At 30.2% G+C, this 70,024-nt stretch overlaps 2 protein-coding genes across 4 annotated transcripts; one reads left to right on the forward strand and one right to left on the reverse strand.

Annotated features, from left to right (window-relative positions):
- Window positions 1-6,604: 6,604 nt before the first annotated feature.
- On the reverse strand, window positions 6,605-52,752 carry LOC119604994 (probable phospholipid-transporting ATPase IIB). Of its 2 annotated transcripts, none has more exons than XM_037957935.1 (7): window positions 51,472-52,752; window positions 13,832-14,340; window positions 12,170-12,498; window positions 10,999-12,112; window positions 9,938-10,922; window positions 9,782-9,855; window positions 6,605-7,883 (listed from the first exon to the last, which is right to left on the reverse strand). In XM_037957935.1, exons 1-7 carry the CDS (start codon window positions 52,275-52,277, stop codon window positions 7,750-7,752), a joined length of 3,951 nt encoding a protein of 1,316 aa, XP_037813863.1. In that variant the 5' UTR covers window positions 52,278-52,752; the 3' UTR covers window positions 6,605-7,749. The 2 variants fall into 2 exon arrangements, with proteins under 2 accessions (XP_037813863.1, XP_037813864.1); XM_037957936.1 differs by lacking the exon at window positions 51,472-52,752 and adding an exon at window positions 16,937-17,464.
- Window positions 52,753-56,553: 3,801 nt separating this feature from the next.
- On the forward strand, window positions 56,554-63,274 carry LOC119604995 (DNA fragmentation factor subunit beta). 2 transcript variants are annotated; one of them, XM_037957937.1, is made up of 4 exons: window positions 56,554-57,004; window positions 58,588-58,711; window positions 58,773-59,790; window positions 62,779-62,975. In XM_037957937.1, the coding sequence occupies exons 1-4, from the start codon at window positions 56,768-56,770 to the stop codon at window positions 62,801-62,803; spliced, it is 1,404 nt and encodes a 467-aa protein (XP_037813865.1). In that variant the 5' UTR covers window positions 56,554-56,767; the 3' UTR covers window positions 62,804-62,975. The 2 variants fall into 2 exon arrangements, with proteins under 2 accessions (XP_037813865.1, XP_037813867.1); XM_037957939.1 differs by lacking the exon at window positions 62,779-62,975 and adding an exon at window positions 63,118-63,274 and having other exon boundaries at window positions 56,555-57,004.
- Window positions 63,275-70,024: the final 6,750 nt, after the last annotated feature.

Here is a 70,024-nt window from a genome sequence, read left to right on the forward strand (position 1 = left end):
TGTCTGTATATACTATAATATTATCTATAGTACAGTCTATGGTCTTGTCCAGACTATAGTCTTGTCTATAATACAGACTATGATCTTGTGCAGACTATAGTATTGTCTATAGTACAGACTATAGTCTTATCAGTAGTACAGACTATAGTCTTGTTTATAGTACAGACTATAGTCTTGTCTATAGTACAGACTATAGTCTTGTCTATAGTACAGACTATAGTCTTGTCTATAGTACAGACTATAGTCTTGTCTATAGTACAGACTATAGTCTTGTCTATAGTACAGACTATAGTCTTGTCTATAGTACAGACTATAGTCTTGTCTATAGTACAGACTATAGTCTTGTCTATAGTACAGACTATAGTCTTGTCTATAGTACAGACTATAGTCTTGTCTATAGTACAGACTATAGTCTTGCCTATAGTACAGACTATAGTCTTGTCTATAGTACTGACTATAGTCTTGTCTATAGTACAGACTATAGTCTTGTCTATAGTACAGACTATAGTCTTGTCTATAGTACAGACTATAGTCTTGTCTATAGTACAGACTATAGTCTTGTCTATAGTACAGACTATAGTCTTGTCTATAGTACAGACTATAGTCTTGTCTATAGTACAGAATATAGTCTTGTCTATAGTACAGACTATAGTATTGTCTATAGTACAGACTATAGTCTTGCCTATAGTACAGACTATAGTCTTGTCTATAGTACAGACTATAGTCTTGTCTATAGTACAGACTATAGTATTATCTATAGTACAGACTATAGTCTTGTCTATAGTACAGACTATAGTCTTGTCTATAGTACAGACTATAGTCTTGTCTATAGTACAGACTATAGTCTTGTCTATAGTACAGACTATAGTCTTGTCTATAGTACAGATTATAGTCTTGTATATAGTACAGACTATAGTCTTGTCTATAGTACAGACTATAGTCTTGTCTATAGTACAGACTATAGTCTTGTCTATAGCACAGACTATAGTCTTGTCTATAGTACAGACTATAGTCTTGCCTATAGTACAAACTATAGTCTTGTCTATAGTACAGACTATAGTCTTGTCTATAGTACAGACTATAGTCTTGTCTATAGTACAGACTATAGTCTTGTCTATAATACAGACTATACTCCTGTCTATAATACAGATTATAGTCTTGTTAATAATAGAGACTATAGCCTTGTCTATAATAGAGACTATAGCCTTGTCTACAATACAAACTATAGTCTTGTCTATAGTACAGAATGTAGCCTTGTATATAGTACAGAATGTAGTCTTGTATATAGTACAGACTATAGTCTTGTCTATAGTACAGAATGTAGTCTTGTCTATAATACAGACTATAGTCTTGTCTATAGTACAGACTATAGTCTTGTCTATAATACAGACTATAGTCTTGTCTATAGTACAGACTATAGTCTTGGAACTCCTGGTCGAATGTAGTCTTGTATATAGTACAGACTATAGTCTAGTCTATAGAACAGACTATAGTCTAGTCTATAGAACAGACTATAGTCTAGTCTATAGTACAGACTATAGTCTTGTCTATAGTACAGACTATAGTCTTGTCTATAGTACAGACTATAGTCTTGTCTATAGTACAGACTATAGTCTTGCCTATAGTACAAACTATAGTCTTGTCTAAAGTACAAACTATTGTCTTCTCTATAGTACAGACTATAGTCTTGCCTATAGTACAGACTATAGTCTTGTCTATAGTACAGACTATAGTCTTGTCTATAGTACAAACTATAGTCCTGTCTATAGTACAGACTATAGTCTTGTCTATAGTACAGACTATGGTCTTGTTGAGATTATAGTCTTGTCTATAGAACAAACTATAGTATAGTGTATAGTACAGACTATAGTCTTGCCTATACTACAGACTATGGTCTTGTGCAGACTATAGTATAGTCTATATTACAGATTGTAGTCTTGTGTATAGTACAGACTATAGTCTTCTCTGTAGTACAGAATATAGTCTTATCAGTAGTACAGACTATAGTCTTGTCTATAGTACAGACTATAGTATTGTCTATAGTACAGACTATAGTCTTGTCTATAGTACAGACTATAGTCTTGTCTATAGTACAGACTATAGACTTGTCTATAGTACAGACTACAGTACAGACTAAAGTTTTGTCTATAGTACAAACTATTGTCTTGTCTATAGTACAGACTATAGTCTTGTCTATAGTACAGACTATAGTCTTGTCTATAGTACAGACTAAAGTCTTCTATGTAGTACAGAATATAGTCTCATCAGTAGTACAGACTATAGTCTTGTCTATAGTACAGACTATAGTCTTGTCTATAGTACAGACTATAGTCTTGTCTATAGTACAGACTACAGTCTTGTCTATAGTACAGACTAAAGTTTTGCCTATAGTACAAACTATTGTCTTGTCTATAGTACAGACTATAGTCTTGTCTATAGTACAAACTATTGTCTTGTCTATAGTACAGGCTATAGTCTTGCCTATAGTACAGACTACAGTTTTTTCTATAGTACAGACTATGGTATAGTCCAGTACAGACTATAGTCTTATCAGTAGTACAGACTATAGTCTTGTCTATAGTACAGACTATAGTCTTGTCTATAGTACAGACTATAGTCTTGTCTATAGTACAGACTATAGTCTTATCAGTAGTACAGACTATAGTCTTGCCTATAGTACAGACTATAGTCTTGTCTATAGTACAGACTATAGTCTTGTCTATAGTACAGACTATAGTCTTGTCTATAGTACAGACTATAGTCTTGTCTATAGTACAGACTATAGTCTTGTCTATAATACAGACTATAGTCATGTCTATAGAACAGCCTTGTCTATAGTACAGACTATAGTCTTGTCAATAGTACAGACTATAGTCTTGTCTATAGTACAGACTATAGTCTTGTCTATAGTACAGACTATAATCATGTCTATAGTACAGATAGTCTTGTCTATAGAACAGACTATAGTCTTGTCTATAGTACAGACTATAGTCTTGTCTATAGTACAGACTATAGTCTTGTCTATAGTACAGACTATAGTCTTGTCTATAGTACAGACTATAGTCTTGTCTATAGTACAGACTATAGTCTTGTCTATAGTACAAACAATTGTCTTGTCTATAGTACAGACTATAGTCTTGTCTATAGTACAGACTATAGTCTTGTCTATAGTACAGACTATAGTCTTGTCTATAGTCTTATAGTACAAACAATTGTCTTGTCTATAGTACAGACTATAGTCTTGTCTATAGTACAGACTATGGTCTTGTCTATAGTACAGACTATAGTCTTGTCTATAGTATAGACTATAGTCTTGTCTATAGTACAGACTATAGTCTTGTCTATAGTCTTGTCTATAGTACAGACTATAGTCTTGTCTATAGTACAGACTATAGTCTTGTCTATAGTACAGACTATAGTCTTGTCTATAGTACAGACTATAGTCTTGTCTATAGTACAGACTATAGTCTTGTCTATAGTACAGACTATAGTCTTGTCTATAGTACAGACTATAGTCTTGTCTATAGTACAGATTATAGTCTTGTCTATAGTACAGACTATAGTCTTGTCTATAGTACAGACTATAGTCTTGTCTATAGTACAGACTATAGTCTTGTCTATAGTACAGACTATAGTCTTGTCTATAGTATAGAGTATAGACTTACCTATAGTACAGACTATAGTCTTGTCTATAGTACAGTCTATAGTCTTGTCTAGACAGACTGTAGTCTTGTCTATAGTACAGTCTATAATCTTGTCTTAGTCCAGGGTCTAAAACTAAAAAATATTCATAAAATTTCACCAAGAGTTGAAAAGTGTAAAAGACTTTAAGGGTGTTATGTTAAAACCTTAGTTTAAACAAATGGGATTGGAAGTAGACGTTAAATAATGCATCTGTTAAATAGGTAATATTCCATTCTATTAGTTGCTGAAAAGTTGACTCAAATCCACCTTATATTTTAGAAGTTATAGTCAAATTGTTGATTTAGTTAATTGACCTTTAAGCTAAACGCAAAACGCTTGTGGCTATTTTAGTTAAACTTCAATAGCTCCTATATTAATGAGGCTAACAACTTGAAATTTCACCTAGGGAGAGAGTAGGATATGGCCTTCAAGATGATGGAAAAAGAAAGTTGAAGAAAAGTGCAATTTCCAGGTTGTAAGCGTTTTTTAACTTAAACACTTAATTCAACAAAGTAGGAGTGGCAGTGGGCGTTGAGTTATATATCAGTGAAATAGTAAAATTTCCATTCTATCTGTTGCTGAAAAGTTGACTCAAATCTACCTTATATTTTAGAAGTTATAGTCAAATTGTTGATTTAGTTAATTGACCTTTAAGCTAAACGCAAAACGCTTGTAGCTATTTTAGTTAAACTTCAATAGCTCCTATATTAAAGAAGCTAACAACTTGAAATTTGACCTAAGGAGAGTGTAGGAAGTGGACATTAAGATGATGGAAAAAGAAAGTTGAAGAAAAGTTCAGCTTCCAGGTTATAAGCGTTTTTAAACTTAAGCCCCTAATTTAATAAAGAAGGCTGGCAGTGGGCGTTAAATTTTATATCAATGAAATAGTAAATTTTCCATTCTTTCTGTTGCTGAAAATTTCACTCAAATCTAGCTCATATTTTAGAAGTTATAATCAAATTGGTAATTTAGTTAACTGACCTTTTAGTTAAACCCAAAACGCTCGTGACAGTTTTAGTTAAACTGTAATAGCTTCCATATTAAAGGAGCTAACAAAGTGAAATTTCCCCAAGGCAATGAGTAGGATATGGCCTTTAAGATGAAGCAAAAATAAATTTAAAGAAATGTCCAGCTTTCGTATTATAAGCGTTTTAAAACTTAAAGCCTTAATTTAACAAAGAAGGCGTGGCAGTAGGCGGTAAATTTTAGCTTCTCAAGAAAGCCAATATTTCAAACTTTTATATGCCTCTAATTTTTTCTAAATATGTCTAATACTTTTAAAGTTATAAGCTAAATAGTAAAATAGTTATTAGGAAAAACACTTGCTGTTGGATGCTGTTCTCCTAGTACTTGACCAGGATTTTGAAATTGCAATTTTTGGCAATTTTTGTGAATTGAAGAGATTTTAGTTTTTAGCTTATAACTTCCATATTTTTGAGTTTAATGTGATGAAATTTGGCAAGGAGCTAGTTTAGAAAATGGACTTTTACTTTTTATAGCCAAAATTTGGTTTAACATTTTAACGCTTGTTTGGTAAGCGTTTTTAAACTTAAAGCCTTAATTTGTAATAAGGGGCGTGGCAATGGGCTTTAAATTTTATATCAATGAAATAGTAAATTTTCCATTCTATCTGTCACTGAAAAGTTCACTCAAATCTAGCTCATATTTTAGAAGTTATAGACAAATTGGTAATTTAGATAATTGACCTTTAAGTTAAACCTAAAACGCTTGTGACTGTTTTAGTTAAACCGTAATAACTCCACTATTAATGGGGCTAGCAACTTGAAATTTCACATAGGAAGAGAGTAGGATATGGCCTTTAAGATGATGAAGAAATAAGGTTGAAGAAGGGTTCAGCTGCTAGGTTATAAACGTTTATAAACAAGACTGAACTACAGAATTGACTGTAGTCTGGACTACAGACAAGAAAATAGTCTGGACTCTAAACAAGACTATAGACTGGACTATAGACAAGACTATAGTCTGGACTATAGACAAGATTATAGTCTGGACTATAGACAAGACTATATTCTGGACTATAGACAAAACTATAGTATATAGACAAGACTACAGTCTGGACTACAGTCAAGACTATAGTCTGGACTACAGTCAAGACTATAGTCTGTACTATAGACAAGACTATAGTCTGTACTATAGACAAGACTAGAGTCTGGACTATAGACTAGACTATAGTCTGGACTATAGACAAGACTATAGTCTGGACTATAGACAAGACTATAGTCTGGACTATAGACAAGACTATAGTCTGGACTATAGACAAGATTATAGTCTGGACTGTAGACAAGACTATAGTCTGGACTATAGACAAGACTATAGTCTGGAATATAGACAAGACTATAGTCTGGACTATAGACAATACTATAGTCTGGACTATACACAAGACTATAGTCTGAACTATACACAAGACTATAGTCTGGACTATAGACAAGACTATAGTCTGGAATATAGACAAGACTATAGTCTGGACTGTAGACTAGACTATAGTTTGGACAATAGACTAGACTATAGTTTGGACAATAGACTAGACTATAGTCTGGACTATAGACTACACTATAGGCTGGACTATAGACAAGACTGTAGTTTGGAGTATAGACAAGACTATAGTGTGGACTATAGACAAGACTATAGTGTGGACTATAGACAAGACTACAGTTTGGGCAATAGTCTGCCCTATAAACAAGACTATATTCTCGTCTATAAACTAGACTATAATCCGGACTACAGACAAGACAATAATCTAGATTATAGAAAAGACTATAGTCTGGACTATAGACAAGAATTCGTATTAAATTAGAACACTTTTTGTTATTTTTTTTTTAATTTTTGTTATTTTTATTTAATTTTTTTGTTTGTTGTAATTTTTACATTAAAATCTTTTTTTTTTTTTTTTTTCTTTTAAATTGTATTTGTTTTAAAAATAGTTTTGTTTCTTTAATTCTTTTGCTTTTTCTGATTTGTCTCAATCTTTTGGGACAAAGACTATAATAATATTAGAATTTTAATAGTTAAAAATTCTTTAATTTTTAGTAATAACTAATTTTTTGTTTTATTTCTGTTTAATTTGTTTATAAATAAATTTTATAAATTTTCTTGTTAAATGGTTTAGCAATATTTTCATTAATATTAATTAATTATAAACATGTTAAATATTTGGTTTATTTATAAGGTAAAATGAAAAAAGTAAACATTTTATAGAAAAAATTAAATATTGAAAAGAAAAGCTAATGAAATGTTTGAAGAAAAAAATGCAGAAAATTAGGGGCAAATGTTAACACGGCATAATAGTTAAAATTAAAATTTATAAAAATTTTGTTAAATTACAAAACAAATTTAAAAGTTTAATTTAAAATTTTGAATTTTTATTTTGCTTTAAATTTAACTTTAAATTTCAGTTCAATTTCTTTTTAGTGGGGAAGTTTTTTTTCAATTCTTTGTTAATTTACCAATTTGTTTTATAGTTTTTTTTTAGCAACATGAGATAAATTATACATAATTTTCTTTTTAATTATCACTTTTGTTAAGTTTTAGGATTTATTTAGGTTTTTTTTTTAATTTTTTTAACATAAATATAAAATTAAACAAAATTTGTTTGCTCTATATGTTAAATTTGATTTAACACATAAAAGTTTTTTTAACTTAAAACATAAAATGAGATTAAACTAATTTTTTTGTCATTTTCCAATCAAAAAAGTCTAGAAATTAAAGTTTAAACTTCAATTTCTAACTTTTCTTTTAATTCTTTTTTAAAAAAATCACAAATAATATTCTTACTAAAAAAAAACTCATTTTAAAATTGCATTTCTTTATCCATGTGAGTGTGTGTGTGTAAATGTTTCATTAACTTAAATATTAAATAATAATTATATATAAAAAAACATTAACAAAAAAACGAAACAAAAAATTGTAAGTATTTATAATTATATAGTTCATTATATTAATATACCTAAAAATTAATTTAAAATTACTTATAAATAAAAAAGAAAAACTTTCATAAAATTTTATAAAAAAAATGAAGAGAAATCTTAATACAATAGAACATTTGATTTATGAAAGTTTCAAATACGAAGGCGGCGAACATTTTTTGCGTAAAAATTTAATAATATACAGAGGGAAACAGGATACCAAAGTTATAATGGAAACTTTACCCAGGAAATCGGTAGATGAAATAAATTCCCAATCTGTAAAAAAATAATAACAACAATATTTATAATAAATTAATAAGGACTAAAGTTGATAGCAATAGTTCTGTCCTTATTCAGTTCTAGTTCAGTTCTAATTCAGTTCTAGTTCAGTTCTAGTTCAGTTCTAGTTCAGTTTTAATTCAGTTCTAGTTCAGTTCTAGTTCAGTTTTAATTCAGTTCTAGTTCAGTTCTAGTTCAGTTCTAGTTCAGTTCTAGTTCAGTTCTAGTTCAGTTCTAGTTCAGTTCTAGTTCAGTTTGAGTTCAGTACTAGTTCAGTTCTAGTTCAATTCTAGTTCAGTTCTAGTTCAGTTCCAGTTCAGTTTTAGTTCTAGTTCAGTTCTAGTTCAGTTTTAATCCAGTTCTATTTCAGTTCTAGTTCAGTTCTAGTTCAGTTCTAGTTCAGTTCTAGTTCAGTTCTAGTTCAGTTCTAGTTCAGTTCTAGTTCAGTTCTAGTTCAGTTCTAGTTCAATTCTAGTTCAGTTCTAGTTCAGTTCCAGTTCAGTTTTAGTTCTAGTTCAGTTCTAGTTCAGTTTTAATCCAGTTCTATTTCAGTTCTAGTTCAGTTCTAGTTCAGTTTTAGTTCAGTTCTAGTTCAGTTCTAGTTCAATTCTAGTTCAGTTCTAGTTCAGTTCCAGTTCAGTTTTAGTTCTAGTTCAGTTCTAGTTCAGTTTTAATTCAGTTCTATTTCAGTTCTAGTTCAGTTCTAGTTCAGTTCTAGTTCAGTTTTAGTTCAGTTCTAGTTCAGTTCTAGTTCAGTTCTAGTTCAGTTCTAGTTTAGTTCTAGTTCAGTTCTAGTTCAGTTTTAATCCAGTTCTAATTCAGTTTTAGTTCTAGTTCAGTTTTAGTTCTAGTTCAGTTCTAGTTCAGTTCTAGTTCTGTTCTAGTTCCGTTCTAGTTCAGTTCTAGTTTAGTTCTAGTTCAATTCTAGTTCAATTCTAGTTCAGTTCTAGTTCAGTTCAAGTTCAGTTCTAGTTCAGTTCTATTTCAGTTCTAGTTCAGTTCTAGTTCAGTTCTAGTTCAGTTCTAGTTCAGTTCTAGTTCAGTTCTAGTTCAGTTCTAGTTCAGTTCTAGTTCAGATCTAGTTCAGTTCTAGTTCAGTTCTAGTTCAGTTCTAGTTCAGTTCTAGTTCAGTTCTAGTTCAGTTCTAGTTCTGTTCTAGTTCCGTTCTAGTTCTGTTTTAGTTCTGTTCTAGTTCCGTTCTAGTTCCGTTCTAGTTCGGTTCTAGTTCCGTTCTAGTTCTGTTTTAGTTCTGTTCTAGTTCCGTTCTAGTTCCGTTCTAGTTCCGTTCTAGTTCCGTTCTAGTTCTGTTCTAGTTCTGTTCTAGGTCCGTTCTAGTTCCGTTTTAGTTCCGTTCTAGTTCTGTTCTAGTTCTGTTCTAGTTCTGTTCTAGTTCTGTTCTAGTTCTGTTCTAGTTCTGTTCTAGTTCTGTTCTAGTTCTGTTCTAGTTCTGTTCTAGTTCTGTTCTAGTTCTGTTCTAGTTCTGTTCTAGTTCTGTTCTAGTTCTGTTCTAGTTCTGTTCTAGTTCTGTTCTAGTTCTGTTCTAGTTCTGTTCTAGTTCTGTTCTAGTTCTGTTCTAGTTCAGTTCTAGTTCTGTTCTAGTTCTGTTCTAGTTCTGTTCCAGTTCTGTTCTAGTTCTGTTCTAGTTCTGTTCTAGTTCAGTTCTAGTTCAGTTCTAGAACAGAACTATTTCAGTTCTAGTTCAGTTCTAGTTCAGTTCTAGTTCAGTTCTAGTTCTAGTTCAGTTCTAGTTCAGTTCTAGTTCAGTTCGAGTTCAGTTTTAGTTGAGTTCAAGTTCAGTACTAGTTCAGTTCTAGTTCTGTTCTGTTCTAGTCCAGGTCCCAGTCTTATGTCTCCACTATTAGTCCACTTCAAAACACTTTTAAACTTCAACTTACCAAAATACTCATGTAAAACGAACAATGAAATGAGATATAAAGCTAAACTGAATAATTCGGCCAGCACCATTAGTCTGAAAAGGAAGAAATATTAATTTTACAAGATAAAATATATTAAAAGTAAAGCGGACATAATATTAATAATTGATTTCTTACCTGTGCCATGTTCTCACTGTCAGTGCCACCATTATCAATTCGGTCATAATCAAAGCGGTAAAACTAATCGCCACTATATGTATAAATTCATCTTCGAAGAGTATTAAAGCTCCATACATTATAACACCACCCTGATAGATACTGATTAAGACCCATATAAAGAATGTCTTATACGATAAACTGCGACCCTTTGACAAATCTTTATAGAGTTCAGGATACGTAACCGCCGTAGAAGAGTCAATATCTTGATCCAAAACCAAAGAAAATACCGGAAACATAGTGTATAGTGTGGAATAACCAACCATAAGGAAACCTTGGTATAAGGCCACAGAACTTAAATAGAAAACAGCCGAGAAAACTGCCTGTAAAGTAGTTATGATCAAACCACGATGTATGACAAATTGTGAGAGAGCAGCGGAACGTTTGTACGAGCGTCGGCCATGAACCAGCAATAATTTGGCTATGTGAGAGAATTGAGGTATACTGAAATCACCCGCCAAGGAGGCTTGGCGACCCTCACGTCCTTCAATACCCACACCAGCATCAGCTTGTTGAATCATGCTGACATCATTGCCACCATCACCAATGGCACATGTTCGTTTGCCGGTATGTTTTTGTATCAATTGTACAACTTGAGCTTTCTGTGTGGGACTGCAACGACAACAGACCACTGCTGGGCAAGCGGTGGCTAATTCTAAGAATTCCAAGCGATAATATTGCAGACAAACTTCTAGGGACTCGCCGGAAATAACTAAAGCATGACCTTGTTTGCGGCGGAATTGATTTAGTTCCAAATGAGCATCGGTACGGGTTTTTACGGGTCTCAGGACATGAAGGCCCTGATTGCGACCAATTAGTTGGGAAGATTTAGCAATACAACAAGCTGTCTCCAATTTATCACCCGTTAACATCCAGACACGTACACCGGCATTGCGTAAAAGTTCAAGTGTGGGTCGTACGCCGTCTTGGAGACGATCTTCAACGCCTGGAAAGGGAATTCAAAGAGATCATTATAATAACTGGAACTGAAATAGAACTGAACTAGACATTAAAAAACTTACCTGTCAAACACAATAGCTCCATTTCCCTTTCCAAAGACTCCACTGCCGCAGCCACTTTTGCCGGTCTATCCGAGTGTGAAGCATTGGCCGCCGAGTAACGTGTTTCAAAATCATTATATTGCTCTTCGGTTAAAACTTTTTTCGCCACAACCAGAGTTCTCAAACCCTCACGAGCCATATTGCCAGATTCTTCTGTTAACCAATCATTATATTGCACTATAGAAGACATAACCACATCGGCACCTTTTAGATAGAAAACAATTTCGCCTGTCTGTGAATCTTTAACAATAATACCCATACGTTTGCTTTCACTGGTGAAAGGGAACAGTTTGAGTATTTGAAAATGCAGTAAATTATCATCATGACGATGATCACGCAACTGCAAAGTCATGGAGCTGATGTCACGAGCTATTAGAGTCAAACCCACTTGTTCGGTCCATTTGACGAGAGCAATCTCATCGGGCGAAGAGGCCTGATATTGATGTTCATTTGCTGAGGCCACTTCCATATTTATCACAGATTTTGTGGGTGAATTAGAGCCACCAGCCGAAGAGGTAAAGGTTGATGAAGTCGATACCGAACGGTTGTCATCTTCATCGGTTACTGGGGTAACATTATGACATAAGGCTAAAGCCTTAACTGCCTCCCATTCACGCCAACCTTCCGGCCTACGCATACGATTGCCATAGAGGCTGGTTTTTGAAGTAGCATCTGTGTTATTCGCTTTTCCCAATATAGTGGGTGCCAAAGAGCTTATTATTTCGGTAACATGATGAAAGGTATCATTGTCATGTGAAACAATACCCAAATGAACCTTTTTAAACACCATTTCATTTTGCGTTAAAGTTCCTGTTTTGTCGGTTAAAACATATGAAATTCTGCCCAATTCCTCGGGTATTGTTGTGGAACGCACCACTGTGCCTTGTATTTCAGGATCATTTTGCATTTGCCAGGAATAGAACGCTTTGCCCATATCTAAATTTACTCTCAAACTAATGGGTATAATATAAGAAAACAATAAAACAAAACGGAACATATAGCGGTACCAAGGACCACTGAAACCTTTTAACATCATCATAACCAAAGATAAACCCAAGACGGCACAGAAAAGAACCTTAAAAAGAAAAAAATAATTACACAAACCACTTAAAAAATGTGGAATTAAACCTACTTTAGTTAAACCATTAATTTCCATATCCAATAGACCCACTTTGGATCTGGGTTGTGAATTATTCATAACACTGCGTGTTTCACAGCCAGTATAAATAACAATGCCAGTGGCAGTACCAGCAGCAACTACAGTATTGGCCCACAAAGTATTTTCAACATTTAAACCTGTCTCCTCACTGCCATCGGTCATGGAGAAAGTGCCTATGAAGGAGTGTATATCATTTTGTGGTTTTTCTATATAAACACTGGCATCAATGTTAAATAAATCTGAATCCTTGTTGAGTTTTTGAGTAGAGGGCACGGCCAGACGGAGTTTCCAATCAGTCTCACCTAGAAAATAATAGAAAAAAGCAAATATTTTAATGAAAATATAAATTATTGTTCAGTTGTACTTTAGTTCTAGTTCAGTTCCAGTTCAATTCTAGTTCAGTTCTAGTTCAGTTCTAGTTCAGTTCTAGTTCAGTTCTAGTTCAGTTCTAGTTCAGTTCTAGTTCAGTTCTAGTTCAGTTCTAGTTCTGTTCTAGTTCAGTTCTAGTTCAGTTCTAGTTCATTTCTAGTTCAGTTGTAGTTCAGTTCTAGTTCAGTTCTAGTTCAGTTCTAGTTCAGTTCTAGTTCAGTTCTAGTTCAGTTCTAGTTCAGTTCTAGTTCAGTTCTAGTTCAGTTCTAGTTCAGTTCAAGTTCAGTTCAAGTTCAGTTCTAGTTCAGTTCTAGTTCAGTTCTAGTTCAGTTCTAGTTCAGTTCTAGTTCAGTTCTAGTTCAGTTCTAGTTCAGTTCTAGTTCAGTTCTAGTTCAGTTCTATTTCAGTTCTAGTTCAGTTCTAATTCAGTTCCAGTTCAATTCTAGTTCAGTTCTAGTTCAATTCTAGTTCAGTTCTAGTTCAGTTCTAGTTCAGTTCTAGTTCAGTTCTAGTTCAGTCCTAGTTCAGTCCTAGTTCTGTTCTAGTTCTGTTCTAGTTCTGTTCTAGTTCTGTTCTAGTTCTGTTTAGTTCTGTTCTAGTTCTGTTCTAGTTCTGTTCTAGTTCTGTTCTAGTTCTGTTCTAGTTCTGTTCTAGTTCTGTTCTAGTTCTGTTCTAGTTCTGTTCTAGTTCTGTTCTAGTTCTGTTCTAGTTCTGTTCTAGTTCTGTTCTAGTTCTGTTCTAGTTCTGTTCTAGTTCTGTTCTAGTTCTGTTCTAGTTCTGTTCTAGTTCTAGTTTGTTCTAGTTCTGTTCTAGTTCTGTTCTAGTTCTGTTCTAGTTCTGTTCTAGTTCTGTTCTAGTTCTGTTCTGTTCTAGTTCTGTTCTAGTTCTGTTCTAGTTCTGTTCTAGTTCTGTTCTAGTTCTGTTCTAGTTCTAGTTTGTTCTAGTTCTGTTCTAGTTCTGTTCTAGTTCTGTTCTAGTTCTGTTCTAGTTCTGTTCTAATTCTGTTCTAGTTCTGTTCTAGTTCTGTTCTAGTTCTGTTCTAGTTCTGTTCTAGTTCTGTTCTAGTTCTGTTCTAGTTCTGTTCTAGTTCTGTTCTAGTTCTGTTCTAGTTCTGTTCTAGTTCTGTTCTAGTTCTGTTCTATTTCTTTTCTAGTTCTGTTCTAGTTCTGTTCTAATTCTTTTCTAGTTCAGTTCTAGTTTAGTTCTAGTTCAGTTTTAGTTTGGTTCTCGTTTATGTTTAATTCTATTATATATTTTCAAACTCACCATCCAATTGATCGGTACGCACAAAAACCGAACCACTCTTATCACTAGTTCTTATCAAAATCAAATCAGCCGGTACTCGTTCATTTTTCTCCACAATAATAATATCACCAACTTTAATTTTCGATGACGGTACCATTTCATAACCTCTCGATTCCGATACTATAAGACGTTTATATTTTTGAGAATTCACCTCACGATCACGCTGATGACGACGATAATCATCGATGGCCTCTCGACATATAGTGACGGTAAGAACAAAACCCAACGGACCCCAATAGGTGTAGGGATAACCAATGCGTATATCGGGTATAAATTGTGACAGAGCCATTAAGAGAAAATATAAATTCAAAAAGAAACGAAACTGTTCGAAAAGGACCAAAGGCAGGAACGTTATGAAATTGTACTTTTGATTGCGTATCTCGTTCGGTGGGAATTTTTCGGTTGTGGCACGTCCCAAATGAACGGTACGAGCGCGTAGCTCACGGGCCGAAAACCATTTGCGCCAACAACTAGAAAAGGAGAAAAGAAACAAATGAAAAATATGTTAAATAAAATTTAATGAGAAAAGTTCTTTTAGAAATGTATAAATTAAAGTTTTTTGTTTGATAACCCTTGGTCTTTGTTTCTTAATTTTTTATTGCGTTATATTTATTTACTTTTATTGCTACTGAGTTCGCTGCCAATTTTGGCTGCCAACTAATTTTAGTTTTAAATTTTAAACATATGCCTTTTAGCCTACAAAAAAATATGAATTACTTGCATCAGGTGACCCTGAATGTAAAATATGCCAGATTTGCATTGCATACAAATGGAACAAATAATAACCTTGCAAGTCCTTTATAGAGACAATTTAAAAAGGGGGTTAAGTTACATCAAGTATAAAGCAACAATTTTATAAATAAAACAATAAATTGTTATGGGAAGATAAATAGAGGTCGCTATTTCGGGAATTATTGAGCTGGCACTTAACTAGAACGGCACTTGAATAGAACAACAGAACTAGAACAGAACTAGAACAGAACTAGAACAGAACTAGAACAGAACTAGAACTGAACTAGAACTGAGTTAGAACTGAACTAGAACAGAACTAGAACTGAGCTAGAACTGAACTAGAACTGAACTAGAACTGAACTAGAACTGGACTAGAACTGAACTAGAACTGAACTAGAACTGAACTAAAACTGAACTAGAACTGAACTAGAACTGAACTAGAACTAGAACTGAACTAGAACTGAACTAGAACTGAACTAGAACTGAACTAGAACTGAACTAGAACTGAACTAGAACTGAACTAAAACTGAACTATAACTGAACTGAACTGAACTAGAACAGAACTAGAACTAGAACTGAACTAGAACTGAACTAGAACTGAACTAGAACTGAACTAGAACTGAACTAGAACTGAACTAGAACTGAACTAGAACCGAACTAGAACTGAACTAGAACTGAACTAGAACTGAACTAGAACTGAACTAGAACTGAACTAGAACTGAAATAGAAGAACTGAAATAGAAGAACTGAACTAGAACTGAACTAGAACTAAACTAGAACTGAACTAGAACTGAAATAGAAGAACTGAAATAGAAGAACTGAACTAGAACTGAACTAGAACTGAACTAGAACTGAACTAGAACTGAACTAGAACTGAACTAGAACTGAACTAGAACTGAACTAGAACTGAACTAGAACTGAACTAGAACTGAACTAGAACTGAACTAGAACTGAACTAGAACTGAACTAGAACTGAACTAGAACTGAACTAGAACAGAACTAGAACTGAACTAGAACTGAACTAGAACTGAACTAGAACTGAACTAGAACTGAACTAGAACTGAACTAGAACTGAACTAGAACTGAACTAGAACTGAACTAGAACTGAACTAGAACTGAACTGAACTAGAACTGAACTAGAACTGTACTAGAACTGAACTAGAGCTGAACTAGAACTGATCTATAACTAGAACTAAAATTATTATTTAATTTCTCCAACTAATTTTGGTTATTTTTCATTGCGTAGATACTGGCAGACATAAGTAACTCAAAAACTGTGTTCCTGCAATGTTGTTGTTGTAACAATTCGTTGGCTCTTTACTGAAGAAAAAACTTTCGCTGAATAAAGCTGTCGCTGGGTTGACAATATTTGGCCGAGTATGACTCGAGTTGTTCCGCAGCGAATTTTCAATTGTCTGCGTTCACTCTGACAATTGAAGAAGCTTTTGCTCCTATATCCAAATTTTTAGTATTTTGTTGGTTTAAACTAATTTTATGAAGAAATTCCCGTAGAGGAGCATTTTTCAAATTTTATATTTAAGGCACTTCATTCTTTGTAACATTAAGGGTTAAACCGATTATGTACTACGTTTTAATTTTCTAACAAAGGACACTTTTGTCTTTAAAACACTCCTTGAATTTCACGAAAAACCACCCTAAAATACATACACTTTACCTTATTTCGCTATTAAAGTAATTTTCATAAATTCCAGAACATTTCTTTAAAAAACTTTATAATTCTACATAAATTTAAAATATTTTTTTATAAAAAAAAATCAATAAATAATAATTATTGGAACACAAAGTCGTTCTAAATTAAATTTCATAGAGGGGTTAAAAAATGGAGGTCAAAACAAAGAAAAACAAAAACAACAACAGATGATTACAAACTTAATTACTTAAAAACACGCAATAGGGAAAAAAGAAACAAAACTATAAATTAAAGTAAAAAAGAAAAGCAAAAAACTTTAAAAAATGTAATTAAAAATTATTAAAATTTATGCAAACACTAACAATAACAATAAAATGACAAAAATCAAATGCAAAAAAACCCACACAAAACAACAATAATAATAAATAAATAAAAATACAGACATTTTAACAAAAAAGTCAAAGGGGGTTTTTTTCACTCTCACACTCTGCTCAACACTCTACGTTGTTTTTGTGTATGTACTCCACACAAAACACTAACAACAACTACATACAATAAAATGACTTTTTATATCTTTTTTACAGCAACTCAATTATTAAGCCAAACATGATAAACACTTTACTTAAGAAAAAAATAATTTATATAAATAAATAATAATAAAAAAACTTGAAAATATGATTCACCTAAATAGGTACCACCGTCGTTTTGGTCGATTAATCAGGGGTATATTCTCACGGACTATGGGAGTCGTTGCAGAATTTTGTGATGAAACGTCATCCATATTCATTTTCGCCATGGAAAAAGTTTCAATTAATTCACACAATTTATTTGTTTTACGTTTTTTCCTTCAAAATTTTAATATTAAAGACTCTTGTTTAAAAGAATCTATGGATTTTTAAAATATTATTTCCAATTAATGCCACCACAACACAAAGGAAAGTTTTTTCTTGTTATTTTGCTTCGTCTTTGTCGTCGTCGTTTTTTTTTATTTTCTAACCAAGGGAATTTCTTTTAAGTTTTTCCTCTGTCTTAAATGTAATATAATTATACTTTAAAACATTTATTTTGCTCATAACTTTCTTTTTCTTTAATTGAAATAATTTATTTTATTATTCTTTAGCTTTTTTTATAATTAATTTCACCAAAAAACTTGCATAGTTTGTAATGTTTTTATACTTGAATAAAACTTCGTCTACAAAAATTTTTTTGCATTGATTTATGGGCATTACTTTTTTCAGTTTTCTCTCATTCTCTCTTTGTGTACAAAAAATCAATATAAACACAGGGTTGTTTCAAATAAAACAAGTGTTTGACAAGTGTTGCCACTTGTTTATATACAAGGCTACAAAACAAAGTTGCCATGTTAAAAAAGGGTGAAAAAATAACGTTTAAAAAAGATTTAAATGGAATTTCAAAAATATTTTATTAAAAATTTATAAAATAAAAACAAAATATTATATATTTCGGAAGTAATAATCAAAAAATTTAAAAAATAATTATATTCTAAATGAATTGCAATTAAAAACATAGTGTTTGTAAAAAACTTAAACATTTCTGTTTAGTTTTAAAGTTTTAGTTTTAAAGAATTTATTTAACAGATTCCTTGAAAAATTTAAAAATTTTGCAGCGATTTTTTTTACATTCAAAATTTTAATTTTAAGGAGTCAATTATCATGTGCAATATTTTAGTTCATTATTAGTTTTATTACGCTAAAGATTTTTTCAGTTAATTTCTGAAATATTTAAGGAATATCTTGTTTTATACCTAAAAATCAGGAAATATTTGATTCTAAAAAAAAGTTTATATTTTTTTAATTTCATATAGTAAGACATTCATGGGCTTTAAATATTAAGCCTTAAACAAATTAACAACCTCTCGCTAATCAAATAAGCAGCAAAATACCAAAATAAACAAAGAGAAAAACATGCTAATAATAAAAAAATAAAACAGAATACAAATAAAAGTGTATATACAAAAGTATGTATGTATATATGTGTAAATAAAAGAAAAAAGTAAAGGTAAATAGCAAAAGTGTAGTACAAACAAAAATAGAATAAATTGTAGAAAAAAAACTATTTTATATGAAATAAATAATAAGATCAAAGTTAAGAAAAAATTAAAAGTCTAAAGAAAAAAAAAAAAACAAAAGAAACATATGAACTAATATAAACTTATGAAAAAGAAATACCCTAGATAATAAAGAAAATTTAAAATAAGAAACATAATTATAGTAATTGTGTAAGGGAAAAGGTAATTTCTTGTGGTTGCATTACTTTTATGTATTTAATTTTAAGAAAGATCACAATTTATCGTTTAAAATTCCACTATTTTGTAGAAAATGTAAACAAACTTAAGCTAAAAAGTGCTGCCAAGTTCTTAAAACTTAACATAAATGTAAACAAGTAACCTACTGCTTCCGTACCTTACTGCTTTTGCCATAGACTAGACTATAGGCTAGACTATAGGCTAGACTATAGACTAGACTATAGACTAGACTATAGACTAGACTATAGACTAGACTATAGACTAGACTATAGACTAGACTATAGACTAGACTATAGACTAGACTATAGACTGGACTATAGACTGGACTATAGACTAGACTATAGACTGGACTATAGACTAGACTATAGACTGGACTATAGACTAGACTATAGACTAGACTATAGACTAGACTATAGACTAGACTATAGACTAGACTATAGACTAGACTATAGACTAGACTATAGACTAGTCTATAGACTAGACTATAGACTAGACTATAGACTAGACTATAGACTAGACTATAGACTAGTCTATAGACTAGACTATAGACTAGACTATAGACTAGACTATAGACTAGACTATAGACTAGACTATAGACTAGACTATAGACTAGACTATAGACTAGACTATAGACTAGACTATAGACTAGACTATAGACTAGACTATAGACTAGACTATAGACTAGACTATAGACTAGACTATAGACTAGACTATAGACTAGACTATAGACTAGACTATAGACTAGACTATAGACTAGACTATAGACTAGACTATAGACTAGACTATAGACTAGACTATAGACTAGACTATAGACTAGACTATAGACTAGACTATAGACTAGACTATAGACTAGACTATAGACTAGACTATAGACTAGACTATAGACTAGACTATAGACTAGACTATAGACTAGACTATAGACTAGACTTAGACTAGACTATAGACTAGACTATAGACTAGACTATAGACTAGACTATAGACTAGACTATAGACTAGACTATAGACTAGACTATAGACTAGACTATAGACTAGACTATAGACTAGACTATAGACTAGACTATAGACTAGACTATAGACTAGACTATAGACTAGACTATAGACTAGACTATAGACTAGACTATAGACTAGACTATAGACTAGACTATAGACTAGACTATAGACTAGACTTTAGACTAGACTTTAGACTAGACTATAGACTAGACTATAGACTAGACTATAGACTAGACTATAGACTAGACTATAGACTAGACTATAGACTAGACTATAGACTAGACTATAGACTAGACTATAGACTAGACTATAGACTAGACTACAGACTAGACTATAGACTAGACTATAGACTAGTCTACAGACTAGACTATAGACTAGACTATAGACTAGACTATAGACTAGACTATAGACTAGACTATAGACTAGACTATAGACTAGACTATAGACTAGACTATAGACTAGACTATAGACTAGACTATAGACTAGACTATAGACTAGACTATAGACTAGACTATAGACTAGACTATAGACTAGACTATAGACTAGACTATAGACTAGACTATAGACTAGACTATAGACTAGACTATAGACTAGACTATAGACTAGACTATAGACTAGACTATAGACTAGACTATAGACTAGACTATAGACTAGACTATAGACTAGACTATAGACTAGACTATATACGACTAGACTATAGACTAGACTATAGACTAGACTATAGACTAGACTATAGACTAGACTATAGACTAGACTATAGACTAGACTATAGACTAGACTATAGACTAGACTATAGACTAGACTATAGACTAGACTATAGACTAGACTATAGACTAGACTATAGACTAGACTATAGACTAGACTATAGACTAGACTATAGACTAGACTATAGACTAGACTATAGACTAGACTATAGACTAGACTATAGACTAGACTATAGACTAGACTATAGACTAGACTATAGACTAGACTATAGACTAGACTATAGACTAGACTATAGACTAGACTATAGACTAGACTATAGACTAGACTATAGACTAGACTATAGACTAGACTATAGACTAGACTATAGACTAGACTATAGACTAGACTATAGACTAGACTATAGACTAGACTATAGACTAGACTATAGACTAGACTATAGACTAGACTATAGACTAGACTATAGACTAGACTATAGACTAGACTATAGACTAGACTATAGACTAGACTATAGACTAGACTATAGACTAGACTATAGACTAGACTATAGACTAGACTATAGACTAGACTATAGACTAGACTATAGACTAGACTATAGACTAGACTATAGACTAGACTATAGACTAGACTATAGACTAACTATAGACTAGACTATAGACTAGACTATAGACTAGACTATAGACTAGACTATAGACTAGACTATAGACTAGACTATAGACTAGACTATAGACTAGACTATAGACTAGACTATAGACTAGACTATAGACTAGACTATAGACTAGACTATAGACTAGACTATAGACTAGACTATAGACTAGACTATAGACTAGACTATAGACTAGACTATAGACTAGACTATAGACTAGACTATAGACTAGACTATAGACTAGACTATAGACTAGACTATAGACTAGACTATAGACTAGACTATAGACTAGACTAAGATAGACTATAGACTATAGACACTATAGACTAGACTATAGACAAGACTATAGACTAGACTATAGACAAGACTATAGACTAGACTATAGACTAGACTATAGACTAGACTGTAGACTAGACTATAGACTAGACTATAGACTAGACTATAGACTAGACTATAGACTAGACTATAGACTAGACTATAGACGACTATAGACTAGACTATAGACTAGACTATAGACTAGACTATAGACTAGACTATAGACTAGACTATAGACTAGACTATAGACTAGACTATAGACTAGACTATAGACTAGACTATAGACTAGACTATAGACTAGACTATAGACTAGACTATAGACTAGACTATAGACTAGACTATAGACTAGACTATAGACTAGACTATAGACTAGACTATAGACTAGACTATAGACTAGACTATAGACTAGACTATAGACTAGACTAGACTAGACTATAGACTAGACTATAGACTAGACTATAGACTAGACTATAGACTAGACTATAGACTAGACTATAGACTAGACTATAGACTAGGCTATAGACTAGACTATAGACTAGACTATAGACTAGACTATAGACTAGACTATAGACTAGACTATAGACTAGACTATAGACTAGACTATAGACTAGACTATAGACTAGACTATAGACTAGACTATAGACTAGACTATAGACTAGACTATAGACTAGACTATAGACTAGACTATAGACTAGACTATAGACTAGACTATAGACTAGACTATAGACTAGACTATAGACTAGACTATAGACTAGACTATAGACTAGACTATAGATAGACTATAGACTAGACTATAGACTAGACTATAGACTAGACTATAGACTAGACTATAGACTAGACTATAGACTAGACTATAGACTAGACTATAGACTAGACTATAGACTAGACTATAGACTAGACTATAGACTAGACTATAGACTAGACTATAGACTAGACTATAGACTAGACTATAGACTAGACTATAGACTAGACTATAGACTAGACTATAGACTAGACTATAGACTAGACTATAGACTAGACTATAGACTAGACTATAGACTAGACTATAGACTAGACTATAGACTAGACTATAGACTAGACTATAGACTAGACTATAGACTAGACTATAGACTAGACTATAGACTAGACTATAGACTAGACTATAAACTAGACTATAGACTAGACTATAAACTAGACTATAGACTAGACTATAGACTAGACTATAGACTAAGACTATAGACTAGACTATAGACTAGACTATAGACTAGACTATAGACTAGACTATAGACTAGACTATAGACTAGACTATAGACTAGACTATAGACTAGACTATAGACTGGATTATAGACTAGACTATAAACTAAACTATAAACTAGGTTATAGACTATGCATACAATAAACTAGTTTTTTGCAAAAAATAAACATTAGTTTTTAAAGGTGATACCAAGTTTGAAGAAAGTAGCACAAACGTGAGTAAACATTAAATTTACAGTTATAAATTAAAAACGACTTAAAGAGAAAATCAAAAAATATATATAAAACAAATCCTGGCAAAAAGTGCTGCCAAGTTTGTAAAAGTAATAAAAATTACAACAGTAATATGATTAAATAATGTCAAGCTTTTTTCACCTAAAAACTGTCAGATTATTTAAAAAAACCATATTCAACGAAATTATGTTTTCCCTTAACCAATATTTAAATTTAATTCACTCTCTAACATGTAATGTGCACAGCGCATACATGTGTTTGCATGTCACTATATTGTTAATATGTTTTCTAGTCATGTTATTGTTTGGTTGGCAATGAGATAAAAAGGGCTGTAGGGTGGGGAGAGCTGAAGAGGGGACACCGGGGAGGTGGTACCAGCTAACCTAATGTTTGTTAAGATTATAGACAAAGTGGTGGTATAAAATAAAAGTTTTATATAGTACAATATATAGTATTGTTGTAGTATTTAATTTTTATGAGGTAGCTGCTATGTTTGCATATCAATGAATATGGTGTTAATTGTATGGGCATATTGTTTACCTACATTTTTTCTAAAGAATTTATTACATTTTTACAATATTTCACTAATAAAACTAAGACAACCATTTGGTTAAAGCAAAATTGTTTAGATGATCATAACAAATAAAGAAATTTTTGTGAAAAGGGTAAAAAAAACAAAAATTAAGAGAAATTTAAATAGTTGAAATATTTTCATAAATTTCGTATAATTCTGAAAAATAATTAATATTTTTAGCACGTTTTTTTTGTGTATTCGTGATTTATTTCAATAATTATAGATAATTAGTTTGAGGTATTAAGTTTTAAACAGAATTTTTAATTGTTCTTACTAAATGCCAATTTGTCTAATATTTTTAATTTAAAATTTTCATTTTCATGATGACACACTTGAGTTGTCAAAACTTTTAGGAACTTTTTAACGAAAATTTAAAAATTTTTGTATTTTTTTTAAAACAAAAAATTTTTAAGAAAACAAAAATATAAACAATGTTTAAAAACAACAAAAATAAATTTTATTTTTCTTTAGCAAAAATTTGAAAAAAAGTATTTTGCGTCATACTTTTTGTTTATTTAAAGAATTTTATTTACTTTTTTTTTGCCAAATTAATTTGATTTGTCTACACAGTTAGCTTTTGATGTGACAATAATATAAATTTTGAATATGGAAAAAATATTAAACAAAAATTCAAGAAAAAAAAAAGTATTCAGGTACAGACAATCGTAACCTACTTTCAATATTTATATGTATATATTCTGTGGGAGTGACTCATACGATACTCCAAACACAAAAATAAAAGTAAAACTTTTGAAAACATTACTAAGCCAAGAGTTTGAGTTATAGATTTCCGTGTTAAAATGAAATGATTTAATAAAACAAAGACTTCTTTTATAAAAAACATTCCAAACCAAGTCATTCAACCTTTCATCATATAAAAGTTAAACACAAATTAGCATTATTTAAATGTTTATGAATCACAAAAGAACTTGCTTTAGTAATATGCTAATTAACGGTTATTTACCATAACTAAGCAAAACCTTTAATCCTTTAAAAAGAAAAAAACTTGTTTTTATTTTGCTTGATTTTTTCAAATCTCACAAAAATTTGAATTCAAAAACCATAAAAAATTAAGAAATTGTTAATTTGTCCACTAAAACTATGATTTTTAATATTGAAAATGTTGATTACCTATTTAATTTCTTTAAAATTTATTAGGTTAAATGATTAAAAATCCTTTATTTGGGATTTTAACTCACATTCTAGCGATTTTTATATCACCAGCACATTTGACATCACAATTTCTATAATAACGGGAAAATGTATCTTTGTAGAGGTTGCCATACTAACAAAAATTCCATAAAATCATAAAACTTTTAAAATTCCAGTTTGTCTAGTTCAGTTCTAGTTCGGTTCTAGTTCAGTTCTAGTTCAGTCTAGTTCAGTTCTAGTTCAGTTCTAGTTCAGTTCTAGTTCAGTTCTAGTTCAGTTCTAGTTCAGTTCTAGTTCAGTTCTAGTTCAGTTCTAGTTCAGTAGTTCTAGTTCAGTTCTAGTTCAGTTCTAGTTCAGTTCTAGTTCAGTTCTAGTTCAGTTCTAGTTCAGTTTAGTTCAGTTCTAGTTCAGTTCTAGTTCAGTTCTAGTTCAGTTCTAGTCAGTTCTAGTTCAGTTCTAGTTCAGTTCTAGTTCAGTTCTAGTTCAGTTCTAGTTCAGTTCTAGTTCAGTTCTAGTTCAGTTCTAGTTCAGTTCTAGTTCAGTTCTAGTTCAGTTCTAGTTCAGTTCTAGTTCAGTTCTAGTTCAGTTCTAGTTCAGTCTAGTTCAGTTCTAGTTCAGTTCTAGTTCAGTCTATTCAGTTCTAGTTCAGTTCTAGTTCAGTTCTAGTTCAGTTCTAGTTCAGTTCTAGTTCAGTTCTAGTTCAGTTCTAGTTCCGTTCTAGTTCAGTTCTAGTTCAGTTTCTAGTTCAGTTCTAGTTCAGTTCTAGTTCAGTTCTAGTTCATTCTAGTTCAGTTCTAGTTCAAGTTCTAGTTCAGTTCTAGTTCAGTTCTAGTTCAGTTCTAGTTCAGTTCTAGTTCAGTTCTAGCTTCAGTTCTAGTTCAGTTCTAGTTCAGTTCTAGTTCAGTTCTAGTTCAGTTTCTAGTTCAGTTCTAGTTCAGTTCTAGTTCAGTTCTAGTCAGTTCTAGTTCAGTTCTAGTTCAGTTCTAGTTCAGTTCAGTTCTAGTTCAGTTCTAGTTCAGTTCTAGTTCAGTTCTAGTTCAGTTCTAGTTCAGTTCTAGTTCAGTTCTAGTTCAGTCTAGTTCAGTTCTAGTTCAGTTATAGTCACTTCTAGTTCAGTTCTAGTTCAGTTCTAGTTCAGTTCTAGTTCAGTTCTAGTTCAGTTCTAGTTCAGTTCTAGTTCAGTTCTAGTTCAGTTCTAGTTCAGTTCTAGTTAGTTCTAGTTCAGTTCTAGTTCAGTTCTAGTTTCAGTTCTAGTTCAGTTTCTAGTCAGTTCTAGTTCAGTTCTAGTTCCGTTCTAGTTCAGTTCTAGTTCAGTTCTAGTTCAGTTCTAGTTCAGTTCTAGTTCAGTTCTAGTTTCTAGTTCAGTAGTTCAGTTCTAGTTCAGTTCTAGTTCAGTTCTAGTTCAGTTCTAGTTCAGTTCTAGTTCAGTTCTAGTTCAGTTCTAGTTCAGTTCTAGTTCAGTTCTAGTTCAGTTCTAGTTCAGTTCTAGTTCAGTTCTAGTTCAGTTCTAGAGTTCTAGTTCAGTTCTAGTTCAGTTCTAGTTCAGTTCTAGTTCAGTTCTAGTTCAGTTCTAGTTCAGTTCTAGTTCAGTTCTAGTTCAGCTCTAGTTCAGTTCTAGTTCAGTTCTAGTTCAGTTCTAGTTCAGTTCTAGTTCAGTTCTAGTTCAGATCTAGTTCTGTTCTAGTTCAGTTCTAGTTCAGTTCTAGTTCTAATTCAGTAACACAAAAAAATTAATTTCTTTGAAACTCCTTCAATTTATTACTGTCTCTATACTGATAACGTTGTTGTCTGTCAAATGTCATGGCAATAAGTAAGTTGTTACAAAGTTTCAAAATTATCTTTTGTTTTTGTTTATGTATGTTTTAACAAAATAAAATTCAACTAAAACAACAACAATTTCTATCTTCATTAAATTGTATTTATTGTTGGTAGTTTCTTTCTATTAAACTGAAACTAGAGCTTAAAAAACATGTAACGCATGGAAAATTTTCAAATGCACACACGAAAAAAGGGCTTTGCAAGTACTATAAGTTACTGCTTCATTATTATCATCCCAACCTACCACCCATATATCTAGTTTATTATACGTTTTCTCTCTCTCTCTCTAGTTACTTTTATGACAAAAGTGGATTGTTGGGTGGTGTTTGTTACCTAGAAAACTTTCTATTTAAACTGACAGAAGATAAAAACAGAAAATAATAATAACAAAGAAAAAACTATATATACCTACGTGAAGGCAACAAGTTGTTGCATTTTTAACCTCCATTAATGAAGGTTGTCGTCATCTAATTGTCATGAATACACAGCACACATGACAGACAAGTAAGTAGCATGAGCAATGTATGCGAGAATAAAAAGAAGATATTGATAATAAATAATTGCATGTATTGTACACAAATGGAGGATGGGAACCATTTAGTGGTGTATATCCTACGCCCTATACACCCTCTTATAAGGTGAGGTTAAGTGTTTTTTGTTTCACTTTTATTTTATAGATTTCAGTTATATTATTACTATTTATAAGAGGAATTTAAACATGGCCAGAGGGTGTAGGATGTAAATGGATTCAATTTAATGTCAATTAAATTAAATTTGTGACTTTTGACTTTAAAAGAGAATTTACCCCCTCATTTTATAAAACGAAACGACAAACGTTCAAAAAAAATTGTATGGAAAAAAATTCAAATTTTCAAAAAATTTCCCAGTATTCTTCATACAAATTTTTTACGTTAACGAGAGTTTAGTTTTATAAAATGAGGGGGTTACTTAAAATATTGAGAAAATTATAGTTTGAATAGTAATTATTTTGAAAAAATAGTCTAGTTCTCAGTTCTAGTTCGTTCTAGTTCAGTTCTAGTTCAGTTCTAGTTCAGTTCTAGTTCAGTTCTAGTTCAGTTCTAGTTCAGTTCTAGTTCAGTTCTAGTTCAGTTCTAGTTCAGTTCTAGTTCAGTTCTAGTTCAGTTCTAGTTCAGTTCTAGTTCAGTTCTAGTTCAGTTCTAGTTCAGTTCTAGTTCAGTTCTAGTTCAGTTCAGTTCTAGTTCAGTTCTAGTTCAGTTCAGTTCTAGTTCAGTTCTAGTTCAGTTCTAGTTCAGTTCTAGTTCAGTTCTAGTTCAGTTCTAGTTCAGTTCTAGTTCAGTTCTAGTTCAGTTCTAGTTCAGTTCTAGTTCAGTTCTAGTTCAGTTCTAGTTCAGTTCTAGTTCAGTTCTAGTTCAGTTCTAGTTCAGTTCTAGTTCAGTTCTAGTTCTAGTTCAGTTCTAGTTCAGTTCTAGTTCAGTTCTAGTTCAGTTCTAGTTCAGTTCTAGTTCAGTTCTAGTTCAGTTCTAGTTCAGTTCTAGTTCAGTTCTAGTTCAGTTCTAGTTCAGTTCTAGTTCAGTTCTAGTTCAGTTCTAGTTCAGTTCTAGTTCAGTTCTAGTTCAGTTCTAGTTCAGTTCTAGTTCAGTTCTAGTTCAGTTCTAGTTCAGTTCTAGTTCAGTTCTAGTTCAGTTCTAGTTCAGTTCTAGTTCAGTTCTAGTTCAGTTCTAGTTCAGTTTCTAGTTCAGTTCTAGTTCAGTTCTAGTTCAGTTCTAGTTCAGTTCTAGTTCAGTTCTAGTTCAGTTCTAGTTCAGTTCTAGTTCAGTTCTAGTTCAGTTCTAGTTCAGTTCTAGTTCAGTTCTAGTTCAGTTCTAGTTCAGTTCTAGTTCAGTTCTAGTTCAGTTCTAGTTCAGTTCTAGTTCAGTTCTAGTTCAGTTCTAGTTCAGTTCTAGTTCAGTTTCGTTCAGTTCTAGTTCAGTTCTAGTTCAGTTCTAGTTCAGTTCTAGTTCAGTTCTAGTTCAGTTCTAGTTCAGTTCTAGTTCAGTTCTAGTTCAGTTCTAGTTCAGTTCTAGTTCAGTTCTAGTTCAGTTCTAGTTCAGTTCTAGTTCAGTTCTAGTTCAGTTCTAGTTCAGTTCTAGTTCAGTTCTAGTTCAGTTCTAGTTCAGTTCTAGTTCTAGTTCAGTTCTAGTTCAGTTCTAGTTCAGTTCTAGTTCAGTTCTAGTTCAGTTCTAGTTCAGGTCTAGTTCTAGTTCAGTTCTAGTTCAGTTCTAGTTCAGTTCTAGTTTAGTTCTAGTTCAGTTCTAGTTCAGTTCTAGTTCAGTTCTAGTTCAGGTCTAGTTCAGTTCAGTTCTAGTTCAGTTCTAGTTCAGTTCTAGTTCAGTTCTAGTTCAGTTCTAGTTCAGTTCTAGTTCAGTTCTAGTTCAGTTCTAGTTCAGTTCTAGTTCAGTTCTAGTTCAGTTCTAATTCAGTTCCAGTTCAGTTCTAGTTCAGTTCTAGTTCAGTTCAGTTCTAGTTCAGTTCTAGTTCAGTTCTAGTTCAGTTCTAGTTCAGTTCTAGTTCAGTTCTAGTTCAGTTCTAGTTCAGTTCTAGTTCAGTTCTAGTTCAGTTCTAGTTCAGTTCTAGTTCAGTTCTAGTTCAGTTCTAGTTCAGTTCTAGTTCAGTTCTAGTTCAGTTCTAGTTCAGTTCTAGTTCAGTTCTAGTTCAGTTCTAGTTCAGTTCTAGTTCAGTTCTAGTTCAGTTCTAGTTCAGTTCTAGTTCAGTTCTAGTTCAGTTCAGTTCAGTTCAGTTCTAGTTCAGTTCTAGTTCAGTTCTAGTTCAGTTCTAGTTCAGTTCTAGTTCAGTTCTAGTTCAGTTCTAGTTCAGTTCTAGTTCAGTTCTAGTTCAGTTCTAGTTCAGTTCTAGTTCAGTTCTAGTTCAGTTCTAGTTCAGTTCTAGTTCAGTTCTAGTTCAGTTCTAGTTCAGTTCTAGTTCAGTTCTAGTTCAGTTCTAGTTCAGTTCTAGTTCAGTTCTAGTTCAGTTCTAGTTCAGTTCTAGTTCAGTTCTAGTTCAGTTCTAGTTCAGTTCTAGTTCAGTTCTAGTTCAGTTCTAGTTCAGTTCTAGTTCAGTTCTAGTTCAGTTCTAGTTCAGTTCTAGTTCAGTTCTAGTTCAGTTCTAGTTCAGTTCTAGTCTATACTTTAGTTAGTTAGACTATTTTCGATAAAAAGTCGATTGTTCGAAATATGTTTAATAAAACATGACTTCTTTAACAATCTGGCAACCCTCTAGCTGAAAATAAATCGCTGCTTTAATAACATTGTTGTCCAACTTTTAAGAATTAAGTTAAATTACTATTTTAGTACAATTTTTGATAAAACTGACAACAAATTTCAATTTTCTATTTAATAGACAAAACAAATCCAAGTACATGTGTTCTTCTTCTTTTAAACGATTTTTCAATAATACAATTTTGTTTTGTTTTTTACCTTAAATGTTTAAATTGGTCTGTTTTCTGTCAGTCCGATGTGTCTGACTAAGTGGCGTGAATTTTTTTTTAAATTCAGACATAAAATTTAAAGAAATAAACCAAAATTGCTATAGTTTAATTTATTGATTTTTAAAAGACAATTCTTATTTCTTAAATTTTGTGTTTGTCTTTGTTTTTATGTCTGTCTGGCTGCTTATTTAAAGAAAAAGAAAATAGTTATATTGTATATTTTTTGTTTTTATTTTATTCGTCTTTTTCGCCATAAAAGAGGGATTTTAATTAGTTAAATATTTGAACTTTTTTCTAGACTAGTTTTAGCAAAGAGTTTATTAGTCTTTTGAATTTTTTTTTGTAAAATATACATATGTTTGTGTAAAGATAACATTACTTTATGGTACTGTCTATGAGTTTGAATGGGATTTAATTTTTCGATCCTATTTTTAAATAGTATTTTTACATGTTCGAAAAACATTTGTTTGGAAAATTTATAGATTATTTTTATTTCAAATATATTTTTTGTCTGTTTTTTTTTTTGTTAGAAAGTTTTCTAGTTTTTGTTGTTCTGGTGTCTGTTTTAATTTTCAATATATACAAGACATGAAATACGTGCGTTGTCTCTTGAAAAGCAATTTTGCAACATTTGTTTCTTTTCTAAAAATGTTCTTAATATTCTTTTGTATTTTGTTTCTTAATGTTTTAAATACATATAGTATTTTTGATCTATTTAGATATATCATTATTTAGATTTTCCATAATTATCATTTCAAAGACCCATTAAGATTCTTTTAAATAAAGCCGACTTTTTTACAAAGATCTCCACTTTTACTTAAAACTAAGAGAAATTTTTTCCCTGGTCCATAAATGTCTTCATAAAGATCATGAAATCAAAGCTATTTCCGTTTTATATATATATATATATAATATATATATATATATATATATATATATATATATATATATATATATAGTTCAGTTCTAGTTTAGTTGTAGTTCAGTTCTAGTCAGTTCAGTTCTAGTTCAAGTTCAGTTCTAGTTCAGTTCTAGTTCAGTTCTAGTTCAGTTCTAGTTCAGTTCTAGTTCAGTTCTAGTTCAGTTCTAGTTCAGTTCTAGTTCAGTATCTAGTTCGTTCTAGTTCAGTTCTAGTTCAGTTCTAGTTCAGTTCTATTCCGTTCTAGTCAGTTCTAGTTCAGTTCTAGTTCAGTTCTAGTTCAGTTCTAGTTCAGTTCTAGTCAGTCTAGTTCAGTTCTAGTTCAGTTCTAGTTCAGTTTCTAGTTCAGTTCTAGTTCAGTTCTAGTTCAGTTCTAGTTCAGTTCTAGTTCATTTCTAGTTCAGTTCTAGTTCAGTTCTAGTTCAGTTCTAGTTCAGTTCTAGTTCAGTTCTAGTTCAGTTCTAGTTCAGTTCTAGTTCAGTTCTAGTTCAGTTCTAGTTCAGTTCTAGTTCAGTTCTAGTTCAGTTCTAGTTCAGTTCTAGTTCAGTTCTAGTTTCAGTTCTAGTTCAGTTCTAGTTCAGTTCTAGTTCAGTTCTAGTTCAGTTCTAGTTCAGTTCTAGTTCAGTTTCTAGTTCAGTTCTAGTTCAGTTCTAGTTCAGTTTAGTTCAGTTCTAGTTCAGTTCTAGTTCAGTTCTAGTTCAGTTCTAGTTCAGTTCTAGTTCAGTTTCTAGTTCAGTTCTAGTTCAGTTCTAGTTCAGTTCTAGTTCAGTTCTAGTTTCAGTTCTAGTTCAGTTCTAGTTCAGTTCTAGTTCAGTTCTAGTTCAGTTCTAGTTCAGTTCTAGTTCAGTTCTAGTTTCAGTTCTAGTTCTAGTTCAGTTCTAGTTCAGTTCTAGTTCAGTTCTAGTTCAGTTCTAGTTCAGTTCTAGTTCAGTCTAGTTCTAGTTCAGTTCTAGTTCAGTTCTAGTTCAGTTCAGTAGTTAGTTTCTTAGTTCAGTAGTTCTAGTTTAGTTCTAGTTAGTTCAGTTCTAGTTCAGTTCTAGTTCAGTTCTAGTTCAGTCTAGTTCAGTTTCTAGTTCAGTTCTAGTTCAGTTCTCGTTCAGTTCTAGTTCAGTTCTTCTAGTTTCAGTTCTAGTTCAGTTCTAGTTCAGTTCTAGTTCAGTTCTAGTTCAGTTCTAGTTCAGTTCCAGTTCAGTTCTAGTTCAGTTCTAGTTCAGTTCTCAGTTTCTAGTTCAGTTCTAGTTCAGTTCTAGTTCAGTTCTAGTTCAGTTCTAGTTCAGTTCTAGTTCAGTTCTAGTTCAGTTCTAGTTCAGTTTCTAGTTCAGTTCTAGTTCAGTTCTAGTTCAGTTCTAGTTCAGTTCTAGTTCAGTTCTAGTTCAGTTCTAGTTCAGTTCTAGTTCAGTTTCTAGTTCAGTTCTAGTTCATTCTAGTTCAGTTCTAGTTCAGTTCTAGTTCAGTTCGAGTTCAGTTTCTAGTTCAGTTCTAGTTCAGTTCTAGTTCAGTTCTAGTTCAGTTCTAGTTCAGTTCTAGTCAGTTCTAGTTCAGTTTCTACTTCAGTTCTAGTTTCAGTTCTAGTTCAGTTCTAGTTCAGTTCTAGTTCAGTTCTAGTTCAGTTCTAGTTCAGTTCTAGTTCAGTTCTAGTTCAGTTTCTAGTTCAGTTCTAGTTCAGTTCTAGTTCAGTTCTAGTTCAGTTCTAGTTCAGTTCTAGTTCAGTTCTAGTTCAGTTCTAGTTCGTTCTAGTTCAGTTCTAGTTCAGTTTTCTAGTTCAGTTCTAGTTCAGTTCTAGTTCTTCTAGTTCAGTTCTAGTTCAGTTCTTCAGTTCTAGTTCAGTTCTAGTTCAGTTCTAGTTCAGTTCTAGTCTATACTTTAGTTAGTTAGACTATTTTCGATAAAAAGTCGATTGTTCGAAATATGTTTAATAAAACATGACTTCTTTAACAATCTGGCAACCCTCTAGCTGAAAATAAATCGCTGCTTTAATAACATTGTTGTCCAACTTTTAAGAATTAAGTTAAATTACTATTTTAGTACAATTTTTGATAAAACTGACAACAAATTTCAATTTTCTATTTAATAGACAAAACAAATCCAAGTACATGTGTTCTTCTTCTTTTAAACGATTTTTCAATAATACAATTTTGTTTTGTTTTTTACCTTAAATGTTTAAATTGGTCTGTTTTCTGTCAGTCCGATGTGTCTGACTAAGTGGCGTGAATTTTTTTTTAAATTCAGACATAAAATTTAAAGAAATAAACCAAAATTGCTATAGTTTAATTTATTGATTTTTAAAAGACAATTCTTATTTCTTAAATTTTGTGTTTGTCTTTGTTTTTATGTCTGTCTGGCTGCTTATTTAAAGAAAAAGAAAATAGTTATATTGTATATTTTTTGTTTTTATTTTATTCGTCTTTTTCGCCATAAAAGAGGGATTTTAATTAGTTAAATATTTGAACTTTTTTCTAGACTAGTTTTAGCAAAGAGTTTATTAGTCTTTTGAATTTTTTTTTGTAAAATATACATATGTTTGTGTAAAGATAACATTACTTTATGGTACTGTCTATGAGTTTGAATGGGATTTAATTTTTCGATCCTATTTTTAAATAGTATTTTTACATGTTCGAAAAACATTTGTTTGGAAAATTTATAGATTATTTTTATTTCAAATATATTTTTTGTCTGTTTTTTTTTTTGTTAGAAAGTTTTCTAGTTTTTGTTGTTCTGGTGTCTGTTTTAATTTTCAATATATACAAGACATGAAATACGTGCGTTGTCTCTTGAAAAGCAATTTTGCAACATTTGTTTCTTTTCTAAAAATGTTCTTAATATTCTTTTGTATTTTTGTTTCTTAATGTTTTAAATACATATAGTATTTTGATCTATTTAGATATATCCTTATTTAGATTTTCCATAATTATCATTTCAAAGACCCATTAAGATTCTTTTAAATAAAGCCGACTTTTTTACAAAGATCTCCACTTTTACTAAAACTAAGAGAAATTTTTTCCCTGGTCCATAAATGTCTTCATAAAGATCATGAAATCAAAGCTATTTCCGTTTTATATATATATATATATATATATATATATATATATATATATATATATATATATATATATATATAGTTCAGTTCTAGTTTAGTTGTAGTTCAGTTCTAGTTCTAGTTCAGTCTAGTTCAAGTTCAGTTCTAGTCAGTTCTAGTTCAGTTCTAGTCAGTTCTAGTTCAGTTCTAGTTCAGTTCTAGTTCAGTTCTAGTTCAGTTCTAGTTCAGTTCTAGTTCAGTTCTAGTTCTAGTTCAGTTCTAGTTCAGTTCTAGTTCAGTTCTAGTTCAGTTCTAGTTCAGTTCTAGTTCAGTTCTAGTTCAGTTCTAGTTCAGTTCTAGTTCAGTTCTAGTTTCAGTTCTAGTTCAGTTCTAGTTCAGTTCTAGTTCAGTTCTAGTTCAGTTCTAGTTCAGTTCTAGTTCAGTTCTAGTTCAGTTCTAGTTCAGTTCTAGTTCAGTTCTAGTTCAGTTCTAGTTCAGTTCTAGTTCAGTTCTAGTTCAGTTCTAGTTCAGTTCTAGTTCAGTTCTAGTTCAGTTCTAGTTCAGTTCTAGTTCAGTTCTAGTCTATACTTTAGTTAGTTAGACTATTTTCGATAAAAAGTCGATTGTTCGAAATATGTTTAATAAAACATGACTTCTTTAACAATCTGGCAACCCTCTAGCTGAAAATAAATCGCTGCTTTAATAACATTGTTGTCCAACTTTTAAGAATTAAGTTAAATTACTATTTTAGTACAATTTTTGATAAAACTGACAACAAATTTCAATTTTCTATTAATAGACAAAACAAATCCAAGTACATGTGTTCTTCTTCTTTTAAACGATTTTTCAATAATACAATTTTGTTTTGTTTTTTACCTTAAATGTTTAAATTGGTCTGTTTTCTGTCAGTCCGATGTGTCTGACTAAGTGGCGTGAATTTTTTTTTAAATTCAGACATAAAATTTAAAGAAATAAACCAAAATTGCTATAGTTTAATTTATTGATTTTTAAAAGACAATTCTTATTTCTTAAATTTTGTGTTTGTCTTTGTTTTTATGTCTGTCTGGCTGCTTATTTAAAGAAAAAGAAAATAGTTATATTGTATATTTTTTGTTTTTATTTTATTCGTCTTTTTCGCCATAAAAGAGGGATTTTAATTAGTTAAATATTTGAACTTTTTTCTAGACTAGTTTTAGCAAAGAGTTTATTAGTCTTTTGAATTTTTTTTGTAAAATATACATATGTTTGTGTAAAGATAACATTACTTTATGGTACTGTCTATGAGTTTGAATGGGATTTAATTTTTCGATCCTATTTTTAAATAGTATTTTTACATGTTCGAAAAACATTTGTTTGGAAAATTTATAGATTATTTTTATTTCAAATATATTTTTGTCTGTTTTTTTTTTTGTTAGAAAGTTTTCTAGTTTTTGTTGTTCTGGTGTCTGTTTTAATTTTCAATATATACAAGACATGAAATACGTGCGTTGTCTCTTGAAAAGCAATTTTGCAACATTTGTTTCTTTTCTAAAAATGTTCTTAATATTCTTTTGTATTTTGTTTCTTAATGTTTTAAATACATATAGTATTTTTGATCTATTTAGATATATCATTATTTAGATTTTCCATAATTATCATTTCAAAGACCCATTAAGATTCTTTTAAATAAAGCCGACTTTTTTACAAAGATCTCCACTTTTACTTAAAACTAAGAGAAATTTTTTCCCTGGTCCATAAATGTCTTCATAAAGATCATGAAATCAAAGCTATTTCCGTTTTATATATATATATATATATATATATATATATATATATATATATATATATATATATATATATATATATATATATATATATATATATATATATATATATATATATATATATATATATATATTAGATATTAGATATATAGAATATGTATATTAAATAATATGCCTTCCAAAGACCTTTCCAATGCTTTAACCACAAAATTTCAATGAGATATATAAAAATCGTTTCCTTTTTACTAATCTGAACACATTTTCTATTTTCGCTTCCATTTATATCATAAATACTTTTCCAAATTGTATGTAAATTGTATGTTTATTGGACAAAAGTAATACCACCCAATTTTTTATTATATACATTTTCTTGTTCCATTTAGTTATAGGTACAAGTACTTTGTTAATGACTCAAACCTTTACCGCACCTTTGTAGAGAAATATAAATTATAGTTAAATACAATAATTTGAGTCATACTTCTTTGCATAACTAGAAAAAATAGCAAAGTATGGGTGTTACTATTATTTGCCTAGGATTATTATATAAGTAATTAGGATATAATCACCCCTATCGCCAAAAGAAGTGAAATTTTTGTTACCTCGAAGGGAAAAATTACTATCGTAAACTTGTTTGTGAACAATTCATTCACAATAGTTGATTTTGTATGCAACAGCTGTTCAAAGTTTACAAAATTCCATCAACAAATTAAGACAAGACTTTATACTTTAGACCATATACTAAACTAGAATATACTATACTTTAGACCATAGTCCACACTAGACTGTAGTCCAGGCTAAAGAATATAATACAGTACAATCTACAGTCTTGACTAAATTCTAGACTATAAACTATATGCAACTATAATGTAACCATCACAAATAAGTGAGAATTAGGGTTCTATAAATCGACTTTCGAATAATCGAACAATCGACTTTTTGTCGAAAAAGGTCGAAAAGTCGAAGTCGACTATTTTGTTCCAAAAAAGTCGATAACTCGACTATCGTCTATAAAAAAATTCGAAAAGTCGACCTTGTAAATAAAAGTCGAAAAAAGTCGATAAGTCGAAAAAAGTCGAAGAAAGTCGAAAAAAGTCGAAAAGTCGGAAAAAGTCGAAAAGAGTCGAAAATTTTAAAAAAGTGGAACAGAGGTCAAAAACTCTAAAATAGTCGGAAAAACTCGAAAAAAGTAAAAAAATAGTCGAAATAAATCGAAAATAGTCAAAAAGTCGTAAAAAATCAAAAAGTCGAAAAGTCGGAAAAAGTCAAAAAGTCGGAAAAAGTCGAAAAAAGTCGAAAAGTCGAAAAAAGTCGAAAAAAGTCGAAAAGTCGAAAAGTCGGAAAAAGTCGAAAAGTCGAACATTTATAAAATACTAAAAGTCTAAAAGTCGACTTTTAAATAAATGAAAAATCGACTTTTCATAAAATGGAAAAAGTCGAAAGGTCGAAAAGTCGACTTTTAACTAAATGCAAAAAGTCGAAAAGTCGACTTTTCGTTTCAACTATAGAACCCTAGTGAGTATACTAATGACAAATTTGACAGTTGTAAGGCTCCCATCATTTTTTGAAATGATTCAAAGAACAAGAAAGTTTCATTAGATTAGGGAAATATTTTTATGTAAAAAGATTAAAAAACAGCTGTTTCCATTCCCTTAGTGTAAACACAAAAATATAAATCATACTAATTTTATTCTCACTTTAAAAATACAAATGGAATTTCACTTGTATCATAGTCTAAAGGCACTTTTAAAAACGTTGACTATTTTCGACAAAAAGTCGATTGTTAAATGTTCAAAAGTCGTTTTAGAGAACCTTAATCCACTTTATTAATTTTCAGTTTTACAACACCTCCTCCTTGCCTGATCCTTTTCCCAAATAAATTTTCTACTTTGTAATTATAGCTTTGATTACTTTAGAGGGCGTTTAATAAGGCTGCCTTTTGTTTAAACCCACACAAATATTCCAAGTTTTATTTTTTTACAAATAAATAAAATTAAAATATTTTCCGTAGCTGGTAATGGAGGTGGCAGTGGTGGTTTAGAATTTACCATAGAGAGTTTTTTTTAAATGATTTTAATTTTATACTAAATATAATATTAGTTGCTGGTTTTGTTTTAAGCCACGAGCTTATAAAAAATTTAAAAATAGCTATTATTTTTTTCCTTTTGAAATAAACTATTTATATTACAATAAAAAATTTTAAACATTTGTTTCATTTTGTATTTTCTTAAATTGTAAAAAATAAAATGATTTTCATATTTTTTCAATGGCAATGATCAGATCATTTTTGAATAGATATTTCAATGTTTATTTACAAAGCATTGACGCGTATTATTTAATAGTTTGATAAATGTTTATTGTGGTAATAAAAATATTTAATTTATTAGAATTTGAACTATACATTCAAAAGAATTAATGGAATTTTAATTATTGAAAAACACAAAGAATTTAAATAAATTAAATTTTTTTACAAAAAGTACTGATTGTGGATCAAACCCAACAATAATAATCAAACTAAAAACTTAATAGTATGTATATTAAACTCTACATTAGACTAGACTATAGACTTTAGAATAGACTATTGAATAGACTATAAACTAGACTATAGACTAGACTAGACTATAGAATAGACTATAGACTAGACTATAGACTAGACTATAGACTAGACTATAGACTAGACTATAGACTAGACTATAGACTAGATTATAGACTAGACTATAGACTAGACTATAGACTAGACTATAGACTAGACTATAGACTAGACTGTAGACTAGACTATAGACTAGACTATAGACTAGACTAGACTATAGACTATAGGCTAGACTATAGACTAGACTATAGACTAGACTATAGACTAGACCAGCGGTTCCCACAGATTTTTACTTCGCGGACCCCTTGAGGAACTTATTTAATTTCGCGGACCCCCATACATATTTTGATATCTTATTGTTCTAAATAATTGTCCATCCGAAAATTGACCTAGTTCATTAATCCCTAGGTCTAATAAATGTAGAGATGTCATATCTATAAAATATTCCCGTACATTGAGAATATATAATATTTCAGATAGGTTTTCAATTGCATGTTTTGAAGATAGAATGACTTCTTTGTTGATATGTTAACATGATGTTTAATTTTATGATCGTGAGATCTTTCATGTTCATTTTTCTTCAAGGTAGCGAAAAGGTTTCTTTATCAAAAATTGTCACATGTGCTTAAGGAGTCACGTTTCAAAAATTTGTTGCGATTGCAAAGGGTGAACTGAGTAAGTGAGCTAAGTTTTCGAGAAAATAATATAAGAAAGTTGGACTTCTTCTATGTTGTTGCGGAATGCGTTATCCGCATAATATATGATTTGAACTCTTTGTTAAAGTACTGTGAATTTGGAACTTAAATTTGAATTTTAAAATACCAACGAATTATTTTACTTCATGGTTTTTGGCTACATATTTACGCGAAACGCTATGGATTTTCTGATGTTAATTTAATAATATGTATTGGTCGACAAAATCAAGTTAAAATCTGTGTATCACGTCGGATTGGAATATTTATAAAGAGATGCATAAAGAGTCTTCTCAATCTGTCACTTAAATCTGTAATAAGCTTGTCTTTGAATTGAACTTCATACTCCGGAATACCAGTATCCCTAATTTAATTGTAAGGCAGAGTATTATTTGTCTGAAATAAAAACCATTATTTCAGTACATATACAGGAAATAAAAATTACAAATCACGCAGTACTTTACTTTATAAAAGTTATACAATAAATTTGTAGGGCCTAGCTTCTTCCTGATAAACAACCGAAAAAATAAAATTCAAAAAGTCACCAAAAAATTTGGGATTATTGCACAAAAAATGGAGATATTTGTACATACATATAAAAGCAGAATATTGTTTATTCATGGTTTTTTTTCGTTCGTCTTCGCGGACCCCCTAGGATTTTACTACGGACCACTAGGGGTCCGCGGACCCCCATTTGGGAACCGTTGGACTAGACTATAGACTAGACTATAGACTAGACTATAGACTAGACTATAGACTAGACTATAGACTAGACTATAGACTAGACTATAGACTAGACTATAGACTAGACTATAGACTAGACTATAGACTAGACTATAGAATAGACTATAGCCTAGACTATAGACTAGACTATAGACTAGACTATACACTAGACTACAGACTAGACTATAGACTAGACTATAGACTAGACTAGAGACTCGACTACAGACTAGACTATAGACTAGACTATAGACTAGACTATAGACTAGACTATAGACTAGACTATAGACTAGACTATGGACTAGACTATAGACTAGACTATAGACTAGACTATAGACTAGACTATAGACTAGACTATAGACTAGACTATAGACTAGACTATAGACTAGACTATAGACTAGACTATAGACTAGACTATAGACTAGACTATAGACTAGACTATAGACTAGACTATAGACTAGACTATAGACTAGACTATAGACTAGACTATAGACTAGACTATAGACTAGACTATAGACTAGACTATAGACTAGACTATAGACTAGACTATAGACTAGACTATAGACTAGACTATAGACTAGACTATAGACTAGACTATAGACTAGACTATAGACTAGACTATAGACTAGACTATAGACTAGACTATAGACTAGACTATAGACTAGACTATAGACTAGACTATAGACTAGACTATAGACTAGACTATAGACTAGACTATAGACTAGACTATAGACTAGACTATAGACTAGACTATAGACTAGACTATAGACTAGACTATAGACTAGACTATAGACTAGACTATAGACTAGACTATAGACTAGACTATAGACTAGACTATAGACTAGACTATAGACTAGACTATAGACTAGACTATAGACTAGACTATAGACTAGACTATAGACTAGACTATAGACTAGACTATAGACTAGACTATAGACTAGACTATAGACTAGACTATAGACTAGACTATAGACTAGACTATAGACTAGACTATAGACTAGACTAGACTATAGACTAGACTATAGACTAGACTATAGACTAGACTATAGACCAGACTATAGACTAGACTATAGACTAGACTATAGACTAGACTATAGACTAGACTATAGACTAGACTATAGACTAGACTATAGACTAGACTATAGACTAGACTATAGACTAGACTATAGACTAGACTATAGACTAGACTATAGACTAGACTATAGACTAGACTATAGACTAGACTATAGACTAGACTATAGACTAGACTATAGACTAGACTATAGACTAGACTATAGACTAGACTATAGACTAGACTATAGACTAGACTATAGACTAGACTATAGACTAGACTATAGACTAGACTATAGGACTAGACTATAGACTAGACTATAGACTAGACTATAGACTAGACTATAGACTAGACTATAGACTAGACTATAGACAGACTAGACTAGTATAGACTAGACTATAGACTAGACTATAGGACTAGACTATAGACTAGACTATAGACTAGACTATAGACTAGACTATAGACTAGACTATAGACTAGACTATAGACTAGACTATAGACTAGACTATAGACTAGACTATAGACTAGACTATAGACTAGACTATAGACTAGACTATAGACTAGACTATAGACTAGACTATAGACTAGACTATAGACTAGACTATAGACTAGACTATAGACTAGACTATAGACTAGACTATAGACTAGACTATAGACTAGACTATAGACTAGACTATAGACTAGACTATAGACTAGACTATAGACTAGACTATAGACTAGACTATAGACTAGACTATAGACTAGACTATAGACTAGACTATAGACTAGACTATAGACTAGACTATAGACTAGACTATAGACTAGACTATAGACTAGACTATAGACTAGACTATAGACCAGACTATAGACTAGACTATAGACTAGACTATAGACTAGACTATAGACTAGATTTTAGACTAGACTATAGACTATAGACTAGACTATAGACTAGACTATAGACTAGACTATAGACTAGACTATAGACTAGACTATAGACTAGACTATAGACTAGACTATAGACTAGACTATAGACTAGACTATAGACTAGACTATAGACTAGACTATAGACTAGACTATAGACTAGACTATAGACTAGACTATAGACTAGACTATAGACTAGACTATAGACTAGACTATAGACTAGACTATAGACTAGACTATAGACTAGACTATAGACTAGACTATAGACTAGACTATAGACTAGACTATAGACTAGACTATAGACTAGACTATAGACTAGACTATAGACTAGACTATAGACTAGACTATAGACTAGACTATAGACCAGACTATAGACTAGACTATAGACTAGACTATAGACTAGACTATAGACTAGACTATGGAGTATCGACAAAACTATAGACTAGACCGTAGTCCAGACTATAGACTAGACCGTAGTCCAGACTATAGACTAGACCGTAGTCTAGACTATAGACTAGACCATAGTCTAGACTATAGACTGGACTACAGTCCAGACTATTGTCCAGACTGTAGAATAGACTGTAGACTATATTCCGTAGTCCAGTCTAGAGACTAGATTATAGTCCAGACTACAGACTAGACCATAGTCCAGACTATAGACTAGACCATAGTCCAGACTATAGACTGGACTATAGTCCAGGCTATAGACTAGACTATTGTCCAGACTGTAGAATATACTCTATAGACTATAGACTATATTCCGGACTATAGAATAGGCTAAAGTCCAAACTATAGACTAGACTACAGTCCAGTCTATTGGCTCTACCACAGTCCAGTCTATAGACTAGGCTACAGTCCAGACTATAGACTAAACTACATTCCAGACTATAGACTAGACTATAGACTAGATTATAGTCCAGACTATAGACTAGACTATAGACCAGACTATAGACTATACTATAGTCTAGACTATAAAATCACACAATACCAGACTATATAATTATAATTTCAATTACTTATTACAAAATTTGTTTATTACATAAAAAATACTTAATTTAATTAGTTTACATGTAACACTTCTTTTAAGCAATAAATAACAAATTAACTAAAAATGTAGTAAATTTCAAATAAATTGTATTATTGTTTTAAACAAATACGAAAATCATGAAACAGAATTTCATTAAAATGTTATAGTTTTAAACAAAATTTGTATTTATTTTTACCACAAATAAACAAAAATTACTCAAAAAAAGCAGAAACAATTTATAAATGTTAGAGTTTGGCGGTTTGAAAGCGTCACGCAAGACTTAGAAATAAATAACACACAAAAAAAAACGCTATAACGTAACTTGGTAACGACATACTACACAAACGTAATCAGTATGTGCAGTCAACGGTAGTTTTTTTTTAGATTTCTGTTTCTTATTTCTTGCTAAGTGTGTCCGTCCGTACGTGGATCTAACTTTTAGTATATTTTTTGTAGTTAAATATTTGTTGTTTTTTTTGAAAAGTTAGAAGTCAGATTGTTTCCATTGATTTTTTTTAAGTCATAAAATATGTTTTTGTATTTAGAAAAAAACATGTTTAGATTTTATTTTGTTTTTGTCTCAAAGAAATACTTAATTTTTTCTTTATTTAAATCTAACATATGTGTTTTTTTTTCTATAAATGTTTAATTTAAAAAAATGCTGATATGAGTTTTGGTTTTTTCTGTGTTTTTTTTCAACGTCTTGACCTTGAATATGTGTAAAGCTGTTATTTTTTTTTTTTTTAATTTAAAATTTTTTTTTTTTTTTTTGCATTTTAAGTGTTGAAAACTGGTATTTGATTTTTATTTCTGCTTCCAAAAACAATTAAATAAAACATTTGTTTGTGTCTTAAATACTTGTTGTATACAAATTGTATATGGAATTTTAAGCAAACGTCAATGGTTTCCAAGTAAAATCAATAAAATTGTATTAGAATTGGAAAAAAACTAAAGAAAAACAAATGCGTTTTTATGTAGAAAAGTATTAAAAACAATGATTTTTGTAGGGTAATTAAATTTGTTAAAAAAAATTATTGGAGCAAATCTTTTTTTTTTTAATAAATTTTGTTTTAATTAAAATCATAGTTTGGAATAAAGTCCAAACTATAATCTGAACTATAGTCAAGGCTAACTAGTCAAGAGTTCATACTGTAGTCTAGTCTATAGTCTGGACTAAAGTCTAGTCTATAGTCTAGACTATAGTCTAGTCTATAATCTGGACTATAGTCTAGTCAATAATCTGATCTATATTCTAGTGTATAATATGGGCTATAGTCTAGTCTATCGTCTGGATTATAGTCTAGTCTATAGTCTGGACTATAGTCTAGTCTATAGTCTGGACTATAGTCTAGTCTATAGTCTGGACTATAGTCTAGTCTATAGTCTGAACTATAGTCTAGTCTATAGTCTGAACTATAGTCTAGTCTATAGTCTGGACTATAATCTAGTCTATAGTCTGGATTATAGTCTAGTCTATAGTCTATTTCCTGGACTATACTCTGGACTATAGTCTAGTCTATAGCCTGGACTATAGTCTAGTCTATAGCCTGGACTATAGTCTAGTCTATAGTCTGGATTATAGCCTAATCTATACTCTGGACTATAGTCTCATCTATGGTCTGGACTATAGTCTCATCTATAGTCTGGACTTTAGTCTACTCTATAGTCTGGACTATAGTCTAGTCTATAGTCTGGACTATAGTCTAGTCTATAGTCTGGACTATAGTCTAGTCTATAATCTGGACTATAGTCTAGTCTATAGTCTGGACTATAGTCTAGTCTATAGTCTGGACTATAGTCTAGTCTATAATCTGGACTATAGTATAGTCTATAGTCTGGACTATAGTATAGTCTATAGTCTGGACTTTAGTCTACTCTATAGTCGGGACTATAATCTAGGCAATAGTCTGCACTTTAGTCTATAGTCTGGACTATAGTTTAGTCTATAGTCTGGACTATAGTTTAGTCTATAGTCTGGACTATAGTCTAGTCTATAGTCTGGTCTATAGTCTGGTCTATTGTCTAGTCTATAGTCTGGACTATAGTCTAGTCTATAGTCTGGACTATGGTAGGTAGGTAGTCTGGACTATATTCTAGTCTATAGTCTAGTCTATAGTCTGGATTATAGCCTAATCTATAGTCTGGACTATAGTCTAATCTATAGTCTGGACTTTAGTCTACTCTATAGTCGGGACTATAATCTAGGCTATAGTCTGCACTATAGTCTATAGTCTGCACTATAGTCTAGTCTATAGTCTGCACTATAGTTTAGTCTATAGTCTGGACTATAGTCTAGTCTATAGTCTGGACTATAGTCTAGTCTATAGTCTGGACTATAGTCTAGTATATAGTCCAGTCTATAGTCTGGACTATAGTCTGGACTAGTCTATAGTCTGGACTATAGTCTGGACTAGTCTATAGTCTGGACTAGTCTATAGTCTGGACTATAGTCTAGTCTATAGTCTGGACTATAGTCTAGTCTATAGTCTGGACTATAGTCTAGTGTATAGTCTGGACTATAGTCTAGTCTATAGTCAGGACTGTAGTCTAGTCTATAGTCTGGACTGTAGTCTAGTCTATAGTCTGGACTATAGTCTAGTCTATAGTCTGGACTATAGTCTAGTCTATAGTCTGGACTATAGTCTAGTCTATAGTCTGGACTATAGTCTAGTCTATAGTCTGGACTATGGTAGGTAGGTAGTCTGGACTATATTCTAGTCTATAGTCTAGTCTATAGTAGTAAACTATAGTCTAATCTATAGTCTGGACTTTAGTCGGGACTATAATCTAGGCTATAGTCTGCACTATAGTCTAGTCTATTCTATAGTCTGGACTATAGTCTAGTCTGTAGTCTGGACTATAGTCTAGTCTATAGTCTGGACTATAGTCTAGTCTATAGCCTATACTATAGTGAAGTCTATATTCTCGGCTATAGTCTTCTCTAAAGTCTAGAATCGCTGTAATATATTATTTACGTTCAGAAATATTTCACAGACATATACATTTCATTATCTATAATTTTTCTTTAATAATTTTCTTTTTAATATTTTTTATTTATTTTTACACGATTTTCTATAACTATAGACCCCTGAGTCATTATCACTTTTACATCATCTATTCTATTATTTTCTGCTCTGTTCGATTTACAAAAACAATAACAATAATTAATTTCCAGTAATGTAAATATATAGTAAATTCTTGACAAACTGAAAAAAACCGCAATACATTAAACTTTAAAATATTACCTGCAGTTAGTTGGGGGAAGTTCATTGGAAAATTGAAATGTCTGGCGTGTATGTGTGAAAATGTCAATTGACATTTAACAAATTAAATTTTGAGTGACCTCTAGTAAATGTGAAGAAATAAGTTGGCTTTTGTTATAATATATTAGATAATATTTTATTTGTTATTATATAGAAGAACAATAATTTGGCATTATTAAGTAACTGAAGAATAAAACACATTTTGCACATTTCCTTATGAGGATCATAGTGTTATGATGATTGTGTTACGTCCTCATTTGTCTTTTTATAATTGTCTGCTATATTCATATAATTTCCATGGTTCATATCCTTACAAGTGTCTAAAGTTTAATATTTGATAGAGGAAACGTTTAATGAAAACATTAATTTCCTAGAGATCTTAACGAGCGGAAATCCATGGTTCATATTCGTACAAAGTAGAGCTTTGCTAATGGACAAAATACCTTAAGGATTCCGGAATGGAAATGGTAAATGAAAACTGAAATTGGCTTGAGATATTCCTACAATATATCCAACTTCTTGTATATGAATATATTTAGAGAATTCCATACATAATTGAGTTATCTATACGGTTGCCGAGCCTTATTTATGCGGTTTTCTACTTTCTCTTTAGAGGTCCATTACATGATTCATATTCGTACAAGCAACTTTGCCTAAAGTTATTCGTTGATGCTAATATTTGGCCAGAATATCTTAAGATTTCCGGGGAGAAACAGTTAATGAAAACTAGTATCGTCTTGAGGTCTTATCGAGCTAACTTCCATGGTTCATATCTGTATAATATGACCAACTTTGTGCATCCGGATATATGTTGAGAATTCCACACGTTATTTATGCGGTTTTCTATGTTCTCTTAGAGGTCCATTTCGTGGTTAATATCGGTACAAATAACTTTGCCCAAAGTTGATCGTTGTTGCTAATATTTGGCCAGAATACCTTAAGAATTCCGGGATGAAACGGTTAATAAATACTAGCAATGCGTTGAGGTTTTTTCGAGCTGAATTCTATGATTCATATCCATACAATATATCCAACTTTGTGCATCTGGATACATGTTGAGAATTCCACACGCTTGTGGTGATTTTATCAATTATCTCGTCAAATAACAAGGGTGATTGTGGGCATCCTTGGCGACCTCTTACATTCCTATGTCCTTGTAGCGAAAAAGGGGGAGTCGAATGTCTTTAAAAAGTCAGATGCAAAGTTGAACTACATTCGACTGATTGTTTCGTAATTATCTGGTCAATATCAAAATTTGTTGGGATGTAAACCAGCTGATTTGTGGCGGTTATCAGATATATTCGTCATTATTTTATTCACCATACAAAGGGAAGTTATACCTTTCCTGGCCTCAGTTCAAAGAAAAACTTGTTAAAAGTAAACTTTTTTAAATTACTAATAAACCAGTTTTCAAATAATGAGTACTCATTACCGTTCACATTAATCTTCACAAAAAATTCACTAAATTCTACAGCAGCACATTAAGATTAGTTAAACTAAAATTTATTTTTATCAAAAGTTTATTTTTGAGGTCACTTCTTCTTGTATCAAACAAGGTTCACCTTTTAAAGTTCATTTATATTTAAACCAAAAAAATTGCTAAATGACTGATGATTTTCAAAGCATTTCAAAGCTATTGTGGTATAATAACAGAAATAAACACTTCAATACGCTAGAAAATTACTTCTAGAGCTAGTTTGAGATAAAAAAAAATAGTTTTAAATTAATTTAAGAGACGCCATAAACAATTTGAAAGTGTGTGAGATAGTATTTATTGAAGTAACAAAAATAGAAGTACTTTTTATAAATAAATATTTATTTTTATTTTCACTCAAACACTTTTATATTGTTTATTTTGCTATAAAATTAATTATGGCAAATCTAAGAATAATGTGTCTTATTTCACAATTGTTATCTATTTTTATTATTTATGTTACGATAAAAATAATATTAAAATAAGCACAATGTTGGAAACAAAACATTTTCACTTTTGAATACATTTCTTAGAATATTTCCCAGAAATTTTAGAAAAAAATAATAAACAGTAATATGAGGCATTTAAATAAGTGTTGAGTAAATAGTTTTTTTGCTACACGTTATTTTTTTTTCACAGTTGGCATAATTTTTGTATTAGGGGTATTCAGTATCAGTTGTATAAGGTGATATTTATTAGCATCACTGGTTAAGCTAACTTTTAAGAAAAACATATGGTAACTCTCTACAACTTTATATAATCTGGTAAAGATTAGGACTCTATAAATCGACTTTCGAATAATCGAACAATCGACTTTTTGTCGAAAAAAGTCGAAAAGTCGAAGTCGACTATTTTGTTCCAAAAAAGTCGATAACTCGACTATCGTCTATGAAAAAGGTCGAAAAGTCGACTTTGTAAATAAAAGTCGAAAAGTCAAAAAATCGGAAAGTCGAAAAAAGTCGAAAAGTCGAAAAAAGTTGAAAAGTCGAAAAAGTCGAAGAAAGTCGAAAAAAGTCGAAAAAAGTCGAAAAAAGTCGAAAAGAGTCAAAAATTTTAAAAAAATGGAAAAGAGGTCAAAAACTCTAAAATAGTCGGAAAAACTCGAAAAAAGTAAAAAAATAGTCGAAAAAAAGTCGAAATAAATCGAAAATAGTCAAAAAGTCGGAAAAAGTCGAAAAGTCGGAAAAAGTCGAAAAAAGTCGAAAAGTCGAAAAAAGTCGGAAAAGGTCGAAAAGTCGGAGAAAGTCGAAAAGTCGACCATTTATAAAATACTAAAAGTCGAAAAGTCGAGTTTTAAATAAATGAAAAAGGTCGAAAAATCGACTTTTCATAAAATGGAAAAAGTCGAAAGGTCGACTTTTAACTAAATGCAAAAAGTCGAAAAGTCGACTTTTCGTTTCAACTATAGAACCCTAGTAAAGATTAGTTGATTTAATTAGTGTTGCCAACTGTATTAATTCGAACGGATTACAGAATAAGCTTCTTTTTCAATTTAAACGTGTTTTAATCAAGTTACAAGCGATTTTAAGAGTTTGGCGATATTCTTAGGAAAAAAAGTGAGGTGAAAGATATAACTATCATAAAATATTACGACATGGTACGGCACAGCGTGGGATTTTATCTTCATTACTCTGGGTAATCGCGATTAATAACCTCCTAAAATAAAAATCTTAATTTAAACTAGAGAGACGATATTATAATATTACTAAGGGGAAGGATACAACTTATGGATTTATGGTGAAGTATTGAGGAAGCGCTAAATACGACTTTCGGCTGGACTCAACCCAGGGGGCTAAATTTCAAACCATGATATAGGAAATCTTTGCAAGAAAAACAAAAAAAGTCTTCTCATACTGAACACCGTTTCATGGACAGGATGATATAAACCTTATTATAAATAACATACAACGACTGTAGTGTGACATGTTCAAATAAAGCTGTGAATACATTGCGGAATACTCCTCCAAGAGACGGCTGAGGGTCTCTTATCTCTAGGCAATTTGACCAAAGTGGATTGCAGGGCACATTATCAAGGTGTTCTAGATACAAACAGCATATGTACTCGATTGAATACGGGCAACAGAATTTGAAGGGACGAATGAGACATTGGTGGCAAAAATGAGATCGTGTTCATGCGAAGTTTAAGAGCAAATATCTGCGGGAATCAGTTGGCTTTACCCTGGTAGACAAGAAGGGTCTAGGGATCGATAGTGAATGCCAATAAAACGGTGATATATTCCTGTCTTCATAATCACAATACTAACTTCTAGACGGAAATACGTGGAATCACGGAATGTGTAAAATGGTTTGGTTTATATATCACGTCCCTATAGCCAGTAGGTAATTAAGGGTTATATTAGCTGATAAGGTCAGTATGAGGGCCTTTACTAAAAAGCTTTCAGTTGAAAGTTCCGCAGCATATTTTAACCAGGCCACTCGGGGATAATAGGCAATGAAAAAGTGAATTTAATTGCTATAAAGGTAATGGGAGTTTGAGGACAGATTGGACAATTGCATTTGTATTAGGTATAATGGAAACCTTGACCACATGCTGGACATATATTAGGTGTTAAGACAAATCTTATTTTACGCGGTAGGAGTTTCCCAATTCCTGACAAAGACGATGAAAGACCTACAAGAACGACATTAATGGGGTAACCTAAAAAAGCGACTGCATACGAATAACCACCCAATTCAGTAGTATTCTTCCTGGTCCATGCTGATATGATTCGGGGGATTGTGTGGCGTTTATGTTAGTCAGCTTGGCATTATGCGGTAATTTAAAACCGCTATAGTGATGACATTTCTGCAAATGTCGTTCAAGGGATCCTACATATAGATTTCATTGAAGGAGCACAATGCACTGCCACCTACGTGTGAATCTTTTGTGCAGTCCGTTGGTTCACCACAATAGTTTCATTTCAGGCATGAAGTTGGTGAGAGATTGAAAATGTCTTTTGGGGTTAGTAAGAGAGAATCTGCAAAAATTCGTTATAGAGTTGCCTATAGTGAATTGACCCTGACCCTATAGACTGAGCCCTGTTCCCAATGGCGAACAAATTCAGATTTCAACAAAGAGTCACATTTAGCTTTGGCGTATTCTTGGAGAATACCTATGAAAAACTCAGGACCAATTAATTGGGGCGAGTGCCCCTATTTACTAGGCAGTCTGCCATTTCATTACCAGAGTGTCCCTCATGATCAAGTATCCTACATATAACTTCGTATGCTCTCCCGGTATAAACGGAGATCTTTCCTGACATGCTTCGCGAAAGCATTCTGCTGAGTAATATTAGAGTTAGGAAAACTTCTCCGCCAACATCCCAGGATGAACTGTTTAGTCAGCTTAACATTATGATCCAATGACAGGGATATGATCAAATGCTATTTCCTGACTAAAGCGGCTTCGGCAGTGGCTTGTAAACCCATACAGGGTTTTATAGTAGCTGAGGAGGTAAACAGACTGTAAAAAATGTTCCCCAAAATTTTAGGTTAATTCACATTTGGTATATCAACTCCAACTTAATTTAGGTTAATCTCCTTCATACAGGTTGATGAAAACTTCACTGGTGGTGGTTCACAGGTTACGTCCAGTGAAGAAAAGTGTGTACTTCTCCCAGATAAACATTCACCAATTATTTTTTAATAATTTTTAAAAATATGTATTAAATTTATACGTTCTTTTTAATTATTTTTTCTATTTCTGACGAAAAATTTATTTTTGATTAATACTCCAAAATTTTATTTTTTGATGAAAATATTAATACATTTTAATTTTTTTAGCATTTCTTTTCTATTAACAAGATTTTCAAATAAAAACTGTTAAAATTTATATATTTTTATAAAAACACTTTAATAGGTTCAGTTTAAGCTGCAACAAACACTACAGTGTTAACACTGTCAATTAATTACCACTTTTCTAACTTAGTTGTCAACACTTTACATTTGCAATGTTGCCAGAATGTAATTATGAGCTTTTCTAGCCAGTAAAAACTTAAAACTCCATATTGAGTTGTTAACAGTTTTTTGGATTTATTTATTCACACATGATTTTTTTAATTTAATTATTTTTTTAAATTTTATAGCTTTTTTTTTAAAAAAAAGTATGGCGTTTTTAATTTTATTATTTATTACGGAATATTTTGAAACAAACTTTCACTAAAATTTTTTGCATTAATAAATTTTATTTTTTTTTTTTTTTGTATTTTTTTATAAATTTAGTTTTTAAAACTTGTTATTTTTTTTTTGATTAATTAGCAGCTAATTTATTTGTATATATTATGTAGCACATAAGACACAAATTTGAAATTCTTAGGAATTTTATTAAATATTTTTTAAAACATTTAAAAAAAATATGCTTTTTTGCATAATTTTCACTCTCTTTGACAATATTTTTATTTAAAATAACATAATTTTCTTTTTAACACTCACCCACAAAAACACATTTTACACAGACTGCCAAAGGAACGTTTTTTACTTTTTCGACGATTTTTCTGATAGAAGACTGTCGTTGAACCATTCTCGGGATCTATGACCGTTTGCATTACCCCATTCGGGGAGGTAGTTGTGGTTATATTTGGTGGTTGTGTATCCATATTAGACATTTGTAACGAATCACTATAATGAAATGTACCCGACGCGGACGAATTACCGACACCCGACGAATCAACGGGAACGTTTGAATTTAGATTATAGGATTTAGAGGTGTTGGAACGAGCATATTTTGCGGCTTGAGCCGCATTATTAAGTTGCGATTGCGAGGCCGTTATGTTGGACGTTGTATTACCGGTTGCTGTTTGATTTGTGGCAAAACGTTCACGACTACGTTCATTTCTAAAACGTACCTGACCGTCACGCGCTAACGAGGAGGCGGTAGCACTACGTAAAAGTGATGATGTTGTTGATGATGGTGGTGTTTGTTTCGATTTGAAATTTAAATTAGACAATGACGACGACGAGGTAGAGTATTTTGATGTGCCGCCGACAACACCGAATAGTTGACTGAGAAAACTTGGTGCTTGATGAGTGTTATTGTGTTGTGAATAGCTGCTATAGCTGCCAAGACGAGAACGTTGCTGTTGTTGTTTTTGTAGTTGTGTGTTTGTTAGGTGCTGAAAGCCATCAGCCCCACTACCACCACCATTATGATGGCGTATGAGTAATTCAGTCTCTGAATCGGTATCATCAGACTCTCCGTCGAAATCTCTTAAAGGTAAATCAGTGCTAATAAGAGACATAGCTGCCAACTGCCAAGTAATTGTATTTAGTGATCAGTCTGACTGGTAAATAGGGGGTAAGGAGGGTGTTAATAACAAAAAAGAAGTACGTCGTTGTCTTTGGCTGATGACTAACTCTACTATGATGTGTTGTCTTTTGCCAATTTTACTAAAATGTTACTCCAACTCCTCAAAACAAAAAAACAAACTTTTCGTCACTTTTACTGAAAAAAAACGTCACCACAGATGTCTTTCTTATCTTTAGCCAACAGCACGTTGTTATTTTATTATTATTTAATAAAACGTTTAACAAACACCATAAATCTCTCGCTGATAATCATCCACTTCCAGCATTTAATACTTTTTTCCTGGTCAACGACCAAACACTTTGAACAACAAATTTTTATTTATTTTTTACTTTTTTCTCACTTCTAAAGTAAAATTTTTATTTATATTTTCTTTCCATTTTATTGTTATTGTAAATTTTTACTATTTGTTTATTTTATTTATTAATTTTCATTCAATTTTTCTCAATTTAATTCATAATTTAACATTTTTTTCACTCACACACACCTTGCAAACTAAATTTGTGTAGTAGCAACTGTCAAAAATATAAATACAAACAACAACAATTGTGCAAAAAAACCAGCTGTTTTGATTTGTTATTGTTGTTTTGTCGAAGGTGGAAAAGAGATGGTGCGTATGTGACAATGTGTGTGTAGAGGAATTTAGGTGACATCACAACAAAACAAAGTAATGCCAAGTTTTTTCTAATTAGTTACTAATAGAGATGCCAGATAAATAAGTACACTGTAAAAATATTGAAATAGAAAAATAATAAATATCAAAGAATTTCAAAAAAACAGTCAGTAAAATAACACATTCTTAAAAAACAGTTTTTGTATGGAAATTCTTAGTATAACAGTTTTCTTTGTAAAAAGACTTGTATAATTGTTTTGTTATTTAATTTTATGTTTTTACCTATAAGTGTGTATAGCTGATTTTTCAATAAAAACATTGGTGTATAGTTGATTTATCTATAGAAACATGTGTCTATAACAAATTTTTCTATACAAACATAACGTTTTATTCAAACCCCAGTTTTTATTTCAGAAAAAATACAAAATATTTTTGTAATATGGTTTTCTTCAGAAAAATCTGCTGCAATAGATTTTTAAATTAAACATTTTGCTTATATGTAACATTTTTTAACTATAGAAAATTCTATTTATAATAATTTTCCATAAAATATTTCAAAAAACCCTTTTATTTTAGTTTTATTTTAAGCTCAATCTGTTGCTCATTTATTAAACAAACAACTTGTTAGCACCCTTTGTTTAATAAAGAAAACTAAAAACTTGGTTGCACTTTTTTCTTATTAGAAAAAACAAAAGAATGCAAACGTAAACAGAACACCCTGTAATATACGCGCCTCCATCAACGTCAAACAAGCATTGTTTCAAGCGTCGGCAGCGTCAACATGATGGCATCAAAATACATTGCCGCTTGACAAACCACAAGTATCTATCTAGTACAGGGATGGAAAATGAGATTTTGTTTCAGTATCAAAAAATATTTCAGAGGGTACTTTTTTGGATCTTAGAGTACTAAAATATTTTTTTTTGCTGAAAGTTGTTAATATCTTAAATACACCTTCACATGATTAGACATTTTTAAATAATCAACAACAGAAGTAGAAAAGGTATTATATATACCGTAGGGTGATCGATTATTCGACATTTTCCAAAAACCGGTTTTCGAGTAGTTCGAATAGTTGACATTTGAAAAAAACCGGTTGATATTTTTCAAATTCAGAGAAAACGGTTTTTTATTATAAATAAAAACATCTAGTTTAATTTGAAAAAAAAAATTATGACCCGAACTGATTTTTTAAAATAAACATTATTTCTTTAATGTAAAAAAATTGGGAAGAATCATAATCCTAGTTTATTCTAAAGTCCCTGTTTAGTAAATTTTCATAGGCATTCCAACACTGCAATAATATTTCAGCGACAAATTAATTATTGTAATTGGAATATAATCTTAAGATTGATAAAATTTTATCCAACAGTTATTCCAATCAATTTTACAAATAAATTTTTGTAATTAATTAGGAAAATCAAAAAAGTTTAACCAAAGGTGCTTTAGAAAAATATACTCTAGTTTCTTGACTCAAATATTTTAAAATTTAGACAGGCTGTATTATTATTTATTTCAAAATTTAATTGAAGTAATCTTTGAATACAAAGCAAATAAAAGTATTCGAAACCGGCTTTTAAAAAGTTAAAAAACCGGGTTATTCGATATTCGAAAAAATCAACATTTAGAAAAAACCGACACTGGTAAATCAGAAAAAGCGGTTTTAAGACCGGTTGAAAAACAGAATCGATCACCCTAATATACATATATTAATATAATGAATCTTTGTCCGTCCCTCAATGTTAACCTTTTAGATATAATTTTATGAACTTCAATGTCCATGGTATCATATAGCTACCATAAAAATATTACCCCGATATTGTACTTTGTAAATATGTATATTAAAATCAGTCATGATACAATTTGTTATATTTTAATAAATCCTGTCTTAAAGAAATTCAGGCCACATTTGGCACTACTCAAGGATGAATTTAGAAATTCAACTTATTTATTTATTATACGCTAACAATTGAGCTACAAATATTAGTAACAATAGTTTATTGTCAATAAATCTCTTATATACATTAGGATGGCCTGGTTCTCAACGAAAATTAAAGTTTAATTGATTATAAGATAGCGTTTCTCAAAACTTTTGTCCTGGGGTCAATATTTGGCGAGCTGGATCAAAGGATAAAAATATCCTTTTTTGAGGTTTTTATGATTTTTTTTTTCATATTTCTTCCAAAGGAAAGATATAAAATTTTAGTATCATTAGAAAGGTCCTTGGGAGACGCTTTCAATGGCATACCAGAAATTTTTGTGTAACAGTAAAAGTAATCTAAATTTCCTAATTTATCGTAAAAGTTTCAGATTTTTTACATTTTAACATATATGATTTTAATATAATTGATTGAAATTAATACACAATAATCCTCAATAAAATCTACGAAACGGTTTTTTTCCGTTTTTCTTGATCAAATTTTATTAAAATTTATCGAAGCCTATGTACGCTACCAAAACATTGCGAAATAATGGAAACAATAACGTAGAAATCGTTATTTACAAAGCAAGCGTAACAAACAAATAGATGTTGTGTATGTCATTGAAATCGTCTCCCAAGGACCTTTCATATGATACTAAATTTGCATATGGTTTATTTGTCAAAAATGTGAAAAAAATATCATGAAAACCATAAAAAGAACCTTTTTATCCTTTGATCCAGCTCACCAAATATTGACGTCAGGACAAAAATTTTGAGAAATGGTATCTTAGAATGAACTAAATTTTCATTTTCGGTGGGAACATCAGCAATTTCCATTTTGGGGCCACCCTAATATACATATGTGTTATTAAATTAAAATTCGATGTACATAGGTGTTCATTTGTTAAAAAATCAATAGTCATATCAAATTTTACACATGAGACCATACATAAGACCATCCATGATATGAAACAATAATTTGCTTTAAAGTCGAAATAATTTTCACCAAAAATTTCTCTTATTATCTATGGTTGAATTCTTAATTTCAAAACATATCGTTTTATATTAGATAGAAATTGAGTCCTTCGAGCTTCTATCATTTGGAAATAATTTGTTTTAAAGTCAAATATTTTTTCAAAATTAAAATTTTTGGTAATTTTCTCATATAATATTAACAATGGAATTTAATTAGATTAATATTCATATAATGTCAATCAAGATAAAAATTCGAAATGAGCTGCATTGGTTACTTGCAAAACATACTTCTAAAGTGGCTTTTAAAACTAGATTTCAAAACATTCTTAGAATTTCAAATTTAAACTTTTAAAGATACTTTGACCCCCATTTTCTCATTGTCTGATTATGTTTTATCATAACGATAAATTGACATTTTACATATAAAAATTATTTTAACCGGCAGTATATCCACCTGTTAAACGATAACCGGTGGTTGAGATATTGGCCCTGAGAGTATCAAATAAGACTCGGGAGTATCACGGTACTTTTGAACATCAAATAGTATCAAAAAAAGTACCATCGTACCAAATTTGCCATCCCTGATCTAGTACATTAAACATATACATATATTTGTTAATGCTAGCAGTTTGACAATTTTTCTGCCGACTGCGAAAGAAATTCTGCTAGAAAACTAAAAACTTGGTAACACTTTCTTCTATTAGAAAATAAACAAAAGAATGCAAACCCACACAGAACACCCTGTCTTAGTGTGAGTTTTTATTCATTCATGTTTAAACAAGTGCTCAAAGGACAACCAGTTGGAGAAAATTCCTTAAAAGGACAGGACAAGTTGTTAAAAAAATAGAGGAGATTGCAAAAAAGTTATAAACTAATTAAAAAACATTAGTATAAATAACAAAATAACTAAAAAATAATGTTTAATTTCATAAAAGAAGTAATGGCGCCTACAACGCGTTCTACGGCAGCACAAAGACAACAACAAGAAAATGAAACAAAAAACAAGGAAAATTTCGAGGAGTCTTTAGTTACAGTTTCCGGAACAGCTATAATTAAGGGTTATAAAATCACAGATAATGAACGTTCCAGAAAATATGGCATAGGAGCCAATTCCTTGCAAATGCTTAAGACTAAGGCCAAAATAAAGTTTCCTGTAAGTACCTATAATAAATTTTAAGGCTTTTTGCGTCTTTTCTATTATTTAGCAATGACCTTGGAATATTTGCCACCAGGGCCAATTATAACAGTGTTGTATTTATTGTTTCATTTATAATAGTTTGAGTTTGTTTGTGAGGGACAACAACTTCCGTTCCTTTTACATTTAAACGAAGGTCCTTGTCATGCCTGCTTTGCTGTGTGTGTGTGGGAATGTGTTCATTCAAATTCAATGTCAGCTTTTGAGCAAAAAATATGAAAAATACTAGGTACTTTTAATGCGCAGTTGCTGTAGAGCCACCTGTTGTTTGGTGTATTCAATGAGTTGTTGGCTGGTTACTTTTTACTCATGGTTAAGAAGGACATTAAACTTTTGCTTGCCGTATATTTTTGGTTTATTGTGTTTGGAACTACCTTCACATTTCTAGGATGCTTTACATACAGGTCAGGGTTAGAGTGCGTTTGTATTATTAGCCCGAAATGGAGGTCAAGTTCAGCATTTTTTAGGAAATAGGAAAATAATGTCAATGTTAACAGGGAGCACTAATGCATGATGTTTTTCGAGGAAGGTGTTTATTATAAAGAGCAGGTTGTTGATGAAATTTGATAAAAATTTAATGGAGCTTTTTAGTTTTAAAGAGCAGATTTGTTATTTTAAAGAATTTTCTTTAAAAGAAAAGTATAGAGAGGGAATTTTCCTTAAATTTTTTTCTAAATAAAAAAAAAAATTGTTTAAAGCTATTTTTTCTTTATAAAAAATAGTTTATAATAGTTTTTTCTATTAGAAATGGTCGATTGAAATTCGAGTATAAGAGTATTTCTAAAGAAAATTTAATTATAGCGGGGATTTATTTAGTAATATTCAAGTTTAATGTTGAAGTATAACAGTTTTTTGTTCCTAAAAATTCGAGTATAACAGTTTGTATATAGTAAAATTCATCTATAACATTTTTTTTTCAGAAACATTCAACTATACAACTTTTTCTTCATTTATTTTGCAGTATAACAGTTTTTTCTTTAGATAATAAAAGTAAAACGGGTTTTTCTTTAGAAATATTCAAGTATCACAGTTTTTTCTTTTATTATATACAAGTATAACAGTTTTTGGTTTAGAAAAATTCCAGTATAACAGTTTTTTCTTTAGAAGTATACGTATATAACAGTTTCCTATAAAGGCAAGTTAAGTATAACAGTTTTTATTTTTATAGAAAATGGTGTTTAATAGTTTTTTTTAGAAAAAAATTAATATAACAAATTTTTCTTTAGAAAAAATTTCGTATCACAGTTTTTTCTTTTATTATATACAAGTATAACAGTTTTTGGTTTAGAAAAATTCCAGTATAACAGTTTTTTCTTTAGAAGTATACGTATATAACAGTTTCCTATAAAGGAAAATTAAGTATAACAGTTTTTATTTTTATAGAAAATGGTGTTTAACAGTTTTTTTTATAAAAAAAAATAATATAACAAATGTTTCTTTAGAAAAAATTTCGTATCACAGTTTTTTCTTTTATTATATACAAGTATAACAGTTTTTTTCTTTAGAAAACTTTTAATAATTATTTAATTTTTCTCTTTTAGATCAAAGACTTGCGCATTTATTTAGCCTCCGATGGCTATGAAGTTACCGATGAAGACTATTTTTTAACCTTGGAACCACAAACTCTCTTCATTGTAGCTGGACCTGAGGCCATAATAACAACTGGTAAGTGAAAAAATAAACTTTAACTCTTTTATCTACTAAAACTTGTTTCTTTTTCCCTTAGACAATGACTTCCAATTCGAACAACTACGCCAAAGATCTCCTCTACTCAAAGTGGCCGACATTATCTATGAATTTATGGAACAGCAACCAGATAAATTTGGCAAACTTATAGCCGATTATGAAAAGAAAAAACTTCTTAACCATTGTAGGGCAGATGCTGCTGCTAAAACACATTTAAGTTTACGTTCCGAACATGCCGAATGGTTTATGGGACAAGAAGAAAAATGCCATACCAAAGAAGAGGCTTTGGCCCGTAAGGCTCAAGATCGTGTAAGAACTTACTACTACAAAACCAAAGATGAACTAACACGTAATCATTTGTATCGACAAAATCTTAAGGCCCGTAAAGTTATAGATTCGATATTGGAAAAGTTTCGTTATCTGCTCATTGGTTGTGATTACTTCTCCATGATATTCGATCGGAAATATGAGCCTAAACATGATTTCTTACGCGAAAAATTAGAAAAAGACGATGAAACTGATGCCAGGGCAGCAGTACCCAATAAGAAACTTAAACAAGTTATTAAGGATTATACTTTAAGAAATGAAATCTTAGATGAATGGTCTGTTTCACTATGCACCGATTTGGGTGATTTCTATTGTCAAGGCTCCTACTCGGATTCACAAAATAATTGTTCACTACAACATTCCATAAATCCATATGCTTCACGTGAAAATCTTATTCTCTTTCAAGTATGGAATCTTGATCATCAAATTGAATTATCACGCACTATACTACCGTCTATAATAGCAAATGTACGAGAACTGATAGAACACCCTAGACGAGTTTGTCACTTACACAAACAGCCTGTGGTGGACATTTCAGTGTTGGAATATTTTTTGGAAATATTTTCTTTGAAAAATCTTAAATTGGTTCATATTGTGTGTCATGAAAAAGTACAAAGAACTAACAAATCAAATGGTCGTTTATTGTGTGCACAATGTCATGAATATAAAATCGTGGAAGAATTAATGGCAGTGCAGGTTGTTAAGGAGGGAGAACAGCACGAGGAGGAGTGGTAAGCGAAAGGTTTGAGTTATTTTCTTTAAGGTATTCTTAATTTTTAGAAAATTTAGTTTAAAGAATGTAAATTTTAAGTTTCTTTTCAAAGAAACGCCAAAAAATTAAAAATCCCAGAATCCCCAAAATGGGGGGGATTTTTTAAATATTTTAATGGGAAGTTGTTTTTTTTGTATAAGGCATTGAATAAACCTTAAAAATGTTTTAAGCTTTTATTAGCAAAAAATTACAGAATTCCCAAAATTTTTTTGAAAATGCCCAAAAAGGGATTTTTAAAAAATTAATTTGTGAATGTGTTTTTAAAATATTATTACACATTTTGAACATATATGTATAAACAAAAAATCCCACAATTCCTAAAATATTTTTAGGAATTCCTAAAATATGGAGATTTTGAATTTTTTTATGTGGGATTGTGTTTTTATAACACAAAATGTTAATAAAGTGGAAATAATTTAAAAATTTTCATAATAGCATAAAATTCCAGAATTCCCAAAATATTTTCGAAAAATCCCAAAAAATAAATGTTGAAAAATTCAACTGGGATTGTGTTTTTATGACATAAAATGTTAATAAAGTGAAAATAATTAAAAGAAATTTCATAATAGCATAAAATCCCAGAATTCCCAAAAATTGTTTGAAAATACCCAAAATGGGGATTTTAAAGAAATTGGATGGGATGATGTTTTTTTTCAGGGATTTTGTTTTTTATAACATAAAATGTTGATAAAATGGAAATAATTAAAAAAAATTCAAAATAACATGAAATCCCAGAATTTCCAAAATATGTTTGAAAAACCCAAAAAAATAAATTTTGAAAATTTTAACTGGGATTGTGTTTTTATGGCTTTTGAAGATATTTAAAGCATGAAAAATTATAAAAATTTTGTAATAACTAGAAATCCCTCAATTCCCAAAAATCAGATATTGAAAATTTCAACTGGAATTGTGTTTTTATAACATAAAATGTTATGAAATCCCAAATAGCATGAAATCCCAAAATATTTTTGAAAATTTTCAAAAAAATAATTTTAGAAATTTCATTTGAGATTGTGTTTTTATAACATAAAATGTTAATAAAATATGAATAATTTAATTTTTTTCTTAATAGCGTAAAATCCCAGAATTCCCAAAATATTTTTGAAATTTCCAAAATGGGGATTTTGAGGAAATTGTATGTGATTATGTTTTTATGGCATTAAACGAAATTTAAAACCTAAAAAATTTAAAAATGTTGTAATAACTAGAAATACCTCAACTCCCAGAAACTTTTTAAAAATTCCCAAAAATCAAATATTGAAAATTTCAACTGAAATTGAGTTTTTATAACATAAAATGTTGATAAAATGAAAATAATTAAAAAATTTTTTAAATAGCATGAAATCCCAAAATTCCCAAAACATTTTAAAAAAATCCCAAAGTGAGGATTTTGAAAAAATTGTCTGGGATTATGTTTATATGACTTTATACGACATTTGAAAACTAAAAAATTATAAAAGTTATAACAACGAAAAATCCCTCAATTCCCAGAAAGTTTTTAAAAATTCCCAAAATTGCAATTTTGAAAATTTCATCTGGGATTGTGTTTTTATAACATAAAATGTTGATAAAATGTAAATAATTTATTTTTTTTTCTTAATAGCGTGAAATCGCAGAGTTCCCAAAATATTTTTGAAAATTTCCAAAATGGGCATTTTGAGGAAATTGTATGGTATTATGTTTTTATGGCATTAAACGAAATTTAAAACCTAAAAAACTTAAAAATGTTGTAATAACTAGAAATACCTCAACTCCCAGAAACTTTTTAAAAATTCCCAAAAATCAAATATTGAAAATTTCAACTGGAATTGTGTTTTTATAACATAAAATGTTGATAAAATGAAAATAATTAAAAAATTTTTTAAATAACATGAAATCCCAAAATTCCCAAAACATTTTTAAAAAATCCCAAAGTGAGGATTTTGAAAAAATTGTCTGGGATTATGTTTATATGACTTTATACGACATTTGAAAACTAAAAAATTATAAAATGTTATAACAAATAAAAAATCCCTCAATTCCCAGAAAGTTTTTAAAAATTCCCAAAATTGCAATTTTGAAAATTTCATTTGGGATTGTGTTTTTATAATATAAAATGTTAATAAAATATAAATAATATAATTTTTTTCTTATTAGCGTGAAATCCCAGAATTCCCAAAATATTTTTGAAAATTTCCAAAATGGGGATTTTGAGGAAATTGTATGGTATTATGTTTTTATGGCATTAAACGAAATTGAAAACTTAAAAAATTTTAAAATGTTGTAATAACTAGAAATACCTCAACTCCCAGAAACCTTTTAAAAATTACCAAAAATCAAATATTGAAAATTTCAACTGGAATTGTGTTTTTTAACATAAAATGTTGATAAAATAAAAATAATTTAAAAATTTTCTTAATAGCATGAAATCCCAAAATTCCCAAAACATTTTTGAAAAATCCCAAAATGGGGATTTTGAAAAAATTGTCTGGTATTATGTTTTTATGACTTTATACGACATTTGAAGCCTAAAAAATTAAAAAAATGGTATAACAACGAAAAATCCCTCAATTCTCAGAAAGTTTTTAAAAATTCCCAAAAAATATATTTTGAAAATTTTTGTCTGGGATTGTGTTTTTATAACATAAAATGTTATTAAAATAGAAAAAAATTAAAATTTTCCATTATAGCAAGAAATCTTAGAATTCCCAAAATATTTTTGAAAATACCCAAAATGGGAATTTTGAATTTTAAACAGAAAAAAGATATTACAATAATTATAACCAAAAAAGTTAACTAATTAAACAAAAATATAAAGAATTTAATAAAAAAAATATTTATATACAAAACATTAAAGCCAAATATTAATAACAGTAGTGTTTAAAAAAGTAGTACTACATATTAGCTTAAATATAAATATTACAGCTCATAAAAAAACTCTATATATTTTTATATTTCTCCACTATAGCTGTCTCTTCTTCACTCTCTCTTAAAGCATTTATAACAAAGGTTTTAATATTCTTAAAGAAAACCCAGCCAAATATAATTTTCTATTCAGAAAAAAAGTTGTTTTAAACTTTAAATTTAATTGAAAACTGTTAATAATTTTAAACTTAACTAAAGTTTTAAGCCCTAGCTTTTCTTTATCTTAAAACTTTCTACTTACCAAAAACAAAATTAAGAATATTATAATATAAATATTTATATATAAAGTTAACAATATTATACATATTATAAATAATAATTATAAATACAAATTATATTAGTTTAATAGCTAATTTATTTCTTTTAAAATTTTTATTTTTAGCTCAAATTTCCATTCCTAATCATATCATATCACTTTGAACACCAACTGTTTCATCAACTCAATCATATAAATTCATTTAATCATATCAAGCAATTAATTATTTTCGTCAATAATATCAAGATTCTAAGAAAAAACTCAAGAAGGCTGTTAAAATAAAGAAAAAAGGTAAGTCTATTTTCGTAAAATCCTAAAAAATTACACATTTTTACTTTCGTTCCTATGAAAAATGGTAATGAAACACTCGCGATTTTCACTATTTACAAAAAATCTTATAGATTTTACTAGAAGCTACTCAAATACTTAATAAAATGCGTAGAAATTATAACTTTTTGCTTCGTTCCTATGAAAAATGGAATTGAAACTCTAACAATTTTCACTATTTATAAAAAGTTTAACACCTTTTATTGAAATCTACTAAAATTCTTAACAAACTCTTAAGAATTTAAAATTTTTTCAGTTCGTTCCTATGAAAAATGGAAATGAAACACTTAAAATTTCCATTTTTCATAAAAAATCGTTTACGTTTTATTGAAAGCTACTTAAATTTAACATAAAATCCTAAGATTTAAAATTTTTCCCCTTCGTTCCTATGAAAAATGGAAATGAAACACATAAAATTTTCACTTTTCACAAAAAATCGTATACGTTTAATTAAAAGCTACTCAAATTTTACATAAAATCATAAGAATTTAAAATTTTTTCCCTTCATTCCTATGAGAAATGGAAATGAAACACTTAAAATTTACACTTTTTATAAAAAATCGTTTACGTTTTATTAAAAGCTATTCAAATTTAACATAAAATCACAAGAATTTAAAAATTTTCCCTTCGTTCCCATGAAAAATGGAAATGAAACACTTAAAATTTACACTTTTTATAAAAAATCTGATACGTATAACTTTTGTCCTACGTTCCTATGAAAAATGAAAATGAAACACTTAAAATTTTCACTATTTATAAATAATGTCATACGTTTTATTAGAACCTACGCAAATTTACTATAAAATCCTAAGAATATACAATTTTTTGCTTTCGTTCCTATGAAAAATGGAAAGGAAACATTGCAATAACACATATCAAATTTTTTATAAATAGTGAAAATCGCGCTATTTATAAAAAATTTGATGTGTTATTGCAATTTAGCAAAATTCATAACATATTCTTAAGAAATTATAACTTTTTTACTTCGTTCCTATGAAAATTGGATATGAAACACTCATGATTTTCACTATTTATAAAAAATCTTATACGTATTAATAGAAGCTACTCAAATTCTTAATAAAATCCTTAGAATTTATAATTTTTTTCTTTCGTTCCTATGAAAAATGGAAATGAAACACTCACAATTTTAACTATTTATAAAAGATCTGAAATGTTTCATTGAAATCTGCTAAAATTTATAATTAAAACCTAAGAAATTATATATTTTTTGTTTCATTCCTATGAAAAATGGAAATGAAACACTTAAAATTTCCACTATTTATAAAAAATCTTATACGTTTTATTAAAATCTACTAAAATTCATAATTTTATCCTAAAAAATTACAAAATTTTTACTTCGTTCATATGAAAAATGGAAATGAAACATTTAAAAATACCACTATTTATAAAAAATCTTATATGCTACGCAAATTCTTAATAAAATCCTAAGAATAATATACGTTTTATTGAAATCTATGCAATTCATAACAAAATTCTAAAATTTACAACTTTTTCTTTCGTTCCTATGAAAAATGGAAATGAAATACTTAAAATGTCCACTATTTATAAAAAAAATCTTATATGTTTTATTAGAAGCTACTCAAATTTTTTTATATTTTATATTTATAGTAATGTATTAAAAACTTTTTTTTTTTCGTTCCTATGATAAATGGAAATGAAACACTCAAAATTTTAACAATATATAAAAAAGCTTATAGTTTTATTAGAAGCTACAAAACTTCTTAAATCCAAAATCCATCAAATTTAAAACTTTTTGCTTTCGTTCCTACGAAAAATGGAAATGAAACACTTAAAATTACGACTTTTTATAAAAAATCTTATACGTTTGGTTGAAATCTGCTAAAATTCATAACCAAATCCTAAGAAATTATAACTTTATTGTTTCATTCCTATGAAATATGGAAATGAAACACTTTTTTCTCACTATTTATCTTAAATCTTATACATTTAAATGAAAGCTACTCAAATTTTTAATAAAATCCTAAGAATTTAAATTTTTTTGCTTTCGTTCCTATGAAAAATAGTAATGAAACACTCAAGATTTTCACTATCTATGAAAAATGTTTACGATAATGACCAAACATTCATTGACCCGATTGATAAAGCTTATCTTTTAGTTGTATTGTTCTCGAGCAACTCTTGCCGGAAAGCAAGATATCCAGGCATGCTGGATGATTGCTAAAGTTATGCCAATCCCCAAAAAGGGAGAGTCTAATAACGCTGAAAATTATCGTCCAAGAGCAACTTTTTCTACACTTTATAAAGTTATGGAAAGTATAGTAAACTTCCGTCTTGTTAGGTATTTAAAGCCGCCAGTATGACTTTCGTAGCGTCCGTTCTACGGCAGACTTACTAGCTTTCCTATCGGGAAATCGATGTAATCCTATTTACCATTACAGCGAAAGTAAAGTGGTGACTCTAGATATCACCAAGGCTTTCGACTCTAGATATCATCAAGGCCCGACAGATCAGGAATCAGAATCTCCTGATGTCTTCTGAGCATGAGAATACAGTGTGATGTTACTATATACACCACATATATCCGACCTAAAATGTAATACAACTCTCATGCCTGAGCCGGTGTGTATATTTTGGGGCACTCGACCGCGTACAGAAGAGGTGTCAGTAGGCTATCCGAACCAGAGCACCTTCGTAACTGTTTTTGATGTCTGTAATTACTTGATTTATAACGAGCTTTTTAAGGGATCGCTCTATATGAGTTGTTATAGATGGGATCTCATCAATGGAATTTAAGATAAATTCAGGGGTACTGCAAGGCTCCTAAATGACCTTCTCTATCAAATTTCAAACCCTATTTGATCTTTTGCAGATGATAGCAACTTCTGTTATTCTTATTCATTCTATTACGGGCCAAGTCCTTTGGAGATTGGCCGGCCTATAAATCACCTAACCAAACTCTAGTGGCAATCTCTAAAAGAAACTGTGCCAATAGAGTCGATTTCAAGGCTCATAAGACTCAATACTGTTTTTTAACGCATAAACGCCCGACAGATCATTTTGTTTGGATGGTGTAAAGAGTAAGGAATCGGAACCTTCTGATCTCTTCTGAGCATGAGAATACAGTGTGATGTACGGTGGAACAGTGACGAAAGGAGCATTGTCTCGATTTTCTAAAACGATACAATACATATTTCATTCCCTCTGACCTCCTTACTACCTACACCACTTATTTCCGACCTAAAATGGAATACAATTATCATGTATGGGTTGTGCGTCTACTTTGGGGCACTCGACCGCCTACAGAAGAGGTGACAGTAGGCTTTCCGAACTAGAGCATCTTCGCAATGGGGATTCACTGTTATATCTCTGCTACAATGGAATACTTTATTCCCTCTGACCTTCTTACGACCTACACAACTTATTTCCGACCTAAAATGGAATACAACTCTCATGTATGGGCCGGTGCATCTCGACCGCGTACAAAAGAGGTGACAGTAAGGTAACCAGCATCTTCGCAATGGGGATTCGCTATATTATCTCTACTACAATGGAATGTGTTCTTCTCGAACTGGGGAACTTGTTCCCGAAACAAGAACACATTCATTTGTAATCGACATAATATCCACAAACACTACTTCCGGTAAATCTGTGAAATTTTTTTGAAACACTAGAATTCTTCATAAATCGCTCTTGAAAATTCTAAAAATATTCTAAAACTCTCAACAGATTAAAGAATTAGCGATTCTATATGGGGCAATTTTACTTACAGTTCCATTATTATAAAAAATTCAAACACATTTTTAATTTGCAATATTTTTAAAAAATGAATTATTTATTTTTGATCAAAATGATGCTACAAACATAATAATAAAACACAATTATTTATTAATAATGATTTTTTTTTTTGTTAAAATGTTTAAATGAGAAATTATAATATGAGAAATTATATATAAAAAAATAATAAATTAATAACAATTAATTAAAAAAAATAATAAAGCAAAATAATTTAATACAATTTTTCTTTTCAAGATTTTCAACTCTTATAGATTGTTAATTGGACACTTGTTTTATAAATTCGTTTCTTTTTAATAATTGAAATGAAGACATAAATTCGTTAATGAAATTTGTTTCTTTTAAAATAAAACTTAAAATAAAATGAAATGAGTGAATAATTAATTAAGTTAAAATATAAATTAGCGCTTTTTTTGTCGTTTTAAATCGTTAAAATTGTTTTTTTTAGAATTTTCTTTAAATTAAACATAATTTTTTTAGTTGTTTTGTTGCTTAAAACTTAAAAAATGTTGGTTGTTACCTTTTGTTTAAAAACTTAAATTTAAAAATATGTTTTTTTGAAAAGTTTTTTTTTTCTAAAATAAATAACGCCACCTGTTTGTTTTTTTAAATTAATTTCTCAACAAAAAAAATCTCCAAATTTGAAATCTATTTAGTTTATATGATAATAAACCCGTTATTTCTGAAATACAGAACTTCTTAAAAGGTTCTAATATTGGACATATATAAATGTATTATGTTTTTTTATGTTATTTTTCAAAGTCAATGGAAATCTATAATCAATTTCTATGGCTTAAAAGAAAATAATTATAGATCCGATTGTCCAGGTCCTAAAAAGAGAATAAAAGTAGAAAATAGAAATTTTAAATTAGTTAAATGTTTAAAAACTATTAAAAAAAAATCACATATAAAGCTTAATATAAGTTAACAAAAACAGATTTTTTCCACTTTCTTTTTTTCCGAGAAAGGTTTTCTCCATTTTTGTTTAACATAGAAAGCTTTAAAAAGCTTTTTAGACACTTTTTTTCATTTTGACACTTGATATTTTTCTACAGACATTTACACATTAAGCTTTTACATAATAAAACAAAAGCATAACAAAGCTTTTTGAAAAAAAATAATAAAAATAAAACTCATGCAAAAATTTTTTTATAAAATCAAATCAACGAGAGAAAACTTCACCTTTTTTTGTTCTTTTTTTTAGTTAATTGCTTGCAACTGGTTAAACTAGTATATTTAAACTTGAAAATTGTTTTTTTTTTTCTTAAACAAATTTTCAATTTTATAAATGCCTTAAAGCTTTATAAACATAAAAGTTCATTTTTTGTTTATTTTTTCTTAAATTTGCTATTTGTATAAAAATAACTATATATTTTGAGTTTATTATTGAATGATTTTAAAGCCAAAGGTGGAGTTTACTCTCCATTGACTACTTTTTTTTTAATTAAAGAAAAAAATAATAAATTAAAAAAAAGTTATAAAAAAAATAAAAAAAAAAAGCTTTACACAATTCTACTTAAAAAAAAACATCTAATATTTGCGATAAAATATTGTCTAAAGACTTTTTTCATACAAACCTGTTTTCTAATAAAAAGAAAAAACTCTAAAAGTGTTTGTAACTATATAAAAATCGGATGAAAAACATGAAGATGCAAATTTTAAAAAAAAAAAACTTTGCAAGTGTCTGATACGAGTTGTTACGGAGTGAAAAATAGTGAAAATATCGTGAGAACGTCAATCTTTTAATAATGTGCAAAAGTGTAAAATTCAAAGCAACAATAAATCATCAGCCTTTGAGGCAAAAACAACAATTACAGTTATGTAGAAAGAAATAAAAAGAAAAAATCTTCCCTTGATCTTCGATTCAAAAACTATAAACTTCCATTATTTAGTAAAAAGTAATAAAAAGAAAAAATCAAATCGAAAAGTGATCCGAAAACTATAAAACGGAAAAGTGCTAAAGAGAAAAAGCCATCGCCCTTTAAGGCAAAATCAAAACTTAAATCCAGTTTATGTAAAAGTAAATAAAAAGAAAAAAGCTATCATAGATCTCGGATCCAAAAACGTATCCTGTAAAAAGAAAAAACTTTCCATCGATCTTCGATCCAAATACTATAACATTCTACTGTCCCGTAAAAAGAAATAAAAAGAAAAAATGATTCATCGAAAAATAATAATAATAACGAATCTTCAAAATCAAATCTAGTTTGTGTAAAAATAAATAAAAAGAAAAACGTCCATTGATTCTGAAACTATAAGATCCAGTAAAAAGAAAAAACTATGCACCGATTGATTGAATCAAAATCAAAAATCAACTCTAGATTATTTAAAAAGGAATAAAAAGAAAAAATTTCCTTCGATCTAAAAACTATAACATTCCGGTGATATGTAAAATGGATTAAAAAGAAAAATATTCATCGATCTACGATCATGTAATCATGTAAAAAGAAATAAAAAGAAAAACTTTCTTCGATCTAAAAACAATAAAATTCCAGTATCAATAAAAGAAGAAAACGTTCATCGATCCAAAACCATTTACATTCCAAATTCACGTAAAAGGAAATAAAAAGAAAAAATCGCCCATCGATCTTCTATCTAAAAACTACAACATTCCAGTATTATGTAAACAGAAATAAAAAGAAAAAAAAAAACGTCCATCGATCTTCAATCCCAAAACTGTAACATTCCTGTGACACGTATCAATTAAAAGTGAAAACGTTCATCAATCCAAAACCTTTTGCATTACAGTCGATCTTCAATCTCCATCGATCCAAAACTATAACAATACGATATCATGTAAACAGAAATAAAAAGAAAAATCTCCATCGATCTTCAATTCAAAAACCTAAACATTCCAGTGTCACGTAAAAAGAAATAAAAAGAAAAAACTGTATATCGATATTTGATCCAAAACTACCAATAATGTTCTAGT

The sequence above is a fragment of the Lucilia sericata genome, unplaced genomic scaffold, assembly GCF_015586225.1.
Source record: "Lucilia sericata isolate MDLA Ls3-8-SP2 unplaced genomic scaffold, ASM1558622v1 Contig000450F_arrow, whole genome shotgun sequence".
Taxonomy (NCBI): Eukaryota; Metazoa; Arthropoda; class Insecta; order Diptera; family Calliphoridae; genus Lucilia; species Lucilia sericata.

What these genes read in the sequence shown, in the direction of transcription:
- LOC119604994 (XM_037957935.1), bottom strand. Translation starts at nt 52,277, where the DNA reads ATGTCTCTTATTAGCACTGATTTACCTTTAAGAGATTTCGACGGAGAG. An exon ending in GGAGCTATTGTGTTTGACAG is followed by an intron (nt 10,923 to 10,998) that starts GTAAGTTTTTTA and finishes TTCCCTTTCCAG; the next exon opens with GCGTTGAAGATCGTCTCCAA. An exon ending in ACAGTGAGAACATGGCACAG is followed by an intron (nt 9,856 to 9,937) that starts GTAAGAAATCAA and finishes CTTCCTTTTCAG; the next exon opens with ACTAATGGTGCTGGCCGAAT.
- LOC119604995 (XM_037957937.1), top strand. Translation starts at nt 56,768, where the DNA reads ATGTTTAATTTCATAAAAGAAGTAATGGCGCCTACAACGCGTTCTACG. An exon ending in AGGCCAAAATAAAGTTTCCT is followed by an intron (nt 57,005 to 58,587) that starts GTAAGTACCTAT and finishes TTTCTCTTTTAG; the next exon opens with ATCAAAGACTTGCGCATTTA. An exon ending in TGAGGCCATAATAACAACTG is followed by an intron (nt 58,712 to 58,772) that starts GTAAGTGAAAAA and finishes TTTTTCCCTTAG; the next exon opens with ACAATGACTTCCAATTCGAA.